The following is a 72,089-nucleotide window of genomic DNA, read 5'->3' on the forward strand; positions in this document are numbered from 1 at the left end:
TGTTCTTTTCCGTCATCTAAATAAAGTCTCCAGGAGAGAGTGCAGTGTGTGTGGCTCAGTGGTATCATGTGACATTTTTAGTCAGGCATGCAAGTCTACACTTATGCAAAGGCGTGACCTCACATGCACTGTACGCGTGTGGTCCCGCTGGACAGAGGACTCCATTTTGTTCTACATGCATATTCAGGGACTGGACAGTATCGTGCAGTGGGCACAGCCAGTCAGGAAGTCAGATTCAAGGCTTTCATATTCTTGTAGAAATTAATTCTTGGGCATTCAATGCATGCATCGCATATAGATGGTAAGCCCTGGCGTGGCTTCTCTGAAACAGGTTGGGGCAACTCAGACAACAAGGTAGCTGCTGAACTCCACAGCCTGGGAGAGTTTACAGACATTTAATGGTACAGTACAAAGAAACCAAAGGCAAGTTAGCAGGGCTTCAAAGTCCCGAAGAGCGAACCTGGCTGAACCACCTCCTTTTGCGGGGTGGGGGGAAGGATTTCTCATCTTAAAATAACTAGGACATTTCATAAGAACATAACATAAGAATGGCCACATGCGGTCAGACCAATGGTCCAACTAGCCCAGTATCCTGTCTTCCAGCAGTGGCCGGTACCAGATGCTTCAGAGGGGATGAACAGAACAGGGCAGTTATTGAGTGATCCATCCCATTGTCCATACAAAAAACTACCTCAGTAGAGCACTGAGACTGCACGGGTAAGCACTCAAAAGGCAGGAAATCCCCAAATTCAGGTTGCATGCTCAGCGTTTACTCTGCCCCCTTGTGAATATCCCTCATTATATGACAGACTTGGCTTACATGATAGACATTCTACAGCTCGACTAACAGCAGACATCACAAGCTTAGATACCCGTGTGGCATGTCCCAGAACTGAGCATGTTTCTGTGTACACCAGACAGGAGGCATGAAAGTCATGTCGGTGCAAACTGTGCAGCATAATTCCACAGCACACGACACAGAGTCTGGGTGAAACTGCGCTGGCATAGACAACCCTGGTTGTGCCAGCTGACCTGGACAATGGATCCCTGCATCCTCACGGAGTCCCAGCCACTGCAACGGGGCTGGGAGGGGATGCGGGGAGGGAGACATGCATGAGGGAGAGTGTACAGGACCTTAAAGATTGTCTATATGACCAACTAGTGTGCAGAGAACTGGGCTGTCAATCCACCTCGCCCTAGCCTGCCGCACTCTAAGTGACCATGTGGACGAAAAGTTCCATACCCCTTTTTGAAACAGGAGTAGATCAAAGCACGCTAGGGGACTTTTAGTGCACAGCAGCAGAGTCCACAGACACACGTAGTGTGTAGCAGTAGTGCAGGGTAGATTTATACCCCAGCTTGCCACTAAGTAAATGTCCATGTAGACAAGCTCTTAGTTTGTAACTAATTTAGCTGCATAGTAAATTACCTAATTCCCAGCTCATTGGGATTAAGCCGTTCGCTACAGAGCTCACTTAGTGCACACTTGTGCACAGCTACGGAGCATGTACGTGTACTAAACTAGCTTTGCAGCTAAAGCCCTCATCCCCTGAACTGGAAGGCTGTGTTGCTGGCTGAAAAGAAAATGCATTCCTTAGAGAGCTGAGAATTGATATTCAAGTCTATCAATAATGATACACTGGACCATTATGGCAAGGGAATTAATGTAATTCTGAAAGGATGAAAAAAACATTACAAGATGTGTGTATCTAAAGGTTGCCAAGCAAACTATGTGAGGTTTTATTGTCAGAGCTGAGAAACAGTATGTTACAATGTACATGGAAATAGTATGTGATCAAGTAAATGAAGACTGTATCATAATGATGCATATGCACAAAGGGCAGAGTTAGGTTTGCCAAGACACTGTTACTTTTGTTATTTCCTGATTCTGAATGTGTAAACGTGCAAGCTCAGTGTACAGAGAAGGGCTACTAAGATGATCCGAGGAATGGAAAACTTGTCTTATGAAAGGAGACTCAAGGAGCTTGGCTTGTTTAGCCAAACTAAAAGAAGGTTGAGGGGAGACATGATTGCTCTCTATCAATATATCAGAGGGATAAATCCCAGAGAGGGAGAGGAATTATTTAAGCTCAGTACCAATGTGGACACAAGAACAAATGGATATAAACTGGCCACCGGGAAGTTTAGACTTGAAATTAGACGAAGGTTTCTAACCATCAGAGGAGTGAAGTTTTGGAATAGCCTTCCAAGGGAAGCAGTGGGGGCAAAAGATCTATCTAGCTTTAAGATTAAGCTCGATAAGTTTATGGAGGAGATGGTATGATGGGATAACATGATTTTGGTAATTAATTAATCTTTAAATATTCATGGTAAATAGGCCTAATGGCCTGTGATGGGATGTTAGATGGGGTGGGATCTGAGTTACCCAGGAAAGAATTTTCTGTAGTATCTGGCTGGTGAATCTTGCCCATATGCTCAGGGTTTAGCTGATCGCCATATTTGGGGTCGGGAAGGAATTTTCCTCCGGGGCAGATTGGAAGAGGCCCTGGAGGTTTTTCACCTTCCTTTGTAGCATGGCGCACGGGTCACTTGCTGGAGGATTCTCTGCTCCTTGAAGTCTTTAAACCACGATTTGAAGACTTCAATAGCTCAGACATAGGTGAGAGGTTTTTCGCAGGAGTGGGTGGGTGAGATTCTGTGGCCTGCGATGTGCAGGAGTTCGGACTAGATGAGCATAATGGTCCCTTCTGACCTTAGTATCTATGAATTTGTCTGGAACAGGCTTCCAAGTGGCCTATTTGTTGTTGAGTCGAGGTGGATCCAAAATCCCAGCTCCACCCCAATGTGAGGATGATGGTTCCTGTGCTCCAGCCCAGCCCGCTCTCAGTGTATCTTTCCTGAAGAGTAATTAAGACTAATGAAGATTGCAAACTCCTCGGGGCAAGGACTGTCTACCTCTCTGCATTTGCACAGTGCCTAACACAATGGGGTCTGTTCTTAGCTGGTCTATAGGCACTACCTTATGAACCTTCTCCCTCCTACATGCCACAGCCAGAGTTGGAGCTTGAGGGTGGAGGGTGGTGAAGCACTGGAATGGGTTACCTAGGGTGGTGGTGGAATCTCCTTCCTTAGAGGTTTTTAAGGTCAGGCTTGACAAAGCCCTGGCTGGGATGATTTAGTTGGGGATTGGTCCTGCTTTGAGCAGGGGGTTGGACTAGATGACCTCCTGAGGTCCCTTCCAACCCTGGAATTCTATGAATCACTTCCTAAAATCCTGTCTTCAAGTGCTTGCTCCATTGAGATCCCTGAGTGCCTCTGGGTTGCTCACTTGGCTGTACTATGCGTAGGTAGCTGTTCTACTTGAAGGAGCCAGCCAGGGGTGCTGGAACAATGTGTATAGTGGGGGTACTGAGAGCCATTGAACCAAACTGTAATCTCTGTATATGATGGAAACCACTTCAAGTCAGGCCGGGTGCTAGCACCCTCAACACTCCCCATACCCCTAGTTCCAGCACCTACGGAGCCAGCAGAAGAATTCATTCAGAGTGGCAAGGGGTTACTCTCCTTTGTGTCCAAAGTGGATGGGGTCTCAATACCCACCCCGCCCCTGCTGTTAATCCCATACACATCCAATGCACTGCAAAATCCCTGCCCCTGTCCCCAGTAGCCCCTGGGATGGCAATGTCCCTGCTGCATGTGCCCCTCTGCAGCAGCTCTCTCTCTCTCTCAACTCACTATCTCTGCTCTGATTGGGCTCCTACACCTGTGTCAGATCTGGATTGAGAGGGTTTAGGGTTGCAGACAGTAAAAATGTGTACATTAACTGCACAGCATGAAATCTGCCCCATAAAGAGTGAGGTTTTCCCCCTTTCTCTCTTTGTAACCTATAAAATGTCTAGTCCAGCCTTGCACATGTGCTTGATACAGCCAGGAGACCTAATCCAAAAAGCCCATTAATATCCCATGATTAGGAGTGAGTTATGAGTAATGAGCTTAGCAAGGCCCAGTGGAGATTCTCCTTTAACTTGCTCACACCTTATGTGCTCTGGCTTAGGGGATCTTCCATACTTGAAATAAAGCCACCTGTCCATAAGTCATCCTTCTATTTATTCCATGGTATTAGGGGAATGTGCTGATGCTACAGGGAGGCTAAACACACCAATCTGTGGCTGAAAGAGAAACCAAGGAGAGAGAGAGAGAAAGAGTGCTCTGGCCTGCGCTGCTTCTCCGCCCCCCCCCCCCCCCCCGCCTCCCTAATTGACCTGGTTTGTGAGACTGTGCCAGGGCATGAGGGGCGAACAGAGCTCAGCAGGGTGGACTGAGCCAGCTTCCTGCTCCCACGCCAGCTCCCTTGGGCTCGAGCCAGCTCTCACTGTGACGGGGGAGAAAGGAATCTGTCCTTTGGAAGCTACAGGCACTGCCAGGGGACATCCAGAGAGGCCCTGAGGCGTTGTGAGTTGTGTCCCTGGAGCCCAGAGGGTCCCAGCAGGGCAGGCTGAGCAAGGTGCTGAGGAGGGAGTTTATACTGCTTCTGCCCAGCGCGTGGTGCGGGGAATGCAGGCACTGGCAGCCTGATTCTATTCCTCGCATTCAATCCACTGAGAATTCCCTCTGGCTCGGCCGCCCCATCGCCCTTTTGGGCAAGGCCTAGAGAAATGGGAGAGGTGCTGGCTGGCCACATGCTCTGCATGCTCGGGACCTGGGCTCATGCTTCCTCTCCATCAGCGCTACAGCTGGTCTCGTACACCGATCCTCAGCCACTTCCCAAATCTGTATGACTTTCACCACGAACCTTCATCTCTCCGGAAAGTCCTCTTCTGGAAGCTGCTGCCTGTTGCCTTTCATGAGTCACTTTCCTGTTTAAAAAATGGTTCATCCATCCAATCAGTGAGTGGGAAAAACTCTATGTGACTTAGGTGACCAGTCACACGATGTGAATAGTCAAAAGGAACAACCCATAGGGTGAAAGTCACCCATCAGACCACTGGGCAAATGCTGAGGGGTAATGGATATGATTGCAGGAATGGGCATTCAGCTCTGTGGGGAGGGAAAGAGGGGATGTATAGTGAGGGAGTGGGACAGGGGAGGCTGGCTGGGAAGCTCCAGGACTGCTTGACTCTTTGTGCCGGTGACTGAGGAAACAAACCCCTCCCCACCCCAACGCCTGCTGATGTCAAATGGCAGAAGTCGCGGCTGGCTCCTGGCTCCGCCGCAGCGGTACCCTGAGGTACTGTGGGAGATAATTCTCCCTCCTTCGCGGCGTGTTCTCAAAGTCCAGGGAAGGCTTTGCTCTCTAATCCGGCATTCAGGGCAGATAATAGGCTTTGTGAAGAAGCCTTTCCCTTGTGTCTATTTCAAGGTGGTTACGTAGCGTGCTGCTCAGCAAGGCAGGTGCTGCTGTAAATGGGATGCTCTGGGACGCTCCACTAACAACTGATTGCCCTGCGGTTCAGAGAACGGTCTCTGACCCCCTCCACCACGTGCCACTCAAATCAGTACCCCGAGGGGCTGGCGGCCTGAACAGGGCTGCTGCTCGAGTTGCTTGGTTAGTTTATGTAGCTGAGCCTTCACCTTTCTCTGTGGGGGTCACTGGCCCGGACAGCAGCAGGGATGGGTCCTCCTGCACCATACTGGGGAGAGCCACTTCAGCCGCCGTGTCCTGCTCAGAGGCTGTGTAGACTCAGGCCCAAGCCAGAATCTGAGCTCTCAATGGTTTGGAGTGGGAGTAGTGTGCTATCCCTCTACTGGGCCCAATCAAAACCCAGGATCCAAACACGCCCTGAAATTTGAGGGATTCAGGATCAGGCTCCAAATTCTCTGGGATCAGGCCCAGATTAATCAATGGGCACTCTGTGTATCTCAGGGGGTCCCTGATGACCGGGGTGCGAGGCGGGGGGAACCTGAGTTCAAATTGGCCTAGCTACCTCTCCATCATGATGGAGGGCAGCTGGGCCAAATCTGAGCAGCGCTGTGACCCCATGTGCCAGGTCCCAATATCACTCACTGAGGTTTGGCCAGGGGCGGCTGCACTGAACCTGAGCGGCACGGGGCAGTGTGAGAACAGAGCCGGTGGAACTGGGTAGCCAGGAGCAGGAGGAGTCGCCCTAGCCTGCGGTGGGAGCAGAGAGCTGAGCTGGTGAGTGGCCAGAAGGTGCCCTGTGGGTGAGGAGCTGGGTGCAAATTGATGGTAGGCTAACGGGTGAGGGGGGAAGTTGGGAGATGGTGGGGTGAGTTGTGGGGGAAGAGGGGGATATTGGGGGATGCGGTAAGCTGTGGGGGTCTGACAGAACAAGGAGCAATGGTCTCAAGTTGCAGTGGGGGAGGTCTAGGTTGGATATTAGGAAACACTATTTCACTAGGAGGGTGGTGAAGCACTGGAATGGGTTACCTAGGGAGGTGGTGGAATCTCCTTCCTTAGAGGTTTTTAAGGCCCAGCTTGACAAAGCCCTGGCTGGGATAATTTAGTTGATGTTAGTCCTGCTTTGAGCAGGGGGGTGGACTAGATGACCTCCTGAGGTCCCTTCCAACCCTGATATTCTCTGATTCTATGATTGGGGGTTGGGTGAGTTGTGGGGGATGTCGGGGGTAGGGTGGGCTGAGTTGTGGGGGCTGTGGGGGGAATTTCGGATATTGGGGTGTGGTAGGGTTGGGGCCAAGGAGTTGTAGCTGCGTGCGGGATGTTGGGAGTTGTGGCTGGTGGGGCTGAGGTACTGGGTGGGTGTGTCAGGGCAGCTGAGATGTGGGGGGGACTGTTGGGATAAGAGGGGGCGGGTGGAGCACAGCTGCAGTATCTGGGGTGGGAAGGGCATTCAGGGGTTTCTGTGAGGTAAGGTATGCATGGGGCAGGGCAGGAGTGGCAGTCGGGGGTCTTTGTAGGCTGAGGTACGTATGGGGTGGGGGCAATTTGCTGTCTAGTTTATGGAAGGTATGGGGGGCCCAATTTATATAGTGCCCAGGGCCCCCCAAATTCTTTAATCGGGGCCTGTCAGGGCTCACAAAGATTTGAATTCCAGATGCTCGCCCAAATCACACCCCTTTGGAGGGGCCCTTGTAACTGAACCCCTTCCCCGCACAGGCTGCGGGCTCCCTAGGCGGCGGAGAGGCCGGCTCCTTTCCTCTGGCGCCTCAGGGGGAGGCAAAAACCAGTGGCCCAGCCCCTAGCCCGGGGCACTCGCAGTGCCCCACATCAGCCCCAGGGGAACAGCGAAGAGGAGAAGACAGTCAGGTGTGACTGTGGGCAGGGCACCCAGGGCGGAGGGGAGGAGGCAGGGAGGATGGTTTGGGTCCCTGCAGAGTGCAGCGGGGGGCTGGGCCATCAATTCACGTTCTGCCCCTGCAGCGCCAAGGGGACCCCTGGGGAGCAGAGACCATTGGGTGTCTTTCACCCATCGTATTCTCCTCAGCCTCTCCCCAGCCTCTCTCTCATGCCCCCACCCACCTTCCCCCTCACCATCTGCCCCCTCAACCCCCCAACCTCCCTCTCCTTCCCCTCCCACTCGGCCCCACCTTCCCCCCTCACCATCTGCCCCCTCAACCCCCCAACCTCCCTCTCATTCCCCTCCCACTCTGCCCCACCTTCCCCCCTCACCCCTCTCAGCCCCCCAACCTCCCTCTCATTCCCCTCCCACTCTGCCCCACCTTCTCTCCTCACCATCTGCCCCCCAGCTCCCAACCTCCCTCTCATTCCCCTCCCACTCAGCCCCACCTTCCCCCCTCACCATCTGCCCCCTCAGCCCCCCAACCTCCCTCTCATTCCCCTCCCACTCTGCCCCACCTTCCCCCTCACCAACTGCCCCCTCAGCCCCCAACCTCCCTCTCATTCCCCTCCCACTCTGCCCCACCTTCTCTCCTCACCATCTGCCCCCTCAGCCCCCCAGCCTCCCTCTCATTCCCCTCCCACTCGGCCCCACCTTCCCCCCTCACCATCTGCCCCCTCAACCCCCCAACCTCCCTCTCATTCCCCTCCCACTCTGCCCCACCTTCCCCCCTCACCATCTGCCCCCTCAGCCCCCCAACCTCCCTCTCATTCCCCTCCCACTCGGCCCCACCTTCCCCCCTCACCATCTGCCCCCTCAGCCCCCCAACCTCCCTCTCCTTCCCCTCCCACTCTGCCCCACCTTCCCCCCTCACCATCTGCCCCCTCAACCCCCCAACCTCCCTCTCATTCCCCTCCCACTCTGCCCCACCTTCCCCCCTCACCCCTCTCAGCCCCCCAACCTCCCTCTCATTCCCCTCCCACTCTGCCCCACCTTCCCCCCTCACCCCTCTCAGCCCCCCAACCTCCCTCTCATTCCCCTCCCACTCTGCCCCACCTTCTCTCCTCACCATCTGCCCCCCAGCTCCCAACCTCCCTCTCATTCCCCTCCCACTCAGCCCCACCTTCCCCCCTCACCATCTGCCCCCTCAGCCCCCCAACCTCCCTCTCATTCCCCTCCCACTCTGCCCCACCTTCCCCCTCACCATCTGCCCCCTCAGCCCCCAACCTCCCTCTCATTCCCCTCCCACTCTGCCCCACCTTCTCTCCTCACCATCTGCCCCCTCAGCCCCCCAGCCTCCCTCTCATTCTCCTCCCACTCTGCCCCACCTTCCCCCCTCACCATCTGCCCCCTCGGCCCCCAACCTCCCTCTCATTCCCCTCCCACTCTGCCCCACCTTCCCCCCTCACCATCTGCCCCCTCAGCCCCCCAACCTCCCTCTCATTCCCCTCCCACTCGGCCCCACCTTCCCCCCTCACCATCTGCCCCCTCAGCCCCCCAACCTCCCTCTCCTTCCCCTCCCACTCGGCCCCACCTTCCCCCTCACCATCTGCCCCCTCAGCCCCCCAACCTCCCTCTCATTCCCCTCCCACTCTGCCCCACCTTCTCTCCTCACCATCTGCCCCCCAGCTCCCAACCTCCCTTTCATTCCCCTCCCACTCTGCCCCACCTTCCCCCCTCACCATCTGCCCCCTCAGCCCCCCAACCTCCCTCTCATTCCCCTCCCACTCTGCCCCACCTTCCCCCCTCACCATCTTCCCCTTCAGCCCCCCAACCTCCCCGCCATTCCCTTCCCACTCTGCCCCACCTGCCCCCCTCACCATCTGCCCCTTCAGCCCCCCAACCTCCCTCTCATTCCCCTACCAATCTGCCCCATCTTCCCCACCACCATCTGGCTGCAGCATTGCCTGAGCAGGCCCTTGGTTGGGACTGCCTGGGATTATTGCCATGGTATGCGGCTGAGGGGGAGAGAGGGCAAAGCCCCATGGGTTCTCTGCATCATGGTGCTCGCACAGCTCCCTTAGGCATGAGGGTCAAGCGCCCAGAGCACCCCGGATCCCATTGCTGGCTTGGTGACAGCAACCTTAGACTCGTCCCCCGTGCCCCACCAGCTCTCAGCTCCTTAAAGGCCACAGAATTGGGATTTCCCAGCACGTGGACCTGGAGCCATTGCATTAGCAGCAGCATGCCGGAGCTCAACGCCAGCACCGAGAGGAAAGAATGACTAATCCGCTCTTTCTGCTCAGCTGGGAGCTGGGAAGGGAATTCGCACTGTAGCCGCCTCACCTCCCCATAAAGCCCAGCCCTGCTGATTAGAGACGGTCTCAGCCGCGTTCCAGCCCTGGGCCTTTCACCAGCTCCCAAAGAAGTGCTCTCCCTGGCCCCAGCCCCAGCCAGCAGCAAACACAAGGCAGGGGACTTGGTCCCCCGGCAGGGAAGGTGAGCCGCATGGGCTCTGAGTGGTGCTGCATGGTTCTTCCTCTCCTCCTGGGGATACATTAGCACTGACAGCCAGCCCCAGGGCTGGGGTTGCTCCACAACAGAGACTGCTTCAGGGACCATGTTGCTAGGAGGACACAGGGCTTTGACTCAAGATTTTCCCCTGAGCACTTTGCCACATAGTGATTGCTCTGTGCACACAAGGGGGAGGGGTGTAAGGAGGGGGCCCCTTTGGGACACTGCCTTGGTTTGCCCCTTGCCAACTTCTCCATGGTGGTCCCCTGGTGCTCAGGGAATCTGTATCCACCACGTGAAGGCTGGCAGATCCAGAAGCTCCCAGGTAATATTGTTTGCTGAGGGAAGGCAGGGGAGGTGGCACTGTGAGCTCATGCATGAGCATTGCCTCAGGGCCTTGGCAAGAAGCTGCCTTCAGTCACAAGTGAAATGAGTTCAGGGGTCTCACACAAGTCACACATCCTGACTGTTTGTCCACAACACCAAAGCCTTGGGTAGAGTGGAGCTAGTGGGAAAATGGAAGAACAATTGGACAGAATATGTTGGGCTGTTAAAGTTGTTTCCATTTTGTAGGGTGCCAAAGGGAACAATTTTTTGTTTTTGTTTTTTCAAAAAAAAGTGAAATATTTTTGAATAATGTTTAATTTTTGAAATGTCAGATTCTCACTTTTCCGCTTGTCACCATTGAGGGCAATGAAATGAGCAACTTCCAGGGGCTGAGGTTGTTTTCTCACTTCTCTGTAACTTTTCTAAAATTCTCCTATTTTGGAAAAATGACAAAACGGCAAAAGGAAAAATGAAACTGTAACTGCTGCTCTGTGCTGCACTAACGGCTTGTGCTGGAAGAAATGAAATGCCAGGTCAGGATCAAGGCCCATTGGCAGAGCCATGCACCATGTAGGATTGGAGTGGCAGGGATCCTGTGGGGGCAGGACCAAGGTGCATTGGCAGAGCTGTGAACAGTTGAGGACTGGAAGAGCAGAGATTTTGTGGGGCAGGCCTGTAGTGTATTGTGGTATCATCTGTAAGCAGTGTCAGGATGAGCTCCACCCTGACATCTGGTGGTGAGGTGTGGCAAGTTGTGGAAAAGAACTTCAGGGGCCGATCTCATTTGCATAGGCACACCCACCCCGCCTAGAATGAGGCCATAGCTGGCCAAATGGTCACTTTGGCTGCTGTGGGATCCCCAGTGTCTCTGTTATTGGGGCAGGAAGAATAAATTGTTATTACCCTGATTATGGGAACTGTGCTTGGAACTGTACTTGGCCTTTTGTTATGATGGAGGGACTCGCCATCAACTAAGTAGCACTCGCTAGGCAAGGGTCATGGGTTTTAAAACTGAGTGAATTGAGAGAGGCTGGGGACAAGTATTAATATGGGTCCCTGTCCCTGTCCCTGTCCCTGTCCCTGTCCCTGTCCCTGTCCCTGTCCCTGTCCCTGTCCCTGTCCCTGTCCCTGGGTGAGGGCCTTACATGCTAATTGCATTTCCTCATCTCTCCACTGTGGAATATTAGAGCTACTTTTGATTCCATTAGGAGTCTAGTTACAGGCTGCTGAGCTCACTTTAGGCTAATGGTGCACCAGCACTGAGGCTCTCCTACTACAAGCTGAATTCATGTAAGAGCTGAAATCACTGAGCGTTGTGTTAAGTAGTGGGGGAGCCTGAAGATATATTGTAGAGCAGTTTGTGGGACGGTGGGAGCTGCTGGTGGGCCGCTGAGCGAAGGAGTTCGTGGGGCGGCTGGCGGAGTGAAGCGAAGGCCTATGGAGCTGTGGGGCGGTCAGTTTCAGATCATTTAAGGTGCCTCTTACCCCCGTCCCATCTCCACCCAGGTTGGGAGGTAAAGCTCTGCAGATAAACTTTCGAACTCTGGGGCTGCCCTGACCAGGGACAGAGACTTTTGGGTCATTGGACTTTTGGGACTTTGGGTGATTTGGGGTTGCTGGACTCAAGAACCAAAGGGAAAGGGGCATGCCCCAATTTGCTTGGGGTGGGTTTTTTTGCTCATGGGTTGTGTTACGAATCCTGTTGGTGGTGTTTCCCCAACATAATGCCACATTGTTTCTCTCTGTTATTAAAAGGCTTTTTGCTACACTCAGACTCTGTGCTTGCGAGAGAAGTATTGCCTCTTGGAGGCGCCCAGCGGGGGTGGTATGTATTTGTCCCAGGTCACTGGGTGGGGGCTCGAGCCGGTTTGCATTGTGTTATTGGAATGGATCCCCTAGATATTGAACCCGGCCCTTGTTGCTGCCAACTCTGATGGGCAGAAGGGTTGCAATCTATTTAAAATTAGTCATGCATAGTCATCAGCATGAGAGACCTCTTGTTTTGTATTGCGGTTTAAACTTTATAACCCTGGTCCCCCGACCCGCTCTGGGTTCCTAGAGTGCAAAGTCTGCAGCATACTCACGAGGAAGACATGCCTGGGCCACACTAGAAAGCACAAGGTGGTATCAGCAGTGACCACCTTCTGTATGATGCAAGAAGTGGCTGCCTTTGGCAGACAAACAGTGGGTCAGCAAATGATGTAAAAGGCTGCACACAGACAAGAACTGCAATCCGCAGAGCAGCAGGAGCCACCCAGCAGGAAGAGAGTTCTGAGACGCAGGACCCTGTGAGTATGCAGCAACAGTGAACCCAAAAGGAATGCAGTTAAAATAGAAAATAATAGCAAGAATAATTCGGAATGTGGAGGGTTGCAAGCCACCCCCACCTTCATCTTTCCTTGGTAATCGCTGAGACTATCTCCATCTGAGCAGATAAAGGAGAAGAGGACATGCCATTTCATTGCAAACAGTGGGGGAGGAGGCTCTGGAAGTTTATCATATTGTTACAGCAGCCAAATGAAAATGCTCCCTCTTTGAATGAGGTTTTAACAATGCCTAGGAACTATTGTAAGCCTAAGAAAACTGTGGTGTTTGAACGAAACCAGTTCTGGTGTCCCCCACACCTAGAAGAGCAGATAGCCAGTATGTCATAGAGCTGAGGCAAAAAGCAAGAAACAGTGAGTTTGGAAATACTGATAATGACTCTCTTTGGTGTCACTGATACGGGGCTGAAGGAAAGGCTGTTGAGAGAATCTGATCTGAGCAAAAAGCAATAGATGTTTGCAGAGCCTCACAAGCCATAAAGACACAAATAGAGATTGTGTCTGGGCCACAGAGACTCTTGGTCAAAAGAGTATCCAGAACACTATGGGCAGGCCCAGACACCTGAGAGAGCAAAGCAGACACACCGTCAACTCACACAAAGAAACTGCACAGGCTGCGGGAAGACACAACTGCCCAGAGGCTGCCAAGCCTAATGTGTCGCAAATGTGGAAACTTAAATTACTGTTCTTCTATGTGCAGAGCGGCAAACGAACCCAAAGGACAAAGCCACACCTCTCTGGCTGAACTTGAATGCGATGCAATCTCTCCTGGTAGATACAGCATCACTGGGTAATAGAAATGGTACAACACACTCCGTCAAACGCTGCTTGCTATTCTATGCTGTATGTAAGAAATGTGCCAATAAAGTCAAAGCTTGATACTGAGCTAATATTTTACCAATTCACCTTTTGAAAAAGACACCAGGTCCCAACTAGACACAGATACAGGCAGTTCCAGAACTCACTGTGAAGGAAGTCACCCTAACAGCAGTAACAGTCAGGAACAAGCTCAGTCTTCAGTCTTCACCAATGAGGAATCCACACCACCACTGTTCGGAGGGAAGCTAACCCTACACAGAGCAGGTAGGCCGCACACCCAGGCACACAGAACTAAAGAAGGATGGATTGCACAATACCAGAGGTCTTCAAGGGACCAGGAGAATTCCATGGGAAGCACCACATATCTATGAACCCAGCAGTCATCCCTGTCACACACAGCTACCGAATATACCTTTTGCAGTGACAGACAAACTCAAAGATGCACTTAGGCAGGTAGAAAAAGAAAATGTCTTAGCCAAATTCAACATACTCATTCCATGGGTTAACAGTTTGGTCAAAACTGAGCAGACAAATAGCATGATTGGGATTTGTGTGGATCCTAGAGACCTTAATAAGGCTCCACTAAGGCCACATTACTCCATCCCCACACCAGCCATTGTTCAATACTGACTAGCTGGTAACACACATATTCACTACTGTAAACAAGAAAGATGGAAATTGGCAAGGCACGTTAGATAAGGGGTCATCTGAGTTCAATGCACCCTGGGATAGATACAAGTTTCTCCATCTACTTTGGGAGCAAAGTTAGTTAGTGACGTATTTCAACAAAAGAATAATGAAACATTTGGAGATATTGCAAGGTCCATACAATAGCAGACAACGTGATAACAGCAGCATCAACTTAACTTGATCAGACACAGAGGAAAATGATGGCAAGGGCTCAAGCAGAGAATATCAAGTTCAACCCAGATAAAATCCAGCTCATGCTACCCGCAGTCAAATGCATGGGACACATTCTCTCATCACCAGATAACAGTAAGGTTGAAGCTATAGCTCATATGATACCTTCGCAGGACAAGAGCCATTACAGAGGATCCTGGGGATGATTAGATTCCTTGCACAGTACATAGCCAGGTGAAGCACCTTTCACTGCTCCATTGAGACAATTGCTACTTAAGAACAATGTGGCAATGGTCATGGAAACATGACAAGACACTGCAACAACTAGAGATAGTGCTCTGTAATGCACCAGTGCTCATATTCTATGATCCCAGCAAGCCAGTCACCATTCAAGAATTCAGAAGAATGTCACAATGCATATATGGAGAACAGGCTGTGGTACCGTCTGATCATAAACCACTGGAGGCAGCAGACACCAAACCTCTTGGGAAAGCACCTGCAAGGCGACAGCAGGTGTTACTTCAGTTACAGAAATAGCATCTAAAGGTCACACAGATCCCTGGTAAAGACATGTTAATTGCAGAAAAGTGATGAAGAGCTGCAGTAGAACTTACATACTAGAGATCCAGATGATGAAATCTGAGGTCATCTGTGCAGTTGAGGGTTCCCCTACACTCAGCACAGATTTGTTAAACAGACTAAAGGAGGACACACAGCTTTACATCATATTGTACATGAGGCTGGCCATGCAGAAGAGTCATAGAGTTTAAGGCCAGAGGGCACCACCAGACCATCTAGTCTGAGCTCCTGTATATCACAGGCCACCAACCTAGGGTTGCCAACTTTCTAATCACACAAAATGGAACACCCCCGTCCTGCTCCTTCCCGAGGCCCCACCCCCTACTTGCTCTATCCCCCCTCCCTCCATCGCTCACTATCCCTCTCACCGGGCTGGGACAGGGGGTTGGGGTGCAGGAAGGGGGAGGGCTCTGGCTGGGGGTGTGGGCTCTGGGGTGGGTCTGAGGATGAGGGGTTTAGGGTGCAGGAGGGAGCTCTGGGCTGGGGAAGGGGGTTGGGATGTGTGGGGGGTGTGGGCTCTGGGAGGGAGTTTGGGTGCTGGAGGGGACTCTGGGTTGGGGCAGAGAGGCAGAATGCAGAAGTGGGTACGGGGTCCTGGCGGTGCTTACCGCAGATCCCAGGAAGCGGCTGCCAGATTCCTGTGGCCCCTAGGCACATGGGCAGCCAGAGAGGCTCCACGCGCTGCCCTCACATCTGCAGGCACTGCCCCCGCAGCTCCCTTTGGTCGCGGTTCCTGGCCAATGGGAGCCACGGAGCTGGCACTTGGGGCGGGAGCAGTGCACAGAGCCTCCCTGGCTACCCCTCCGCCTAGGGGCCGCAGGAACCTGGCGGTCGCTTCTGGGAGCTGCACGGAGCCAGGACAGGCAGGCAGGGAGCCTGCCTTAGTCCCGGGCCCCCACTGCGCCACTGACTGGACTTTTAACAGCCCGGTGGGCAGTGCCTACCAGAGCCACCTGGGTCTCTGTTTGACCAGGCATTCCGGTCAAAAACTGGATGTTTGGCAACCCTACACCAACCCCACCCAGCACCCACACACTAACCCCAACAACAGAAATTAGACCAAAGTATCCCAGCCCACAGGAGACCAGACCATTATGGGCCACAGGAAGAGAACATGGGGGACCGAGGTGCACTAGTACCCGAAGTCCCTGCAATGGAAGGGAAATGATTAAGTGAGATATACCCAGATATTCCTGGCAAATGACCCACACCCACATGCTGCAGAGGAAGGTGAACCCCAACCCCAAGGTCATTTCCAATCTGACCTGGGGAAAATTCCTTCCTGTCCACACATATGGTGATCGGTTAGACTCTGAGCATGTGAGCAAGAAGCAGACAGCCAAGTACGTGAGAGAAAGGATGCTTGGTGCCACCTCAGAGTCCTGACCTTCCCTGCTCAATGCCCCATCTCTATCCCTGGCCATCCCTGATGTTTTGGAGGAAAGAGATAAAACAAAACAAAACCCAGAATACATTGGGAGGAAAAGTCCCTTCCTGACCCCTATAGGTGACTGGCTAAAACCCTGAAGTATGAGCTTTAGGAACAGAGAACATAAACCAGAAGTGAACCACAGGGTCGCTGAGCTATGCCCCTACCTTCAAAAGCAACCCTATCATACAATCACAGGATAAACGTGTTCAGCTCTCTCTTACAACTAATGAAGTTATCCTCCCAACCCCTATTGGAAGGCTATTCCAGAGCTTCACTCCTCTTCTGGTCAGAAACTTTCTTCTAATTTCCAGTTTGAATTTGTTCATGGCCAGTTTATGTTCATTTATTCTTGTGCCACTATTGCCCTTAAGCTTACATAACTCTTCACTCTCCCTGGTATTTATCCCCTAACTGTTTTATAGAACATAGAACATAAGAATGGCCGGACTGGGTCAGACCAATGATCATCTAGCCCAGTATCCTGTCTTCTGACACTGGACAGTGCCAGATGCTTCAGAGGGAATGAACAGAACAGGAAATCATTGAGTGATCCATCTGGCAGTTAAAGGCTTAGGGACACCCAGAGCATGGGGTTGCATTTCTGACCATCTTGGCTAATAGCCATGGATGGACCTATCCTTCATGAACTTATCTAGTTCTTTTTTGAACCCTGTCATACTTTTGGCCTTCACGACGTCCCCTGATAACAAGTTCCACAGGCTGATTGTGCATTGTATGAAGAAATGCTTTCTTTTGTTTATTTTAAACCTGCTGCCTGTTAATTTCATCGGTTGACCCCTGATTCTTGAGTCATATGAAGGAGTAAATATTATTATTCCTTATTCACTTTCTCCACATCACTCACAATTTTATAGACCTCTGTCTTATCCCCCTAGTCGTCTCTTTTCTGTGCTGAACAGTCCCAGTCTCTTTAAACTCTTCTCGTGTGGAAGCTGTTCCGTACCCCGCAGTATTTTTGTTGCCCTCCTGTGTAACTTTTCCAGTTCTACTAGATCTTTGTTGAGATGGGGCGAACAGAACTGCACGCAGTGTTCAAGGTGTGGGCATAGGGTGACATTATGTTATTTTCTGTCTTATTATCTAGCCCTTTCCTAAGGGTTCCTAAAATGCTGTTAGCTCTCTGGGCGGTGGCCACACATTGAGCAGATGTTTTCAGAGATTCATGATGACTCCAAGGTCTCTTTCGTGGGTGGTAACAGCTAATTTAGGACCCATCATTTTGTATGTATAGTTGGAATTATGTTTTCCAATGTGCATTACTGTGCACTTTATCAGCATTGAATTTCATCTGCCATTTTGTTGCCCAGTCACCCAGTTTTGTGAGATTCCCTTGTAATTCTTCAGTCAGCTTTGGACTTGAGTATCTTGAGTTATTTCGTATTGTCTGCCGGCTTTGCCACCTCACTGTTTACCCCCTTTTCCAGATCATATATGAATATGTAGAATAGCACTGGTCCCAGTACAGAACCTAGGAAGACCCTTCTATTTACATCTTTCCATTGTGAAAACTGACCATTTATTTCTACTGTTTGTTTCCTATATTTTAATCATGATCCTTGAGAGGACCTTCCTTCTTGTCCCATGACTGCTTACTTTGCTTAAGAGCCCTTTGTTGAGGACTTCTGTGAAAGGCTTTCTGAAAGTCCAAATGCACTATATCAACTGGATCACCCTTGTTCACATGCTTTTTGACACAATCAAAGAAGTGTAATAGCTTGGTGAGGCATGATTTCCCTTTACAAAATACATGTTGCCTCTTCCCCAACATATTGTGTTCATCTATATGTCTGATAATTCTGTTCTTTACTACAGTTTCAATCAATTTGCCTGGTGCTGAATTTAGGCTTACCAGCCTGTAATTGCCAGGATCATGTCTGGAGCCCTTTAAGAAAATTGGCATTACATTAGCTATCCTCCAGACATCTGGTACAGAGGTTGATTTAAGTAATAGATTATATACCACAATTAGTAGTTCTGCAATTTAATATCTGAGTTCCTTCAGAACTCTTGGGTGAATACCATCTGGTCCTGGTGACATATTACTGTTTAATTTAGTAATTTGTTCCAAAAACCTCCTCTGTTGACATCTTAATCTGGGACTGTTCCTCAGATTTGTCACCTAAAAAGAATGACTCAGGTGTTGGAATCTCTCTCATATCTTCTGCAGTGAAGACCAAAGCAAACAATTCACTTGCTTCTCTGCAATGGCTTTCTTTTCCTTCAGTGCTCCTTTAGCCCCTTGATGGTCCAGTGGCCCAACTGATTGTTTGGCAGGCTTCCTGCTTCTGATGTACTTAAAAAAAATTGCTGTTTCTTTTTGTGTCTTTTGCTAGTTACCCTTCATATTCTTTTTTGATCAGCGTTACCTTTGCTTTTGTCTTGCCACAGGCTTTCCTCCTTTCTAGTTTCCTCAGTAGGATTTGCCTTCGAATTTTTAAAGCCTCTAACCTCCTCTTTTTACTCTGCTGGTTAGCCATGGTGGCATTTTTTGGTCCTCTTACTGTTTTTTTTTTATTATTATTATTATTATTTGGGGTATATATTTCGTTTGAGCCTCTCTTATGGTATTTTAACCATTTCCATGCAGTTCGCAGGCACTTCACTCTTGTGACTCCTCCTTTGCATTTCCATTACCGAGAGTCCTCATTTTTGTGTAGTTCTCCTTTTTGAAGTGAAATGCTCCTGTGCTGAGTTTCTTTGGTATTTTCCCCCCTACGGGGAGGTGTAATTACACTGTGGTCGCTCTTACCAAGCGGTCTGGCTATAATCACCTCTCGGACCAGATCCTGCGCTCCACTTAGGACTAGAACAAGAATTGCCTCTCCCCTTGTGGGTTCCAGGACTAGCTGCTCCAAGAAGCAGTCATTAACGATGTATAGAAATTTTATCTCAGCACCCCTCCTGAGGTGACTTATACCTAGTCAATATAGGGATAGTTGAAATCCCCCATTGTTATCACATTTTCTGTTTTTGTAGCCTCTCTAATCTCTCTGAGCATTTCACAGACACCATCACCATCCTGGCCAGGTGGTCGGTAATATATCCCTGCTGCTATATTCCTATTGTTCAAGCATGAGATTCTATGGTACAGTTTGATTTATTTAAGATTTTTACTAGATTTGGCTGTATGCTTTCTTTCACTCCCCCCAAAAGCGCAACCTAGTCTGTCATTTCTGTATATTTTGTACTCTAGTATTACCATGTCCCATTGATTATTACCATTCCACCAAGTTTCTGTGAAGCCTATTATATTAGTATCCTTATTTAATATCAGGCACTCAAGTTCACCCATGTTATCATTTAGACTTTTACAATATTTAGTTGTTGGCCTTCATGTGATGTAATTGAATTAGACTCTTTTTCATTTGACTGTTTCTCTTCAGTTCCTACCTATACTTTATCAACTTCTATGCTCTCCTTTTGACTAGGATATAGAGTATCTCCTTTAATAAACTCTCCCCTAAGGAACTTTTCTGTCCAAACTGTGTGCTCTTCTGCAGCTGTTGGCTCTCCCACTGCTGTTAGTTTAAAAACTGCTCCAGAGAGCAGTCATATCCCCTCTCAGCCTCCCTTGTGCCAGACTAAACAAGCCCAGCTCTTCCAGCCTCCTCTCATACGATAGGCCCTCCATTCCCCGATCATCCTAAATGTAGAAATGGAGGAAAGGAAGGGACTTCAGTAGGTCATCTAGTCCAGTCCCCTGCACTGAAGTCCAGTGCTTCTCAAGTTATCTGATGGGGGGGGGGGGGCTGGCAATTTTTTTTCCCAATTTGCACGCAGACCGGCAGCCAATGGCTCGCGGACCGGCCCCGGCCCGCGGACCAACACTTTGAGTAACACTGATCTAGACCATCCCTGACAGGGGGTTGTCTAACCTGTTCTTAAAAACCTCCAATGATGGGGATTCCACAACCTCCCTCAGAAGGCTATTACAGAACTTAATTACCCTTATAGGTAGAAAGTTTTTGTTGATATCTAACCTAAATTTGTCTGGCTGCAGATTAAGTCTATTAAGAGAACATTTGATCACCGTCCTTTTTATAAAATCCTTAACCTATTTAAAGACTGTTATCAGGTTCCCTCTTAGTCCTCCTTTCTCAAAACTAAACAAGCCCAGTTTTTTAACCTTTCCTCATAGATCAGGGTTTCTAAACCTTCTATCATTTTTGTTGCTCTCCAAGTTGTCCACATCTTTCCTAACATGTGGCCCCCAGACCTGGACACAGTACTCCAGGTGAGGCCTCACCAGTGCTGAGTAGAGCAGCACAATTACCTCCCATGTCTTACATACAACACTCCTGTTACCCCAGAATTATATTCGCCTTTTTCGCAGCTGCATCCCATTGTTGACGCATATTCAATTTGTGATCTACTATAGCCCCCAACTGTTTTTCAGCAGTACTACTACCTAGCCAGTTATCCCCCATTTTATCATTGTGCATTTGATTTTTCTTTCCTATGTGAAGTACTTTGCATTTGTCTTTATTGAATTTCATCTTGTTGAATTCAAAACCATTCTCCAATTTGTCAAGGTTGTTTTGAATTCGAATCCTGTCATCCACAGTGCTGGCAACCCTTCCCAGCTTCGTATCTTCTGCACATTTTATAAACATGCTCTCTTCTCCATTATCTAAGTCATTAATGAAACTATTGAATATTACTGTATACAACACTGAACCCACTAGATATGCTCTCCTAGTTTGATAGCAACCTATTGATAACTCCTCTTTGAGTACGGTCTTTCAACCAGTTGTGCGTCCACCTTATAGTAACTTAATCTAGACCATATTTCCCTAGTTTGCTTATGAGAAAGTCATCTGGGACTGTGTCAAAAGCCTTACTGAAACCAAGTTCTATCACATCTGTTCCTTCCCCCTGTCCACCAGGCCAGTAAACATGTAAAAGAAGGAAATTAGGTGGTTTGGCATGATTTGCGCTTGACAAATCCATGCTGGCTATTCCTTATAAACCTATTGTCCTCCAGGTGCTTAAAAATTGATTGTTTAATAATAAGTTCCAGTATTTTTCCAGATATCGATGCTAGGCTGACTGATCTATAATTCCCCTGATCCTCTTTGTTCCCTTTTTTAAAGACAGGTACTATGTTTGCCCTCCTGTTTCCTTGGACCTCATCCATCTTCTAGGAGTTCCCAGAGATAATTGTTGGTGGGTCCAAGATTACTTCAGCTACTTCCTTATGTACCCTAGGATGAATTTCATCAGGCCCTGCCAACTTGAATACATCTAACTTATCTAAATATTTCTTAAATATATATATATATATATATAAAAATATATAAATAGATCTAAATATTCTTTAACATGATCCATCTTATCATGTACCTAATAAACAGAGTTCTGGTCTCAATGTTATATCTCTGGTCTCAGTCTGGGCTCCTAAAGTACAGAGGCTACAGCATACTTACAAGGACTGAGAAGTGGCAGATTAGCCGCTGGCCCAGTGGGGCCCATGCCCAGGGGCCCTGGCCAATTGTGGGGCACCCATAAAAATGGGTGCCCCTGCACCCTGACCGTACTCCCGCACAGGAGTGCCGGGAGGGCGGGGCAAGTCCCCACACCCTGACCCCATTTCCCTGGCAGGAGCGCTGGGGAGGGGAGGGCTGGATGGGAAGGGGCCCCCCTTGCTCTGGCCCAGGGACCCACAAACCCCTAAGCCACCTCTGGGACTGCACTGACAGAGTCTTGTACAATCCAGGCCTGGAATAGACTGTGATGCTGAAAAACTGGGTTAATCTGAGCCGGATTCAAAGGCCAGCTCTCCGAGCACTAGTTCTATATCTCTAAGGTAAATCCAAATCCATTGCTGGTTTAACCCAGCTCATAACAGCTTTAACTTGGCTGAGATTAGATGAGAGTGTCACCTTCTGTAACACTTTGGTCACCTGGCAGGTATAGTAGGAAGAGGGCCTGAAACATAAGGCCTTGTATCAGAAGCCTTGTGTGAGGCCTGAGGCCTGGGTTAAAATAGTTAAAACCTTGCTGGTATCAAGTAAAGTTAGGTTGTGAGCAAGAGGCAGGCCCTGCTCACAGAATTTGGCAACCATAGGGTTGATATTGTAAAAACATATATTCCTAAGAGGTGCTAGGCACAAAACACTCACACAAGCATATTCCAGAAGAGTGGTACCAGAAAACCCTGATAAGCACATTCCCCAAAGATAACAGGAACATGCTGCCCCATCTTAAAGATAAGATCAAGATGCCAGTGTGATGAGTAGAGATGTTTTGATTGAACCTACATAGAATTATAGAATTATAGAATATCAGGGTTGGAAGAGACCTCAGGAGGTCATCTAGTCCAACCCCCTGCTCAAAGCAGGACCAACACCAACTAAATTACCCCAGCCAGGGCTTTGTCAAGCCAGGCCTTAAAAACCTCTAAGGATGGAGATTCCACCACCTCCCTAGGTGACCCATTCCAGCGCTTCACCACCCTCCCAGTGAAATAGTGTTTCCTAATATCCAATTTAGACCTCCCCCACTGCAACCTGAGACCATTGCTTCTTGTTCTGTCATCTGCCACCACTGAGAACAGTCGAGCTCCATCCTTTTTGGAACCCCCCTTCAGGTAGTTGAAAGCAGCTATCGAATCCCCCCTCATTCTTCTCTTCTGCAGACTAAACAATCCCAGTTCCCTCAGCCTCTCCTCATAAGTCATGTGCTCCAGACCCCTAATCATTTTTGTTGCCCTTCGCTGGACTCTCTCCAATTTATCCACATCCTTCTTGTAGTGTGGGGCCCAAAACTGGACACAGTACTCCAGATGAGGCCTCACCAATGTCGAGTAGAGGGGGACGATCACGTCCCTCAATCTGCTCGCTATGCCCCTATGTCCACGGTGGCTGGGAGCTATGGGGGCCCTGCCACATTTGGGAGCTCCAGGGCGGACAGCTGCAGCCCCGCAGCCCTGGGTCTGAAGCAGAAAATGTCACGGAGGTCTCTGGAAGTGATGGATTCTGTGACTTCCCTGACCTCTGTGACATAATCGTAGCCTTACCATAGCCCATTAGTCATTAGAGCACTCACCTGAGAGGTGACAGATGTCTGGTCAAATCCTTCTCCCCCTCAGGGGAAGGGGAGCTTGGACCAGGTGAGTGCCCTAGCTACTGGGCTAAAAGTGAGGGAGGTTGTCCTCTCCCCCTACCCCAACCACTTGGTGCAAGCTTTCCTACAGAGGCACCCTCTGAGCAGACCAACTAGACTGGGCCCTGAACGTGAGTTAGGCAGAGTAATGCCTATCTCCCCTGGTTTGTGAATGGCTCTGGGCTTATCCATGAGACAGGTGTTCGGGCACCTTGAGGGAGGAGGCCATGTGTGTGCTCAGAGGTAGAAACAAGTGCCGAGGGAACTTTTACTGCAAAAATGTAGGTGTGAGTTTAAGCACTCGCAGGGTTCAGCGCATCACAGTGGTCCCCAAACTGAGACGACGGTGCCTAATTCCTTTTGTGCATTCAGGCTAGATATTCCGTATCTGATACTTACACAATAACGAAAAAGCCCTCAAGAGGCACCATTAGTGAGGGCTGCCCACACCCTGCCTGGCCCCTGCTCTCAGTGTCTGCTCTCACTTCCCAAATGTTCCTCCCTGCTGACAAGCTCTGCCAGCCTGGCCATCTTGGCACTAGCTCTGGCTCCTCTTTCCACTGCTTTCCACTCTCCCCAGACCTTCCCTCTTCACTCCCTGCACTATCTCAGGGATCCATCCACCCCTCCTGGTCTACGAACTAAGACACTTCTCCTGGCCTTGTCATCCCCTGCCCCTCCTGTCTGGCCAGCCTTTCACTCAGGTCATTCCCTCCACTCCATCCAAACTGCAGAAGCCAAAATGATCTTTCTTGGCTGAGGATCTAACTGCATCACGCCCCTCTTTGGGTAACTCCACTGGCTCCCCCTTGCCCACAGCATCAAACCTAAACCCTTCTTGTCTTCTAGGCTCTGCCAGCTCTGTCCCAGCCCAGGAGTTAGATCTATCCTTTAATCTCACCTCCTTTACCCCTTTTCTCTCCCAATGGTGCAGCTGCAACACTCCCTGTGTTTCCTTCTCCTACTCTCATCTCTGCACCTTCATCCATGCTGCCCTCTCTGCATGAGCCAGGCCCACTCTTGCCCCCTGTGACGTTGCACCACGTAATGCTTTATATAAATAATATGCTTATGAGTGTAAATACGACATGACTGGAATCTGTTTTATGCTAGATATGCCATGTAACATATCTCTGCAAAGGTTATGATCTACTGGATATATTCATCCTATTTACATGCATATATCATTTTTGTATTTGAAGTTATGAATATTGGCTATGTACTTGTTTGATTTTAAGTAGCCTCTGTGAAGCAGTTGGTCAGCTTCTTGCGAAAAGATTATTCTCAGTAGGGGCCCAATCAAAAAAAAACTTAAGCTAACAATGAACTTTGAGAGACACCAATCCACATCTGAGCTTTCCTGGGAATGTGGCATCAGCTGGTAAAGTTCTGAGTCATGCATGGACATGTGACTTGCCCATGTGACTCCAAAACTCCATCTTGCAGCTGGATTCTGTGTAGGAGAGGAGAAGGGGTTTCCACCCACAAGATAAAGTCTATTCAAGCCCCTGAAAACCCCTCCATTTTGGTCTTCATCTGGCTTAAGAGGTAGCCTCTCCACTCCCAAAGGATACCTAAAAGAAACTGGAACAAAGGACAGTAACTACAGGGGTGGGTGTGATTGCTGGACCCAGACTAGAAGGAGCCTAGTCTGTAAAAAAAGCTTATTGGAACATCTCTGAGAGTGAGATTTCATCTGTAATCAGTTTCTTACTGTATTAAGCTTAGACTTGCATGTTTTATTTTATTTTGCTTGGTAATTCACTTTGTTCTGTTTGTTATTATTTGGAACTACTTAAATCCTACTTTTTGTATTTAAAATCACGTTTTACTTATTAATTAACCCAGAGTATGTATTAATACCTGGGGGGGGGGGCTTACAGCCATGCATATCTCTCTATCAGTGTTATGGAGGGCGAACAATTTATGAGTTTATCCTGTATAAGCTTTATACAGGGTAAAATGGATTTATTTGGGGTTTGGACTCCATTGGGAACTGGGTATCTGAGGGCTGGAGACAGGAGCACTTCTTAAGCTGTTTTCAGTTAAGCCTGCAGCTTGTGGGGGACGTGGTTCAGACTTGGATCTGTGTTTGGAGCAGGCTAGCGTGCCTGGCTCAAACCATGCAAGGCACTGAAGTCCCAAGCTGGCAAGGAAAACAGGCTCAGAGGTAGACTAGGCACATCAGGTGGCAGTCCCAAAGGGGGTTTCTGTGATCCAACCTGTCACCCCCCCAACCCCAATCTCTCCTCAAGACTCACTTTTTCAAGACTCTTTTGTGAGGCAGTTACACTGGCTCCTTTCAGACCGTGGCCTCCTTGGGGCTGGGGGGCTATCCTGGGACGTGGGGATCCCTGGGGATGGCCAAGCCCACTGTGAGCACTTAGCAAATAATGAGACTCATGCATGACGTTGATGCACAGAGAGGTGGAGCCCAAAGGGCAGCCAGAGAGAGTTCTGAGATTGCTGACTCCCTTTGATGATGATCAGATTCTTGGGTCCAACACTCCCTTTGAAACCTTGGGTATGTTGCAACACCTCTCTGTGCCTCAGTTTCCCTTTCTGTACACAGGAGATCTGGAAAGCTTGCTTCACCTTGTCCTGTTAGCCGGGGCCAGCAGTGCAGACCTGCAGACTGGCGCAACTTTTACAAACCTGCTGGCATGGCCTGATGCTCTTGGTTTGAAATTAGAGCTTTCCTGCTGTGAGGTGGACTGCCTGCCCTACCAGCTCCATCGATGTGAAGTGACTTGCCCTATGTCAGCCAGCAGGTCCTTAGCAGAGCCAGGAATAGAAGGCAGATAAATCCCAGTCCTGCCCCCTCTCCTTCCCTAGGATTAGAAACCCTACATTTATAAATTGCCTTCAGGTCTACATGTGCAATGTGCCGAGGGCACCGTGTTGGTATCACAAGGTACCCTAGGTCAGCAGAGACAGCAGCACCCGAAGTCTTGCACTCCTTTGCTCCAGCCTGGTCTGGGACTGATTAACACATCTCTTTGCATTTTTCCTGTGCTATAAAATCCCCCAAATCCTTCTGCACCAGGCTGAATGTCTCAGGCTCAGAGCCCCTTAGGGCTCAAGTAACTACTCTCTGGAGTGCTTTATTTGCATATGCAAATTGCACCATGTTCTGTTTTTGCACCCTTTTTTTCCCTAACTGATAGTGAATTAGAGCTGGTGGCAACAGAATTGGCTCCACGGCCCTGCTGAAATCCAGCCTCTGACTGGATGCATCACATGAGCCATCCAAAAGGCACAAGCTAAATATGAAGAACATTTGGATTCTCTTCTGTTCTCAGGACTCTGCAGCCAAAAAGCAGGACTTGCCCTATGTCTGCAGGTCCCAGGACCATGCAGAAGAAAGGCCCTGTGTATGTGTCTGGAGGGGAGGGGCAGAGTTACATTGTAAACTTGCGGCAGAAAATGTCTTTTTGTTCTGTGTTCGTACAGCACCTGGTACTGTGGGCCCTGGTCTAAGGATGAACTGGGTGAATGCAATAATAATCATAATAATTAATTAATATGATCAAAGCAGCTTGTTCCTGTGGTGTAAGGTTAGTTCAGGCCTTGGACTGCCCCATTGAAATCTCCCTAGTCATCCAAGAGACTAAGGAACCAATCCTGTTTCCCTTGGGCCCAATTCTTCCCTGCCTTGCACCTTGTGCAGCCATTTACAACTCTTGTGCAAAGTGGGTGTGAAAGGCTGCCAGATCACAATACTCATATTCACATTCACTTGGCATGTTGTGTAAACGATGACCCAAGGTTTAGGTCAGCGGAGGGTCAGGCCTAGGGAGCTGCTGGTATGAGGCACTGAGGGGAGACATTTATAGAGAAGGGGGACAAAGGGAGAGAAATTACTTCTTTTCTAAAAGAAACAGGCATGTAGCAACTTTGAAATGCAAACAGTATGGCTGAAGATTCAGCCATTGCCTCTGGTGCCTGAGGCCTGTGGATGGTCCTACGAGAATAGGCCTCTATTCTGGGAGCTCTGGTGTTCCTGGGCCCAGAAGGGTGTGGATGAAAGGTGCAGTCAGTAGATGGAGAACAGCCACAAGCTACAGGAGGAATCCAAATGCAATGGTAACAGTAAATGGAGAGCTGCTTACATACACACAGTCTAGCACAGAGATTCTCTACTGGTTGCTGGGGATGTTTGACTGGGTCCTGTGTGAAGCTTTTACTTCCAAAAGCAGACATAATACAGAATGGGGGGGAGGGGGCCTATAGGCCATCTCAGAAACAGGGACCTCTAAACAACAGGAAAACACTGGTCAGATCAGCACAGCTCCTTGCAGTGCTCAGTGTCCAAGCAGTGGGCCATATGACAGGACTCTGGGCGCTAGGATCCTGAAAAGAGATGAAGAGCTATTTTGCTGACTCCTCCTGGCTGCTGGAACAGGAAGGTCTTATTAGCACTCAGGAGTAAAAACAGGGTTGAGCATGTCTCTGAGGCAGAAGGAACCAGAGACAGGGTGATAGGCCCTTTGGAGAGAAACAGTCCAGTACATGCTGAAGTTTATATTTGTTGTTGCTTAAGTTATCAATCAAGGCAAACCCCCAGGGGGTGGGGGTAGGTTAAGATGTGATCAGACCCTTTGTGCTGTAGCCTATAGGACTAACCTGCTTGCTTGCATATATATACCTTTTCTTATAGTTTAAGTATTTGGTATTGTAATAGGTTTATAGATTTATATTAAAGTAAGTTTGGCTGTAATGCAAGAGACCTACAGGCCATATCCTGTATGTTAAGCTAAGGCAAAGTTAGCATATCTATATTAAGACCTTTTACCCAGAAAGTAAAATTGACCTATATCTTGTTACCTAAATAGGTAAGTACCCACATCTATGTCTAAGACCTTTTATCTAGACCAATAGACAATGGAGAATGGCATGGGGGGGGGGTCAATTTGTACCCTCAGACTTAACAGGTACACCACAAGGAAACTTATGTGCATAGGTACATGTCATCAATACGCACCAACATACTAGCCTATGGGTTAAGCATACCCTAACATTTTGTGGGTGAGGAATGAAATTTGGACATAGGAGGAAGGATTTCCAGTACTTGTGCTCTGTAAAAGACGTGACCCACCTCGCTAGATTATTCTCACTCCGCTCTCCATTCTCACTTACTTCCTCCACGCTCTCTTGTTCTTCTTAAACTTTAAGTTTCAAGGGAACTAGGCTAAGCTTGGTTTCCCTAAGTTTTTATTCTTAGTTTGTTTATTAAGTTTTGATTTTAAGTTTAAGTTAGTCAAGTAAACCCTAATTTAGTTTTGAAAACTCTTAGCATTAGATTTTTCTAAGCACTGCATCCCTCACTCAAGAACTGAGAAACCTGAACCGCCAGGCTGGTCCTGTGTCTCTTACCACCAGGTTATCAAGGAAGGGTGTGAGTATATTAACTAAAGCTTTGTTGCATATAATACTATATTACTGTATGTATCTTTTGAATCGCAGTAATGCAATTGTAACTTTGTAACTCTGGGTATTTTACCATTTACTTACTATTATTGATTTTAATAAAAAGTCTTTAAGGCTATATCTGTCTCAGTGTGAGCTTCCTGCCATACCCCCGAGGGTCCTTTGTAAATTCTGTGGAGCCTGATTCGGGACAAGAACTTTTATCTTCTGATCAAACAGACTGGCGAGCCTAAAACCCATACGAATTAATATTAATAATAAATTATTGTTATTAATATTATTAATTAATTAAATTAAAATAAAATATTAGTGATGAATTAAATTAATATTCTTTGTGCACCCTAAATCAGGCTACAGTGCGTGGGTGAATGTGTGCACCTGGGGTGTTTTGTGTGCGTACACATGCTGTGTGGGTGTGCTGCGCATGCCTGCGTTGTGGGTATGTGGGTGTGCATGCTGTGTGTGCATGAACGTGCTACGCACGTGTAGGAGCGTGCACGGGATGTGCATATTAGGAGCAGCGGCGTATTATCGCCGGGGCTGACAAAGCCTAGGCCTAGGGCGGCAAATTTGCAGGGGCGGCAAATTTTTAATAGCAGCATTTTTGTAATCGCGGCATCAGTGCCGCGCGCCGCGATTCTACCAATCCCAGCGCGTAGTGAAACCTCCCATGACGGCGCACTGCGATGCGACGCCATTTAGTAAAGAACACGCTCGCGACAATCCTCAGCATTAACAATGTGACTGGAAGGAAGAAATTAAGCGGTTCTCATTGAAAAAAATGCTATAGAAAAGAAAGAAAGAAAGAAAGAAAGAAAGAAAGAAAGAAAGAAAGAAAGAAAGAAAGAAAGAAAGAAAGAAAGGATAGCAAAAATGCGCAAAGTGGATTCCTTTGTTGTATCAGTTAGTGCCGACAGTGAGACAGAAAAAATGCTTGAAAGCGGTAGTGAAGTATAAAGTGAAAATATTGGCGTTGATATTGAAAATATTGATGTGATTAAAGTACATAGTGAAACTAAGGAAGAAATTCCGGCTGCGGTTAGTGTTGAAGAAAATGCTCCACATACTAGCATATCAGAGACTACCGGGAATCATGTTGATCTGGATATCTTTGACAATAGTGCAGAGATTTGCGAATCATGTCAATCAGAAATTCAGTCTGACACTGAAATATCTACCATAAGTGACGACCCGGCCCAATGGATATTGAATGCTGCTACAATTGAATATTTATTGATGCATGGTATTAAACAAAATATTGATAGTGATTTTACTAACTCAAAAAGACGATATACTGATAAACTGCGTGTTCCAACAAAAAATGTGTTTGAACGACATCTTTTAAATGGTGAAGTAAAATCACAGCAATATCTTGTATATTCGGAGAGCAAAGGAGCCATGTTTTGTGCCCCATATCGATTATTCAGAGGGATCTCTAGTCTGACGACGAGTGGATACCATGACTGGAAAAACATATCAGCTCGACTATGGGAACATGAAAATCCGACTGAACATAAAACATGTGTACTGACAATGGTGAAGAGAGGCGAGATATCTGGAAGAACTGATATGAATTTAAAATTTCAAATGGAAGAAGACATTATTTATTGGAGAAATGTGTTGAAGAGGATTGTAGCAGTGGTAAAGAAACTGTCAAGCAGAGGACTTGCATTTAAAGGTAAGGTGGAAAAATTTGGATCACCTTATAACGGCAATTACATGATGGCTCTTGAGCTTGTTGCAGAATTTGATCCATTTCTAGCAAATCACATTGCATGTTACGGAAATGAAGGTTGAGGTAACGTATCTTATCTTTCATCCTATATATGTAATGAATTTATAAAATTGATGGCTTCAAATGTGATCTCAAAAATTATTAAAGAAGTAAAAGAAGCCAAATATTTCTCAATAAGTGTTGACTCAACTCCCGACATATCTCATGTTGATCAATTGGCTTTTATACTGAGATATGTAAATGATAATGGCATACCAGCAGGGAGGTTTCTTTGTTTTTTACCAAATACTGGCCACAAATCAGAATAGTTAGCTGATGGTCTACTTTCAACTTTGAATTGTTATGGATTAGATATCGCAAACTGCCGTGGCCAGTCGTATGACAATGCCACTAACATGTCTGGTGTATATAGCGGGTTGCAAGCAAGAATAAAGAATATAAATCCTGATGCTGAGTATGTGCCTTGCTCTGCACATTCTTTAAATCTGGTTGGAGTATGCGCAGCAGAAAGTTGTCAAGAAGCATGTTCATTTTTCTCAACTGTCCAACATCTTTATTCATTTTTTTCTGCCTCCCACTGGTGGGAGATTTTACTATCCAATTTGAAGCCAGGCAGTAAAGTAATAAAAAGATTTTCTGAGACTCGACGGTCATCTCGAGTGGAAGCTTGTCATTATTTGAGGGAAAACTGGAATGCTATAATTAAAGCCTTAAATACAATAAAGGAAGATGCTACTGAGAAACCTGTTACACGTAATGAAGCTGCAGGCTTGCAGCGAAAACTCCATCAACTTAAGGCAGCTTTTATGGCTGTATTTTGGAGCTCACTCTTGGAAAGATTTCATATAACTAGCCAAAAACTGCAAAATGTTTATACTGATATACAGACAGTTGTAGAACTCTACAACTCACTAATAGGATACATTAATTCTATACGGGACTTGTTTGATATGTACGAAGAGACAGCCAAAGAAAAATCTGAAATTGGACTACGAATTTGACACAAGGTGAAAAAGAAAGCGTAAACTTCAATCTGATGAGACGCGTGAAGTTGAAGTGAAAATGTGTGGTAGAGATAAATTTAAAGTAGATACCTTTTTAACAATACTAGACCTTGTATGCTCCGAATTAAAATGCAGAAGCAATGCGTATCAAGAACTTTATGGCAGATTTCAGTTTCTCTCTAACATTATCAGTACTTCAACAACAGATATAACAGTTCACGCTAAAAAATTACAGCTATGCTACCACAGAGATTTAGAAGAATCATTCGTGAATGAGTGTCTACATTTTCGATCATATTTGGAATGTGTAGAAATTCCTGAAAATGAAAAGAAGTTAATTTTAAGATATTGCAGCCTTCTTTGAAATCGAAACATTCATTCAGTGTATCCAAACATTGATATTGCCTTCCGAATGTTCGTTTGCACACCTGCTACGAACTGTTCAGCGGAATGATCATTTTCAGCATTAAAAAGGGTGAAAAACTATTTGAGGGCTAATCTCAGTGAAGAAAAAGTAAACTCCCTTTCTCCCCTGACAATTGAAAAGGATCTAACAACTTCTCTGGATTATACAGAATTAATTGTTATGACAGAACGAGGAGTAATGGTCTCAAGTTGCAGTGGGGGAGGTTTAGATTGGATATTACGAAAAACTTTTTCACTAAGAGGGTGGTGAAACACTGGAATGCGTTACCTAGGGAGGTGGTAGAATCTCCTTCCTTAGAGGTTTTTAAGGTCAGGCTTGACAAAGCCCTGGCTGGGATGATTTAACTGGGAATTGGTCCTGCTTCGAGCAGGGGGTTGGACTAGATGACCTTCTGGGGTCCCTTCCAACCCTGATATTCTATGATTCTATGATTCTTACTACTCACATACTTTTATTTCTTTTATCCTATCTACATAAAATAAAAAATAAATATTTTATATACACTGGACCCCCGCTTGAACACGGGGTTTTGGATCCATTGATGGTCCCGTGCTATAAGTGAAATCACGCTATACAGACATGCGTTCAAGCGAGGGTCCGCTGTACTTGTAATTTTCTTTATAATAAAACTTGTAAATGTTCAATTATTTTAATGATATTTAGATTCATTTTAGTTCAAATGAATTTGTGAAAAAACTTCATATGGGGGGGTGGCAATTATTTCAGGGCCTGGGGGAGCAAAATCATTAATCCGCCACTGATTAGGAGTAGGGCAGGAACGCTACCTGCTTACAGGCCATTAGCACAGTTTGCTTCAGGTTTCAAACAGCCTAGAGTTTGAGGCTGGTTAGGCCCTTCGCTGTTCCCTATGGAGTGCTGCAGAACGGTGAGAACTCTCCGCCAGTCTAATGTCTCCCTCCCAGAGCTAGCTGTGTGTGTGGATGGGGAGCAGGGCTCCCTGCCCATTCCCAGGCAGATGGGCCTTCCTCTTCCACTTGCAACTGCCTGCTTCTAACGTTAACGCAGAGGAGAGTGTGTCTCTGCCTGGCCCCTGCAAAGCCCCCGCCCGCCCGCCCCCAATGCGGCCCTTTGATGGGTCTGCCTTTGAGTCTACCAGCAAATGCCAGGGGCCTGGAGCTGTTTGTGATTCACTGGGGAGGTGAGCAGTTGGGGAGCTACAAAAATAGCCCCCCTCTCCCCCGGTGCAGATCACCCTCCCCTCACACACACCTGCACCCGCACGAGCGCATACAGACTCGGAGTCAGACTACAATGCTGCTATGGAGAGACAGTAACACACAGAGATGTGCACTCACGTAGACAGCTGTACACGAATGCACATACACAAATCATAACGGGGATTCACACACACACACAAAGAGGTGCACACACACACTCAGGGACATGTGCACTTATCGATTTACACGTGCATGTGCCCACACTAACAAAGTACGATGCTGGCCAGGGCCCTGGGCAACGTTTTAAGCACTGCTGCACCCAGAAATGTCTCTCTGTGGGGAGCCACCTGCCCCTCCCCCATCTCCCCTGAGTTCCCTCCACCAGGGTTCCCATTCGCACACAAGCCCCTACCCCGGGGTTCTCTCTTCCCAGGTCCAGGTGCTTCAGGCCTGGCGTTTGCAGTGATTTCCAGGGCCCTAGTGGTAGGGTGAAGGGGACAGGATCCCCTTGCATGCACTGCTCACAGCTGGAGCAGAAAGGCCTGGCAGGGGATATATGGCAGGAGCCAGAGGTCCCCCTTGCTCAGACTGGGGAGAAGAGCTCCAGCCACCCTAGGAAGCAGCTCTCCTGCCTGTCGGTCGAGGTGGAGACTCTGGGCCCAGCTCATGTGGTCAATGCAAGAACGCCAGGCCCCATGTTGTCCTGAAAGTCCTCAAGGGGGGGTCTGTGTTGGGGAGGAGCTGGCTACATGTGAGAGATGCTACAGCTCAGGGGCTCCACGCGCCCATGTCTCAGAGACTGTATATTCCTATCCAAATGCTCCCCCCGGATCAGTGGTAGGAGGCCTCCTCCCGGCCAGTGTTGGGGACACTGGGGCATGGCCACTAGATAACTCGAGGGGATGGAAGACAACGAGTGTCAATGAAGCCCCCTCGCACTAGGCCCAGGTGTCCTTGGCCCCCCTCCCGCCTGGAGGCACTCGCAGCAGCTCTGCATACTAGGCCCAAGTGTCCTTGGCCCCCCCGTCTGGAGGCACACACAGCAGTTATGCTGAGAATCTGCAACAATATGCTGCGGAGTCAGACTGCCTGAAACTAAGCAAGGCCACACAGGGCAGATATGGAAGAACAATGCTGAATGAAGCAGCTTTATGTATAGTTTAACAAATGATACAGAGAACAAGGGAACTAGCTGGGAACTGGATTGGCTGGCTATATGGATACTTAGGGCAGCTTGCTATTGGATAAGTATGCTGGGAAAAAGGATGTATAAAAGCCTGTGTAACTTCCTGCTCTGTGTACAGGATTTGAGATTCAAATCTCCCTGTACCTTTTTGAAGCTTCAAATAAACTTTTCTGCTTCTCCACCCCGTTGTGATTATTGGGTGTAGCACACCGGGTAGCGAACCAACTCAAGCTGTTGTTCAGCCTCTCGGCACTGGGTGCCGGCAACAGCTTTTGGCATCCCTGGGTGGGCGGAGGCTGCAATTTAGCCTTGCCCGGACCCCTCCTGGAGGTTGAGGATTGCAGCGAGAACCGACGCCCAGCGTGCACCGGTGAGTTCATTGGGGGCCTCGGAGGAGATGCGATTTGATCGACTCCGGAGGGCACAATGGTGCAACACACTCATATAGTGGAGAAGCAGTTGTGGTGGATGACGGTGAAGAACTGGTCCCTTGGATAAGGTAGGAACCTTTTGAAATCCGGATTGTATGCTCTGTTGGAACCTGGGGACGCCCAGAGTTACCCTGTAGGTATGGGACAGGGACAGAGCTCAGAGGTTAGGGCACGGTGTACGCCCCTAGAGTGCATTCTAGCAAACTGAAAGGTATTTGGTGCGGATCCGATGACTAAGAGCCAATTAAAACGATTCTGTACAGTTGACTGACCTCAATATCAACTAGAGGACCAGGAGTGGTGGCCACCAGGAGGGTCAATTAATTACAACACGATCCTTCAGTTACTCCTGTTCTGTCAGAGAACAAGGAAATGGAATGAACATATGTATGCGCATTTGCTTCTGACTTTATGTACTCGACCAGATATTTTACAGCACTGTAATCTGACTCCGACTGGTTTGGTAGCAGCTAATGTTAGTCCCCAGACCCCCACTCCCACTTAATGGCAGAGCCGGTGTCCCCTTCGGCCCCTACACCCACACCTTGTAAGTCCCCAATGGTTGGCCTATACCCCTTAATCACCGAAACTAAAGTCGCCCGGTCTGGATCGGACATGCGTCCGGCCACGACTATGCAGGTTTATACTCATGTGCCCTTTAATCCTGTGGATTTGGCTGCTTTCAAAGCACAGGCAGGAGAGTTTTCCACCAACCCAAACAAGTTTATATCAGTCTTTGAGGGGTGCCTCAGTAGTCACAAGCCGGACTGGGATGATTGTAACATCCTCCTGCGATCCCTATTGTCTGAAGTTGAAAGACAACAGGTTGTGTCCAAGGCAAGGGAGGAGGCGCAGAAACAGTATTACCGGGATTGTATTAATGTCCCTGACCCGGATGCACAAGCCCCCGAGCAGACCCCAGGTGGGATCCAAATGATCATGGGGATATGACCCGCCTTACCTCCTATAAGGAGTTGCTTTTGCATGGACTCTGTCACTCGGCTGTCCGACATAATAATTGGGCAAAGCCATATGAAGTAATGCAGGATTTAAAAGAAAGCCCAGCGTATTTGGGACACCATTCGACAGAACACTAATGCAGACCCCGATGATCAGGCAACTGAGTCAATTATTAAGGGAATTTTTACGAGCAGAGCAGCCCCTGATATTAAGAGAAAGTTACAAAAAAAGGAGGATTTAATGGGCATGACCATGGCACAAATCTTAGAGACTGCAAACCGATCTTATAGTCTGAGAGAGACAGAGAAGGAGAGAAAGCAAGTGAGATTGATGGTAACAGCCGTACAGGCCGGCACTAAGAGAAGTGGTCGGGGAGGAAGGAGCCGTGGGCGCAACCGTCCGGGCCCACAGGAGAGAAGACTGGGTCGCAACCAGTGTGCCCTGTGTCGACAGGAGGGACGCTGGAAAAATGAGTGCCCAAAGAGGAAAGAAAAGGGGGGGTGCCCCTATGATGGCGATGGCGGAACAGAAATAGGGGTGTCAGGGGAGACGGACCACCCTACCCCGGAACCCCGAGTAAAGATGCGGGTGGGAAGCTCAGAAATAGATTTTTTAGTGGACTCTGGAGCGGCCCGAACTGCCGTAAATCAGCCTCTTCAGTTGCCAGTAGCAGATTCCCTTACCGTGGTGGGAGCCACAAGCAGGGACACCAAGTGCCCAGTGTATGCCCAGCGGAATGCGCTTTGGGAAACTGGATTATATCCCACAAGCTGGTATACCTCCCTGAGTGTCCAACACCTCTGCTGGGACGGGATCTGCTTTTTCGCCTCGGTGCCACCCTGCATTTTACTGAGGATGAAATAACCCTTACCTTACCGCCTGAGAATGCATGGATCATGACCCTTGCAATTGAGCCCTCAGCCATGCAAGCCCCAGAATGGAACCCGTGGGAAGACCAGGTGTACCCCCTCGTGTGGGCATCAGGGATTCCAGGAAAGGCCACCCACCAGACCCCCATTACTATTCAGCTCATACCAGGGAAAGGCCCAGTGCAAGTAAAACAGTATCCAATCAAGAAGGAAGCCAGAGAAGGTTTACAGGAAACTATAGATCGATTCCTAATGTATGGTATTCTCCGGGAATGTCAGTCAGCCTGAAACACTCCCATTCTACCCATACAGAAGCCTGATGGCACATATCGGCTGGTACAGGACCTAAGGGCAGTCAATGAACAGGTTAACACTCTGCACCCTCTTGTCCCTAACCCGTATACCTTATTGGCTTCTATAGGGGGACAGTATACCCATTTTTCAGTTCTTGATCTGAAAGATGCTTTCTTTACCATCCCAATTGCCACCCCGTCACAGGAGATCTTCTCCTTCGAGTGGGAGGACCGAAAAAGGGTTAAAAAGCAACTTTGCTGGACAGTGTTGGCCCAGGGATTTAAAAACTCCCCCACCCTCTTTGGCCAGGCTCTGGCCAGGGACCTAGAGGAGTGGGATAATGAGGAGGCCCTCCTTCTGCAGTATGTAGATGATTTGTTAATTGCCACTGTGGGCCAAACCCCCTGCCTTAAAGCCACCGTGAGCTTCCTGAATTTTATTGGACTCCGGGGATATCGGGTAGCACGGAGTAAGGCTCAAATCGCCCTCCCAGAGGTACGGTACCTCGGGTTTCACATGCGGCAAGGGGAGCGTCAGCTTTCAAGCGAAAGAAAGGAAGCTATCTGTCAAGTTCCTACTCCAAGTAATCGTAAGCGGCTCAGGGCATTTCTGGGTATGGCAGGCTTTTGGAGGATCTGGATCCCAGAGTTTGGACTGTGGGCTAAACCCCTGTATGACTGTGTAAAAGGAGCAGATCATGACCCCTTCTATTGGACCCCAGAGGCTGACAGGGCATTTAAAATCCTGAAAAAAAAATTGATGGAAGCCCCGGCTCTGGGCCTGCCGGATCTCTCTAAGCCGTTTCAGTTGTATGTGCATGAACGAAGGGGGGTGGCCCTAGGAGTGCTTACACAGCTGTTAGGAGCATGGAGACGTCCCGTGGCTTATTTTTCTAAGCAATTGGATCAGGTTGCAAAGGGTTGGCCGGCATGTTTACGGGCGCTCGCAGCTACTGCCCTAGTGCTTGAGGAAGCCGAGAAGCTAACATTGGGAGGAGTTATGCAAACCTATACTCCCCATATGGTCCGAGCCTTATTGGATGCAAAGGGAGGGCTCTGGCTCACCCAGGCTCGGATTGCTCGGTATCAGGCTAAGATGTTAGAGAACTCTGAAGTCACCCTACAGCCTTGCCCCTCCCTTAACCCAGCCACTCTCTTGCCAGAAACAGAGGAACAGAAACATGACTGTTTAGAGATCATAGATGTCCAGTACTCCAGCCGTCCGGATTCAATGGATGTACCCCTCCCAAATGCAGATTATGAGTGGTACACTAATGGTAGCAGTACTGTAATAGATGGGCAAAGGAGGGCGGGTTATGCTGTTGTGACCCTCCATGACACTGTGGAAGCTGAAGGTTTGCCTGCTGGGACCTCTGCCCAGCTTGCCGAACTGATAGCCCTGACCTGTGCACTTGAACTGTCAAAAGGAAAGCGGGTCAACATTTTTACTGATTCAAAGTATGCTTTTGGTGTGCTGCATGCTCATGCTGGCCTATGAAAGCAAAGGGGAATGCTGACAGCCCAAGGCTCCCCAGTCAAGTACGGGCCCCAAATCCTCTGGCTCCTAGAAGCCGTACAACTTTCCTCGGAAGTGGCGGTGGTACACTGTAAAGCCCATCAAAGGGAGGATCAAGATGTGGCCAGAGGTAATGCCCGGGCAGATAGAGAGGCTAAGCATGCTGCCACCCTGCCATCCCCTCAGACTGAAAATGCCCTTATCCCATCAGTAGGGGAGCTTCCAACCCCTCAGTACTCTGGGGAGGAGAGACAGCTAACCGACAAACTCGGTCTCTGGGAAAAGGAGGGATGGCTCCATTCCCCAGAAGGGAAGGTCCTCTTACCAAAGGGCCTAATCCAGCCAGTGCTGCAGAAACTACATCAAACCACTCATGCTGGCAGGGAAGCACTTATCCAACTAATGGGAAAATACTTTATCACTTCCAGACTCCGACCCCTGGCTGCCCAGGTACAAGCGGACTGCTTAGTCTGCCAAAAGAATAACCCCCGACCGGGACATCCTGTGCCACCAGCTGCCCTAGAACCCACTCCGGGCCCCGGACAAGTGTGGCAAATAGACTTTACTGAGTTTCCCCGGACCCAAGGGTTCACATATCTCCTTGCCATAGTGGATCGGTTCAGCGGATGGCTAGAAGCCTTCCCATGCCGTAACTGCACTGCCAGGACAGTGGCCCTCAAGGTTGTTAAGGAGATCATTCCTCGCTTTGGACTCCCCCTGTGGATGGAATCTGACAACGGGACACACTTCACGTCAAAAATCATTCAAAGCATCTCACATGCCTTACAGGTCCCCTGGAAACTCCATACGCCCTGGAGACCGCAATCCAGTGGTGTAGTGGAGCGTACCAATCAGACCCTTAAACGGCATCTCTCAAAAGTGTGCCAAGAAGCCTCACTGCGATGGCCTGATGCTTTGCCCCTCATCCTACTCGGTATCCGCGTTCTCCCAAAGGGTAGATTAGGGCTCAGGCCCTTTCAAATTATGTTTGGAAGGGCATGGCCTATGAATGGCACCCCGGTTCTGTCAGGGGAATGGGAGTTGGGTAATGGTTTTTTGTCACAGTATATGTGTTCCCTGTCTGCTGTTCTCTTGTCTCTTCACAGGTATACCAAGGATTCCCAGCCTCTCCCCTTGGACTCTCCCGTCCACTCCTTACAGCCCAGTGACTCTGTGCTTGTTTGTACCTGGAAAGACGAGCCTCTCCAGGAAAAGTGGAAAGGACCCTATACCGTCCTGCTGATCTCCCATACAGCAGCAAAGATCGAGGGACACTAGAACTGGATCTTCACTCTCGTCTGAAGGCAGTACCCGTCCCCTCGTCAGCAGAACCGTGGACCATCCAACCTGCTGACTCCTCATCTAGTGACGATCTCGGGCTAAAGCTACTGTTTAAAAGACACAAATAGCGGACACCTTAATGCTAAAATGGGCCCACCCAGGTACTGAAGGCCCTGGGTTGGGAAGACTCTGGTGATAATTAATTGGGTAACATTGTTATTCTCTGTATTGGTATTTCCAAATTGTGCATATCAGGAGCATAACTCCTTTGTTTCGCTTGCGCACCATGTTGCTACTTTAACAAACCAGACTGATTGCTGGGTATGTGCTCCAACTCCACTGTCCCCCAAAATGGGAATGCCCCTTGACATGCTGCCCCTGACTCTAGCAGAATTAGCCGCCACCAAAAAGCAGGAAAGAACGGACTCACCGTTCTGGAACAAGACGTCTTTACAGCAAGCCACCTATCAGGACCAGGAGTATTCAGTTGCAGTACTCACTGAGGGAGTTATGTTTTCCCCGAAACCAATCTGATCAGTATGGGCGTCCTGTGGGAAAAAGCTTCTGTGTTATTACACAGTGGGCTGATGGGTATTGGATAAAGACCAACAGGGGAGGCCAACAGTGTGGGTGTAATGGTTCCTCCCCTTTTAGGGAAACTCTTACAAATAATCTTACCACAAAAGAGGGGTTTGAAAATATAACTTGCCGTCCAGTTAATATCGCCAATGTAGCAAGCCAATGGTGGGTTTGTAGTGGTCCCTATGGCAAGTGTAATTTGAACGGCACAATTAGAAACGCCCCCACTTGTACCCAATCAGGAGGATGGGATGCCCCCTTAGGGGCATATGAACTGTTTGAAAAAGCAGCCTTAAATATCCCAGGAATCCCCTTAAAAAACAGTCCTTACTGGGCCCTACAGGGTCACTATTTTGTATGTGGCCGAAAGGCTTATAAGGTGCTGCCAGCCAACTGGACAGGTAGCTGTTATATAGCTCATGAAGTTCCTCATCTGTCAACAACTGCCAACTGCCCAAAGGAAAGATTAAAAATGCCCGAGACACTTCTGTTGAGTCACGAGAAAAGACCCTGCGGCGACCGACTACAGCATTGGAGGGCAATATGAAGAATTCCCTCACAACCGAGAAGCCTGTAGGGTGCTCTGTACTGGGAATAGCGCCGCTGTTTTCCAGGGCAGCCATGGCAGGCATAGGCTGCTGTACTGTAAGGCTGCAAATGGTACTTGAGAAAGTGGCCTTAGAGTTAGAGGACTCGGTTAGTGATTTAGGGTCGGCAGTAAAAACATTAAATAAAGAGGTACAGCAGCTCAGGACGTTTTCCCTCCAAAACAGGCTGGCTTTGGACTATCTCTTGGCATCCCAAGGAGGGGTTTGTGCCCTCGTCGGGCCCCGATGTTGTGTATATGTAAATGATAGCAGTTATGAGATCTATGAAAAGGTGGTACAGGCTGAGGCCCATGCCCGAGCCGGAGCACAGGTTGCCTATACTGCCCCCGAGAGCGATTGGTTGCAAACCTTGTTTTCAGGCTGGGGTTTGTCGTCTTGGCTTGGTGGTTTATTTAGCCTGCTATTGAAACTTCTCTTTCCTGTATTGCTTGTATTAATGGTATTATGCTGTGCAGTCTCATGTGTTAGGGCCCTTTTGCAAAAGTTAATACGTCATTCTCTTCAGGCTATCACAAAGTGCTTATGCAAAGTCCTATTGTAAAGAAATAAATAGCCCAAGTGAGAAAACTCAGAGCCAAGGTTGTTGAGTGTTCTCAAAGGGGGGAGTTGTTGGGGACACTGGGGCACGGCCACTAGGTAACTCGGGGGGATGGAAGACCACGAGTGTCGATGAAGCCCCCTCGCACTAGGCCCAGGTGTCCTTGGCCCCCGCCCCCGCCTGGAGGCACTCGCAGCAGCTCTGCGTGCTAGGCCCAAGTGTCCTTGGCCCCCCCGCCTGGAGGCACTCGCAGCAGTTATGCTGAGAATCTGCAACAATGTGCTGCGGAGTCAGACTGCCTGAAACTAAGCAAGGCCAAACAGGGCAGATATGGAAGAACAATGTTGAATAAAGCAGCTTTATGTATGATTTAACAAATGATACAGAGAACCAGGGAACTAGCTGGGAACTGGATTGGCTGGCTATATGGATACTTAGGGCAGCTTGCTATTGGATAAGTATGCTGGGAAAAAGGATGTATAAAAGCCTGTGTAACTTCCTGCTCTGTGTACAGGATTTGAGTTTCAAATCTCCCTGTACCTTTTTGAAGCTTCAAATAAACTTTTCTGCTTCTCCACCCCGTTGTGATTACTGGGTGTAGCACACTGGGTAGCGAACCAACTCAAGCTGTTGTTCAGCCTCTCGGCACTGGGTGCCGGCAACACCAGGGCGCATCCCCTCAGCAGCAGCAGGATCAGGCCAAATGGCTACAAGGTGTTGTAGTGAGAGCCAGACAGTGCTGTTTGGATAATAGGGCGCTTGGCTATAGAATAACATTCAAAGGGCCTGTGTGCTTCTATTGTCCTCTCTCCCCTGGGCCCAGGCTGGCGTTCCCATCTCCTCACCAGGCCAGGGCTGACAGAGAACACTGCCTGTCCCAAGGGACACGCCACCCAGAGAGCTGAAAGGGGCTCAGCCATCTGTGAGGTCGCCCAGGTGCACGCTTAGTCATGTTTTCACACACATACATGTGCTCAGACACACATATGCACACACCACATGCACATACTGACGTGTACATACATGTGAGTGAATACATGTACACATCCACATCCATATGCTCACATGTATGTCTGTGCACACACTGACAAACTTACCCACACCTCTGCATCCACACACAGGGATACACATGCACACACTTGCACATGCAGCCTTGCCCCTTAGGACCGGCATGATGTTTGTTTTGGGTTAATGGATTCATAGGATTTGGACACTTGTCCTCCATGAAGAAGCCAGTCTGTTCCCTTCTCTGCCCAGAGCCTCCTTCCAGACCCGAGCTAGAACCAGGGCAGCAGAGGAGTTAAGGTCACCAAGCTCCCTGCTTGCTACCATCAATCCACTCTGCAAATCTGACGGCCTCATCTCATCAACAGGCTCAGATTGATTTCTTGACTGGGAGCAATGAGCAGCTTCACATGAAAAATGAGGCCTTGCACCATCAATAGAAGTTCTAATTACAACTTACATTCAGGACATTCTGTGCAGCAGAGGCCAGATTTACAGTGACTTCCCGGTGGGCGTGCATCCCTTTCCGATTAACAGCAGCACACATTGCAGATTGCTCCAGAGGGGCCATTCCCAGCTGCCCCACACTGCAAGGGCACCGCCTGGAGCTGAAAGGACACAGATTGCTGCCTGCCACCCTGGAGAGACAGCCCTAGAGGAGGAGATGGGGGAGGAGGAAGGGTTACAACATCCAGCTTTTCCCATTCTACAAACTCTTTTCTTTACCTTCTTCACCCCAACCTAACCCCTACCCCCAGGGTGCTGCATCCTGACCGGACGGCAATGCATGCCTGGCACATTCATCTGCACTACTGTGGTGCTCCATGTGTACTGCCCAGCACAAGGGGCAGTACCAGGGGATTGGGCCATGGGATGTGGGGCAGTGCTGTTAGGGATGCAGTCCATTGTGCAGCACAATGCTGGGACCCCATGGGAAGCAGCTGGTACATTGGTCAGGGCCACTGTGGACTCCGGAAGCTGTGCCCAACACATCAGATGCAGCCAGGGATGCTTCACGGGAGGTGGCACCAGGAGGTGTGCCATGGTAGACAACTGGTATGGTGACCATGGCTCTCATCTCAGCTCTGCCACGGACCCTCTGGGTGACCTCAGACAAGTCCCTTCCCTGCTCTGTGCCTCAGTTTCTCCATCTGTAAATTGGGGATAATGCTGTTAGAGTCTACCGGTCTTTTCCACAAGGGTGCTCTGGGGGATGTAAAAGTGAGCCGTACATTTGTGTTTGATGCCCAATAGGAAGAGTATGAAGCAGACCTGTGTGTTCCGAGAGGAATGGCTGTTGGGTCCAGAGTTCGGCTCCTGGATAGCGTGATGTGACTGCCCTGCAATGGCAGTGTAGTGTCTGGATGCAGTGACACAGGACGTCAGATAAACATAAGCAGCCAAGTGCCATTTAGTCCATGGCGTCGTTCTGCTCTGTGAAAGACTCCCAGGGAGAAGGGCTCAGCAGCAGCAGCAGGGGCAGGTTGATGTGGAGTATCCGGCGGATGTGACCTCACCGTGATGAACCTGTCAGCCAATGAGAAGAAAGAGACGTGTGTGGCCTGCATGAAATTGGAACTCTGTACCCAAGTGAGCTACTACTGGCCTGTCTGACTTCTACAACTCTGCACCAACCGTCTCCTCAGAGCAGCCAGAGAGCTCCAAGTCAAACTGGAAGCAAAAGGCTGCCCAGGACTCTTCCTTGAGTTTGCGAACGTTCTGCCTAAGCCAAAGTGGGTCCAGCCTCATCCCAAGGAAACTCAGACATAATTTCTTTTCACCCTTTGAAACGTGGGTCCTCAAGGATTTATTGATGATGAGATGCCCGCTGGATTTGCTTCTACATGGCCGGTTTGAATCTGATCTAACTCCGGTGGAAATCATGAGCAATGCCATTGCTGTCACGGAGCTCCAGGGATGTAAAGCCAGCAGGAGCTCTAAATCGGAGCTGGCACGTGCCATTTTCAGCTCTTTGCCCCGGAGCTGAATTAGAGAGAGATAGAGAGAAGGAAATTGTTCTTGTCGCTATCCAACTTAAAAACAAACAAAGCATAATACTTGATTATTCTGAATCTGTCTCTTCCTTTTCCTGGGAGCTGGTGGCTTCACTTAGAGGGGTTAAGGCTTTCTCTTTACCCCTTCCCCTGGTTCCTGTCATGCAGACCGAAAGCAGAAGACCCGAAGTCCGAAGTGCAGGCAATGTGATGTTTATTGGGGTTAGTTTCAAGCACGCATGTCCATAGCTCTACACGCTGGCAGAGCCTGTTTCCTGGTGTTCCATTCCCAGCTCTGACGCTGCAGAGCCTTTACCCATGTCCCCGTTCCCAACTCTGATGCCACAGAACCTGTGTCCCCTTCCCTATTCCCACCTCCTCCTTCTTAGCAGGCCCAAATATACCTGCAGTGCACACCCCTGGTCCCACCCCTTACAATTTATGGTCATGTTCCGTTTGGGAGGGTTGTGAGTCTGGGGTCTTGATACCGCCTTTTTTGTATCCCATGGGAGGGGCAGGGCGTGAGGTTGTGTCCTGGCCAAGGCCAGGCTTTTCTTTGTCTTTTAGTTTTTCTTATGCCCCCCTCCATCCCCCTTGCCCCTCCCAACTGGTTGCTTGAGCTGGGCTTGAGAGAGGAGCCAAGCAGCCTTCCAGTGTATGCTCATATATTATACTTCCACTCTGCCCAGCAACACTTCAGCCCTGTTCCTTATCTCTTTTCACCCCATCTGCTTGTGGGCAGATGTAACACACAGAGTCTTTGTTCTTTGTTCACATTTATTAGTGAGGATATAAGAGTACCAAAAATCAACTGCAAAATTATCTCAGGCTAATGACCAGGCCTAGATACTAACAAGGGTGAGGCACTTCTGCACAGTCCAAGTTCAACATGCAGAAGCAGAATTTTGCTTTTCACAAACAGAGCCATGACCTAGCCAACTATCGCTGGACATTGGCAAAGGAGGCGGGGGTTGGAGTCATAATTGGTCTTTGGGGTTCACACTTGAATCAGGGGTAAGATATGGGTTTGCATTTGAGGGCACCAAAATCTCATGATCTGTTCTTGCCCCCAAATAGCAGAGGTCTTGCAAGGTCAAAATTTCTCATAAGTTTTCAGTTCCATCCAGACAAGAATCTTAAAAACTAACTCCTTCCAGTCTGGGAACTAATCTGCAGCCCATCATTGGGGTGGGTCCAAAATCTGAAGTACTTTGAAGTCAAGGCTGTGGGGTGTGGCCCATCTCTAGTTATCATTGGGCTAATTTGGCTAATTTGGTTTTGCTGGGGCCTGGTCTTTCTCTCTTGAGAGAAATAGACACAGGACCTCCATTACTGTCACCTCCATTACTGTGTGGATGGAGCTGTGGCTGCAGCATGCGAGTCTCTGAAGTAGGCAATGAAGTGCCTCTTTGCATCAATCTAAGAACAAGAATGACAGCCTTCTACGTTGGTCCCAAACAGCACCCTTCCAAATAGAGCTCCAGGTGCTCAAACAGGTTTGAATTTAGGCTTTGAAACAGGTTTGGATGGGACATCCAAATCCCCTGGATAGCTCTGAAAAGTCTCAGCCCCTGAATTTTTGGGTGTTTTTCTGAATTAAACCTTCCATTTTTCATTGCATCTATCATTGTGTTCGGAGGCTGAGTGACCATACTCTGTTCTTGGATCAGTCCTTTAATAACCTCCTGTCAGGGTTCCCTCCCCACTCTGAACTCTAGGGTACAGATGTGGGGACCCACATGAAAGACCCCCTAAACTTATTTTTACCAGCTTAGGTTAAAAACTCCCCAAGGCACAAATTCTCCCTTGTACTTTGGATTAGATAAACACTGCCACCACCAAGTGATTCAAACAAACATTTAGGAGGGGCCACTTGGAACCCTATCACTCCCTAATATCCCCCCAAGCCCTACGCCCACTTTCCTGGGGTGGCTTGAGAATAAACAAGATGAGCACAGTCCAACCTTGGGTTTTTAGGGACACTAAAAACCCCAATCAGATTCTTAAAAAACAGAACTTTATTAGAAGCACAAAGAAAAGAGAACAGAACAACTCTGTAAGATTAGAATGGAAGATAATGTCACAGGCAGTCAGATTTAAAACATAGAGAATCCCTCTAGGCAAAACCTTAAATTACAAAAAGACACAAAAACAGGAATACACATTCCCTCCAGCACAGTGAATTTCACAAGCCAAAACAAAAGAAAATCTAATGCCTTTTCTAGCTAGATTACTTACTAATTCTATAGGAGTTGGATTGCTTGCTTTCTTGATCTGTCCCCCGAAGAAGCATCACACAGACAGACAAAGCCCTTCCCTCCCCCCCACAGATTTGAAAGTATCTTGTCCCCTGATTGGTCTTTGGGTCAGGTGTGAGCCAGGTTACTTGAGCTTCTTAACCCCTTCCCTTAATTTTTATGACACGCCCCCCAAATCACAGATAGTGTGAAAACACTGGCTGTGATTTCTTCCTGGAGCTCTGAGAGAAAACAGAATTAATAAGACACATGCATCTCCAGATATACTACTAACTGTATAAAGACTAACAATATTTTCCACATCTCAAGGACAATTTTAACCAGTTGATTCTGGGAAACTTTCACAGGAGAGTGCATCAGCCACTTTGTTAGAAGCTCCTGAAATGTGTTGTATTTCAAAATCAAAATCTTAGAGAGCTAAACTCCACCAAAGAAGTCTTTTGTTATTTCCCTTGGAGGTATGAAGCCACTTTAGCACTGCATGGTTGGTCTGCAGGTTGAAACGCCGTCCCCAAAGTATGGGCGTAGCTTTTCCAGAGCATAGACAATGGCGTAACATTCCTTTTCACTGATTGACCAGTGGCTTTCCCTCTCAGATAGCTTCTTGCTGAGAAACACGACAGGATGGAATTCTTGATTTGGTCCTTCCTGCATTAAGACAGCTCCCACACCACACTTGGACGCATCTGTGGTTACTAGGAACAGTTTGTCAAAGTCTGGGGCCCTTAGCACAGGGTCAGACATGAGTGTCACTTTAAGCTGGTTAAAGACCTTCTGACACTCTTCAGTCCATTGAACGGCATTTGGCTGTTTCTTTTTGGTTAGGTCTGTCAGTGGGGCGGCGATTTGGCTGTATTGCGGTGGAAATCGCCTGTAATATCCTGCCAAGCCTAAGAAGGATTGGACCTGTTTCTTTGACTTTGGGACAGGCCACTTTTGGATAGCATCCACTTTGGCCTGTAGGGGGTTGATAGTTCCTTGACCCACCTGGTGTCCAAGGTAAGTCACTCTGTTGAGGCCTATTTGACACTTCCTAGCCTTAACAGTTAGTCCTGCCTCCCTTATGCGCTTGAAAACTTGTTGTAGATGCTCCAGGTGTTCTGCCCACAAATCAGAAAATATGGCCACATTGTCCAGATAGGCGACTGCATATTCTCCCAGTCCCGCTCGGATACCATCTACAAGTCTTTGGAAGGTGCCGGGTGCATTCCGCAGCCCGAAAGGGAGCACATTAAATTCAGACAGCCCTACATGGGTGATGAAGGCTGACCTTTCCTTGGTGGATTCATCCAGCGGTACCTGCCAGTACTCCTTGGTTAAGTCCAAGGTAGAGATGAACTGGGGACGTCCCAGTTTCTCTAATAGTTCATCTGTGCGTGGCATTGGATAGTTGTCTGGGCGAGTTACAGCATTTAGCTTATGGTAGTCCACACAAAAACGTATCTCCCCATCTGGTTTGGGAACTAGAACCACTGGAGATGGCCATGCACTGCCAGAGGGGCGGATTACCCCCATCTGTAGCATATCCTGGACCGCCCGTTCTATAGCAGTTTTAGCTTGAGGAGACACCTGGTAAGGTTGGGCCCTAATTGGGTGAGCATTACCTGTTGCAATGGAGTGGTATTCCCGTTCAGTCAGTCCTGGGGTGGCTGAGAACATTGGCACATAGCTAGTGCACAGCTCCTTGATCTGCTGTTGCTGCATACACCCAAGGGTCATGGAGAGGTTCACCTCTTCCACACCACCATCACTTTTCCCTTCATAGTAGACACCTTCAGGCCACTCAGTGTCATCTCCTCCCTGGGCTATAAACTGACAAACCTTTAATTCTTTGGAATAAAAGGGCTTTAGAGAATTAATATGGTACACCTTAGGCTTTTGGTTTGAGGTGGGGGAGGCTATGAGATAATTAACAGCTCCTAGGCACTCTTGGACCGTGAATGGCCCTTCCCATGATGCTTCCATTTTATGGGCCTGGAGCACCTTTAAGACCATGACCTGGTCCCCTACCTTGAAGAAACGCTCTCTGGCATGTTTATCATACCAGGCTTTTTGCTCTTCCTGAACCTCTTTAGGGGATGGGTCCTCAATCCTGCTTCATACCTCTGGAGGAACTTTGCTACACTGAAGCATTGAATAAAGGACTGATGACCCATCCCGGCTGGGGATGTACTCCAGAGACTTAGAGGAGAAGAAAGTGATCAGGAACAGTCAGAATGGATTCACCAAGGCCAAGTCATGCCTGACTTATCTAATTGCCTTCTATGATGAGATAACTGGGTCTGTGGATGAGGGGAAAGCAGTGGACGTGTTGTTCCTTGACTTTAGCAAAGCTTTTGACACGGTCTCCCGCAGTATTCTTGCCAGCAAGTTAAAGAAGTATGGGCTGGATGAATGGATGATAAGGTGGATAGAAAGTTGGCTAGATTGTCAGGTTCAACGGGTAGTGATCAATGGCTCCATGTCTAGTTGGCAGCCGGTATCAAGTGGAGTGCTCCAAAGGTCAGTCCTTGGACCGGTTTTGCTCAATATCTTCATTAATGATCTGGAGGATGGTGTGGATTGCACCCTCAGCAAGTTTGCAGATGACACTAAACTGGGAGTAGAGGTAGATATGCTGGAGGGTAGGGTTAGGATACAGAGGGACCTAGACAAATTAGAGGATTGTGCCAACAGAAATCTGATGAGGTTCAACAATGACAAGTGCAGAGTCCTGCACTTAGGAAGGAAGAATCCCATGCACCGCTACAGACTAGGGACCGAATGGCATGGCAGCAGTTCTGCAGAAAGGGACCTAGGGGTTACAGTGGACAAGAAGCTGGATATGAGTCAACAGTGTGCCCCTGTAGCTAACAAGGCCAATGGCATTTTGGGATGTATAACTAGGGGCACTGCCAGCAGATCGAGGGACATGATCGTTCCCCTCTATTTGACATTGGTGAGGCCTCATCTGGAGTACTGTGTCCAGTTTTGGGCCCCACACTACAAGAAGGATGTGGAAAAATTGGAAAGAGTCCAGCGGAGGGCAACAAAAATGATTAGGGGACTGGAACACATGACTTATGAGGAGAGGCTGAGGGAACTGGGATTGTTTAGTCTGCAGAAGAGAAGAATGAGGGGGGATTTGATAGTTGCTTTCAACGGGTAGTGATCAATGGCTCCATGTCTAGTTGGCAGCCAGTGTCAAGTGGAGTGCCCCACAGGTCGGTCCTGGGGCCGGTTTTGTTCAATATCTTCATAAGTGATCTGGAGGATGGTGTAGATTGCACTCTCAGCAAATTTGCGGATGATACTAAACTGGGAGGAGTGGTAGATACGCTGGAGGGGAGGGATAGGATACAGAAGGACCTAGACAAATTGGAGGATTGGGCCAAAAGAAATCTGATGAGGTTCAATAAGGATAAGTGCAGGGTCCTGCACTTAGGATGGAAGAATCCAATGCACCGCTACAGACTAGGGGCCGAATGGCTAGGCAGCAGTTTTGCGGAAAAGGACCTAGGGGTGACAGTGGATGAGAAGCTGGATATGAGTCAGCAGTGTGCCCTTGTTGCCAAGAAGACCAATGGCATTTTGGGATGTATAAGTAGGGGCATTGCCAGCAGATCGAGGGACGTGATCGTTCCCCTCTATTCGACATTGGTGAGGCCTCATCTGGAGTACCGTGTCCAGTTTTGGGCCCCACACTACAAGAAGGATGTGGATAAATTGGAGAGAGTCCAGCGAAGGGCAACAAAAATGATTAGGGGTCTAGAACACATGACTTATGAGGAGAGGCTGAGGGAGCTGGGATTGTTTAGCCTGCAGAAGAGAAGAATGAGGGGGGATTTGATAGCTGCTTTCAACTACCTGAAAGGGGGTTCCAAAGAGGATGGCTCTAGACTGTTCTCAATGGTAGCAGATGACAGAACGAGGAGTAATGGTCTCAAGTTGCAGTGGGGGAGATTTAGGTTGGATATTAGGAAAAACTTTTTCACTAGGAGGGTGGTGAAACACTGGAATGCGTTACCTAGGGAGGTGGTAGAATCTCCTTCCTTAGAGGTTTTTAAGGTCAGGCTTGACAAAGCCCTGGCTGGGATGATTTAACTGGGAATTGGTCCTGCTTCGAGCAGGGGGTTGGACTAGATGACCTTCTGGGGTCCCTTCCAACCCTGATATTCTATGATTCTATGATTCTATACCTGAAAGGGGGTTCCCAAGAGGATGGATCTAGACTGTTCTCAGTGGTAGCAGATGACAGAACAAGGAGTAATGGTCTCAAGTTCCAGTGGGGGAGGTTTAGGTTGGATATTAGGAAAAACTTTTTCACTAGGAGGGTGGTGAAACACTGGAATGCTTTACCTAGGGAGATAGTGGAATCTCCTTCCTTAGAAGTTTTTAAGGTCAGGCTTGACAAAGCCTTGGCTGGGATGATTTAGTTGGGGATTGGTCCTGTTTTGAGCAGGGGGTTGGACTAGATGACCTCCTGAGGTCCCTTCCAACCCTGATATTCTATGATTCTATGATTCTATGACTTGATTTGAAAGTATCTTCACCCCTGATTGGTCATTTGGGTCAGGTGCGAGCCAGGTGACTTGAGCTTCTTAACTCTTTACAGGTAAGAGGATTTTATAGTACTGTATCAGAGCTTCTTAACCCCTTCCCTTTATATTTATGACACCTCCTTGGCAGCAACTACAGCCATCGTACGGAACATCCCAGAGCTCGGACCCGGGGAGGTGGAAGAGTGATAAGCAGACATGTGGATGGAGAAGGAATTTCTATAGGTCATTTCTCCATTTTTGTCTGAAGTGGACTCCACCAGAAAAGGCCAGGGCTTTAGAGAGCCTTCTAGATGCTAGAATTCTGCAAAAGTGGTTGGCTGTGGTTTAAAAGCCACACTTGGCATAGTTTCCACTGAGGGCAGGGGACTCACAGGATAAAATTTGCCTTTGGAGAAAGTTGTTTTTAAACACATTAATCTGGGGCCCTGAATCCAAACTGAAATGATCATTCTCATGTCAGGCCATGCACAGGGCTGATAAGGAAGCAGAGAATAAGAGCTGGATTCCTGTGCTTGCCAGGCAACAGCTGGGGCTCTGTGTGCCTCTGCTTTCATGTAGTTTGGATCTGCTCTGAAGCTGCTGGGCACAGACACTTCTGAAGCAGCAGCAACTTTGCACGGTGCGTTTGTTTTGTGTCTGAACTGTACATACAGCAATGAATGGCGCTCAGAAAAGATGGATGTATTCTTGTTCTTTTGGCTGGTTTTGATTTATTATTTACTTCGCTTTTTTCAACTCTTCCGAAGCATTGTAAATCATCTAAATCATTTTTCTTCCTGCCTGGCTAGTTTGGGGGGAGCTGAAGGGAGTTGAGTGTGCTGAGCTCCCGGTGTTGGAGGGTTTGCTGTGTTTTTATACACACACACTGTCTGTATATCTGGGAGCTTAAATCTCCAAAGTGTCTTGGAAGGGTTTGAGGGTCCTGGTCCCTCTGTTTATCACTTTTGCTTCTGGCTGGACTGTTCAGCTCTTGCTCCCATAGATGAGTACTCAGCTCTTACATTCGGGTGCATGGGCTACTCCTGAGAGTAAGTGCTCACCAGCGCAAGTAAAGGTTGCACAATCCAGCCCCGTGGCCATATTTTCACAAGAGCTGTGCACATTGGGTGCCGAGGCCTTGAAATACTAGCCCTTTGTTACTATGGGGGCCTCGTCCTTCCCATTGGAAGTAGTACATAAACTCCCATGGATTTCTGGGCATCACAGTCAGGACCACAGCGCTCAGGGGAACTTCCAGGACAACGGTCTCCGTTCTGTTTACACTTACTTTCGCTTTGCACTGGTGGAGTGACTCCTGATTGACAGCAGTGGTGTAGGTGTGAACAATTCAAAGGGCCCTGCTTGGAGATGGATTCACTCAAGGCCGGAAGGATTCAGTTAAAACCAGGCATTCATTAACATGGGCAATAAAACCAAAATAATCGGGCCAATAGGAGTAGTCCAGCAATGACTCCATGGCCTCCCTCGGGCTTAATGTACCCAGAGCAAGAGACTCAGTTCTAGAGAAGAGAAGGAACTCTGTGACCTTGGCCTGGACAGACATCTGGGGGCAGAATTTCCAGAGCTTTGCACCCTCAGCTGGGGCCAGATTATCAGAAGAGCTGAGCACCCAACGCTCCCCTAATGTGGTCTTACATAAATCTGGCCCCAGTTCTTTTGAAAATTATGGCCCTATTGACTCCTACCCTGCAACTAGTTTTCCTTAGAGATCCAGGAGCCTTCACCCCCGGCCACATCCCTTAATAGCTTCTCAGATGAGCTGAGGAGAGGCCAGGAGGGCACAAATATCAGCATGTACAGGCTAAAGTTAGGGTGAATGCTGGGGGTTAAAAAAAAGCATTTGCAAATATTCATTGGACTAAAAACTGCCCATTGTCCTTAATGCTATGGGTGACCACCCTTTGCCCACATCTCACAAATATTCATGCAAGTGAAAGACTGTTCATGGGGAAGAAAAGCATTGTATGTGTACATATGTATGTTTGCACAAGCATTCGTACCACCAGTGAATACACAGACATCTTACAAGCTCTTTTGAGGTTTCGGAGAGAGGCGTTCAGGGGTCATTTGCATCTCCCCAGTCCTGGGACTGGTGTGTGTGACAAGAATGCTCTACGAAAATATGTAGCTAGCTAATAGATAATGACGCTCAAAAACACACAGGGAGTCAATGCAAGTTGTTGGGCTCTGCAAACGGCTTCCCGTGCACAGTTGGTAACATGGGGTCAGTTTGTGTTGGTCTGATTTCGATTTTTAAGGCTTTCCTGACATCCGGGGCATGCCAGAGCCTCTCCGTGGAGGGCAGTGGGAGAGTGATAGAAAATGGAATTTACTTTTGGACTCTTCAGCCCCTCCTCTGTGGCAGGCATGGAGGGGTACCAGCAGAATCAGCAGATATTCTTTACCCACCACCCCCACTGAGAGGGTGGGGAGCAGGAGGTACAAATGACGGGGCAGCAATGGCTGCAAATCTGGCAGGGCCCCCCAGCTGGGTGAGTGGTTCAGGCCAGCTCAAGCCCCTGAGTTTCCAGGAGGGGCAAGGGTGGGAGCTAGACATGCTGCAGCTCTGAGTGGCTGCCCTTGCCTTGGAGGCAGAGAATTCAGTGTGGGATCTGTTCAGAGACTTGAGAGTTTCTGTGCAGACCTATCGGAGGCTGTAGGACCTCGTCATCTGCAGCGAAACCCATTGAGCTGGCAGAGCAGGAGAACACAGCTTGCCCTGTCTATACTCTAGGACTTTAAAGCACATCAGTTACAGCCTGTTAATGAAGATAAGGCTTTAGGTGAGTGGGGAAAGCGAGATCGGGGCAAGAATGTAACTGTGAGCTTCTCCCATTCCCCTTTGTTACTGGCTTTGTTCCTGCAAACACGAACACACTCTGTTCATTTCAATGGAAATACTCTCATGAGTAAAATTACACAAGTCTCTCAGGCTGGGATTCCCAATGGGGCTAAGGGAGTTAGACGCTCAGGCCCAGATCAGCAAACATATTTAGGCACTTAACTCCCGTTGAAATTAATCTCTTAGATCTGTAAAAGCGGCAAAGAGTCCTGTGGCACCTTATAGACTATCAGACGTGTTGGAGCATGAGCTTTCGTGGGTGAACACCCACTTAGATCTGTGTTTGTACAACGCCTAGCACAATGGGGTTCTGGGGCTCCAGGGCCCGGCAATAATAATAAGGGGGGGGAAAGCTCAGTGGTTTGAGCATTGGCCCGCTAAACCCAGGGTTGTGAGTTCAGTCCTGGAGGGGGGGCCATTTAGGGATCTGGGGCAAAAATTGGGGATTGGCCCTGCTTTGAGCAGGGGGTGGGACTAGATGACCTCCTGAGGTCCCTTCCAACCCTGATCTTCTGTGATTCTATGATAAGGATCAAGCGTGGTCTGAGGCCTGTCTACACGTGGCTGTCGTGTCAGTAGAACTAATTCTGTGGAGGCTGAGATATTTACCAAAGCAGCTCTACAGTCTGAGCCCCAGTGTGGATGTGCTTATACTGACACAAGGCCCCTTAGACGGATATAACGTTATCTACACTAGGGGTGGTATGGCTGGAACCACACTGCTGCCATCGTTAAACGGGAACATCCTTTGTGAGTAGACGAGGCCTAAGTGACGTATCCTGATGTAAGGAAAAAAAGAGAGCCTTTAATTCCAGCTGCAGAATCTTTCTACTATAAATGCGAGTGATGATGCATGCGTCAGAGAGAGCCTGGTTTTGTGCTCAGAGGGTGATTCAACACTGGAACAACCTACCAAGAGAAGCAATGGCTTCTCCAGCTCTTGATGTCTGCAGATCAAGCCTGAACGCCATGTCTGGTGCTGGGCCTTAGCTAAACACAAGCTGTGTCACTCAGTACAGGGATAGCTGGATGGAATCTCATGGCCTGTGCTCATGGCAAGGTCGGATTTCTGGGCTGAACTCTATGACTAGGAATCCCAAGGGGAGTGTGCATGGTGGGCAATTTTCGGCACATGACTCTGCACTCGGCTGGGGTTCTTTCTAGCACATCTCTCTAGCATCTCATCCAGCTAATAAAAATCCAAGAACTAACAAAAGAATTGCAACTTGCCAAGTTATAACATCCATAACTTTGACAACTGAGCCAATATTCTTTAGTCGTGACTCACTTTGTCATTCTCAATCAGAGCTACAGAACAAGCCAAGTTTGGAGAAAACTGGCTCAGGTTGTGAATATTTACGCTGGGGAAAAACATCCTCTGTGGGCTTCAGGGGGCCGGGGCCTTGGTGTTCTCTCAGTTAAGGATGAGTTTCTCCCTGTGCTCAGAGGACGCACGGGAGGTGGGAGTGCCTGGGGGGTGCGGTGGTTGCCTCTGGTGGATTAGGGGTGAGGAGAATTCCACAGAACTCAGCAGTAATGTCGATGGATGACTGAAGAGAGTGGGGATGGGTCACAGCATGGGGACGCACCCTGTTCCTAGTGAGAAGGCTGGGGTAGGTGGTAGGGGAAGCTTCGGGGCTTTGAAAGGGACACACAGGTGATCCCCTTGGTGGGCAGGGGTCCCTGAGTATTTGTGTCACATCCAGCAGGGTTCCGACAGCTGGCTTGACCATTTGTTGAGCCTACTGAATCCAGGGCTCACACAGCAGGACACAACACACCCAGAGGAATCGAAGAGGACTTTATTCTGGCTTCCATGGAGGCACTAACTCATGGCAAGGACCAGCTCCTCCGGTGAAACTCCCTGCAGAGGCCAAGGTGGTTGTGAGTCCTGGGACATCACTGAGGCCCAACTGCTGGTGCATCTCCTCAAGCACCAGCCATTGACAGTTTTCTCCCTTCAGGAGGGGCAGGGATTTTTCCTTGCCCACAAGGAAGCTCAGTGACCCCATGTTCCTCTCAGTGGGGGCAGAGCAGAAGCCCCCTGACTAAAGTCAAGAAAAGCCCTGAGCTGCATCTCACTGTGGGAGACTGGACTGGACCAGGAGTTGTCCGATCCCGATGGCCTGAGACCAAGGCCAGGCCGGAGGACACGTGTGAATGAGGAACAGGAAGCCCAGCCATACCCAGCCCTGAATCTCCTGCTCTCAGATTCTACATAGTGGTCTAGGTACCCTCCTTCTAGCCGATTGAAACCAAGCCTGGGCCATGCTCTGGCTTCACACAGCCATGCTGCTGTCTCAGGAATTTTCTGTAACAGCCCAGAGCACAATGGGTGGAGGAGAATGAGTAGGGCCCTACCGAATTCACGGCTATGAAAAATGCGTCACGGACTGTGAAATCTGGTCTCCCCCCATGAAATCTGGTCTCCTCCCCATGAAATCTGGTCTTTTGTGTGCTTTTACCCTGAATACAGATTTCATTGGGAAAACCACTCAAATTGTGGGTCCTGACCAAAAAGGGAGTTACAGGGGGGTTGGAAGGTTATTTTTAGGGGGGTTGTGGTATTGCCATCCTTACTTCTGCACTGCTGCCTTCAGATCTGGGTGACTGGAGGGTGGCAGCTGATGACTGAGGGCCCAGCTCGGCAGGCAGCAGTGCAGAAGTAAAGGTGGCAATCCCATCCCATGCTCTCCTGTCAAGGTTCCTTCCCCACTCTGAACTCTAGGGTACAGATGTGGGGACCTGCATGAAAGACCCCCTAAGCTTATTCTTACCAGCTTAGGTTAAAAGCTGCCACCACCAAAGTGTTACACAAAGAACAGGGGAAGTGCCCACTTGGAAACATCTCCCCCCCCCAAAATATCCCCCCAAACACTACACCCCCTTTCCTGGGGAAAGCTTGATAAAAATCCTCACCAATTTGTACAGGTGAACACAGACCCAAACCCTTGGAGCTTAAGAACAATGAAAAAGCAAACAGGTTCTTAAAAGAAGAATTTTAATTAAAGAAAAAGTAAAAAAAAATCACCTCCGTAAAATCAGGATGGTAAATACCTTACAGGGTAATCAGATTCAAAACAGAGAGAATCCCTCTAGGCAAAACCGTAAGTTACAAAAAGACACAAAAACAGGAATATACATTCCCTCCAGCACAGCTTATTTTACCAGCCATTTAAACAAAAGAGAATCTACCTAGATTGCTTACTAACTCTTTACAGGAGTTCTGACCTTCATTCCTGCTCTGGTCCCGGCAAAAGCATCGCAAAGACAGACTGACCCTTTGTCTCCCCCCCGCCACCCCCCAGCTCTGAAAGTATCTTGTCTCCTCCTCGGTCATTTGGGTCAGGTGCCAGCGAGGTTATCTTTAGCTTCTTAACCCTTTACAGGTCAAAGGGCTTTTCCTCTGGCCAGGAGGGATTTAAAGGTGTTTACCCTTCCCTTTGTATTTATGACACCTCCTTACTTCTGCGCTGCTGGCAGCGGCTCGGCCTTCAGAGCTGGGCTCCCGGCCAGCAGCCGCTGCTGCCCAGCTCCGAAGGTAGCGGGGCCACCAGCCGCAGTGCAGAAGTGGCAGTATCGCGACCCCTCTACAGTAGCCTTGCGACCCCCCCACAACTCCTTTTTAGGCCAGGGCCAAAGGTCCCTCTAACTTTTCCCACTCACGTGCGGAATGAATTTTGTTATGTGCCCCAATATGGAGGTGATGTGTGACGGGGGCCAGGATGAGGGGCTTTGGGTGCAGGAGGGTGCTCCGGGGCTAGGGTGGGGAGAGAGGACTCCCCCCAGCCCTCTCTCCCCTCAGCAGCACTTGGGCTGGGTGGGAGAGGCGCCTCTCCCCAGCACAGCAGCTCCGGAGCTGGGGCCATGGGATAGATGCCCCTTCCCCAGCCACGGCAGCGGGGCGCCCCGCCTATGGCAGGTCCAGGCTGGGGCTGAGTTTGGGACGTGGGAGGGGAGGGGTGCCCCAGCAGGTCCGGGGTTGAGTTGGGGCCGGGGGAAGGGTGCCCCCCTTAGGCACCGACTCCATGGATGCTCCAGGGCTGGAGCACCCACAGAGAAAAATTTGCGGGTGCTCCAGCAGCCAAGCTCTTCCTGCCCCCCAGCACCTCTCATGTGCCACCAGACCCGCTGACCAATGCCTCCTCCTCCTCCCTCCCAGCGCCTCCCCCTTGCCACGAACAGCTGCTTCACGGCATGTAGGAAAATCCGGGAGGGAGGGGAGGAGGGGGACAGGGAGCATTCGGGGGAGGAGGTGGGGAAGAGGCAGGATGGGGGCGAAGCGGGGGCAGGAAGAGGTGGGGCAGGGGCTTGTGGTAAGGGGTGGAGTGGGGGTAGGGCCTGGGGAGGAGGAGGGGCTAGAGGGGAAGTCGGCGCAGATGGCGTGCCCCTCCCCCGGGCGCGGCAGGTCGGCTGGGTGGGTTCCCTGAGTCCCTGCACAGCACTAAATAGGCCACGCAACTTATAGAGAACGTAGGTGCGGACTCCTAAAATTACAACACTGTGAAATTTCAGATTTAAATAGCTGAAATCATGAAATTTATGATTTTTAAAATTCTATGACCATGAAATTGACCCAAATGGACTCTGAATTTGGTAGGACCCTATGAGACAGGGAGGTTGCAGACACTGCTTTGGAACCCAGCGAGTGCCGAGCTCACAGAAATCCATGTATGTCTGTTCCATGCAACTCCCAGGACTTGAACAAATTTCCATTGACTAGACAGAAATGGTAGAATTATCAATAATAATTCAGAAGAGGCAGAAGTGTTCAGTACCTACTTCTGTTCTGTATTTGGAACAAAACAGGTGATGTCGACCTGTCACATGATAACACTCTTTCCATTGCATTAGCATCTCAGGAGGATGTTAAGCAGCAGCTTCTAAAGTTAAACAATTTTAAATCGGCAGGTCCGGATAACTTGCACCCAAGAGTTTTAAAAGAGCTGGCTACAGGACTTGACGAACCATTAGTGTTGATTTTTAATAAGTCATGAACCACAGGGGAACTTCCAAAAGCCTGGAAGAAAGCTAATGTTGGGCCAATATTTAAAGAGGCTAAACAGGATGACCCAGGTAATTATAGGCCTGTCAGTCAGACATTGATCTCAGGCGAGATAATGGAGCAGCTGATACAGAACTCGATTAATAAAGAACTCAAGGAGAGTAATGTAATTAATGCCAATCAACACAGGTTTATGGAAAATAGATCCTGTCAAACTAACTTGCTGTCTTTTTTTGAGGAGATTACAAGTTTGCTTGAGAAACGCAACGGTGTTGATGCAATAGGCTTGATCTCTGTCACACATCTGAGTTGGCACTGCATGACATTTTGATTAAAAAACCAGAATGGTACAAAATTAACACAGCACACACTCAATGGGTTAAAAGTTGCCTAATGGATAGGTCTCAAAATGTAACTGTACAAGGGGAATCATCATCGAAAGTGTATGTTTCTAGTGGGGTCCCTTAAGGATCGGTTCTTGGCCCTACGCTATTTAACACTTGTATTAGTGACCTGGAAGACAACATAAAATCATCATTGGTAACGCCTGCAACGACACAAAAACTGGGGGATGGTAAATAATGAAGAAGACAGCTCACTGATTCAGAGCAGTCTGGATTGCTTGGTAAGTTGGGCACAAGCCAACAATATGCGTTTTAGTATGGCTACATGTAAATGCCTACATCTGGGAACAAAGACTGCAGGCCATGCTTACAGGATGAGGGACTCTATCCTGGGAAGTAGCGACTCTGAAAAAGATTTTGTGGGCCAGGGGGTGGATAATCAGTGGAACATGAGTTCCTGCAGCAACGCTGTGGCCTAAAGAGCTAATGCGATCTTCAAATACATGAGTAGGGGAATCTCAAGAGGGAGAGAGAGATTATTTTACTGTGGTATGTGGCACTCCTGCGACCGCTGCTGGAATCCTGTGTCCAGTTCTGGTCTCCACAACTCAAGAAGGATTTTGCTAAATTGACTCACGTTCAGAGAAGAGCCACGAGGATGATTAAAGGATTAGAAAACTTTCCTTATAGTGATAGAGTCCAGGAGCTCAATCTATTTAGCTTAACAAAGAGAAAGTTAAGAGGCAACTTGATCACAGTCTATAGGTACCTCACTGGGAATCAAATATTTAATAACTGGCTCTTCAATCTAGCAGACAAAGGTAAAATGTGATCCAGTGCCTGGAAGCTGAAGCTAGACAAATTCAGACTGGAAATAAGATGCACATTTGTAAGAGGGCGGGAAATTAACCATTAGAACAATTTACAAAGGGTCATGGTGGATTCTCCGTCACTGGCAATTTTTAAATCAAGACTGGGTGTTTGTCTAAAAGCTCTGCTCTAGGAGTTTTTTGGGATGTTCTCTGTCCTGTGCTATCCGGAGGCCAGACCAGATGATCACAATGGTCCCTTCTGGCCTTGGAATCTATGGAATCTATGATTTCATGAGTGATTAATCTGCCCCTGTTTAGGTGTGAAGTGAATGTTTACTGGCATAGAATAAATCAAATATCACATGAGTGAACAGCGGAATATTAAACTGAACATCTCCGTCTGATTAGCACATGCTGTGAGGGGTTGAAGGTTTGATCTTTGGACAGATGTGTCCGTTTAGCCTCTGTGAGACATTTCCAAGATCACTGAACCCTGCCCTCCCCCATTATGCAAAGGCTAAGAGGCCTCACAGCACAAGACATGGAGAAATTCAAGCTCTGAAATGAAGATCTTCTTTCTTTCTTTCTTTCTTTCTTTCTTTCTTTCTTTCTTTCTTTCTTTTGCCACATTTCTCTCTCCCCCTAACGCTATAATCTGCACAAATTCTAAGATTTCAGGAATGCAATGGAAATTTGGGAAGGGTTGCCAAGGAACTGTGTGCACTAGTCACCTGTCAGTGTATACAATACTTTTAATCTTGTCACATAAATAATATGATTATGTAAAATATCAAATGTTGGAATAAAGTTAAAAGCCACAATGTTCTAGTCAGAGGTTTTGTTAAAAAAAATCCCAGCAACAAAGATAAATAAAATGCAACCCTTTTCTCTCCCCTCCCCCCATCCCCGCCTCTTCCCAGCACTGCGAGGAAGTGACTCTTGACTGCACAGAGCGAAACTTTCTCTGAGAAGCAGGAGTGGGGGGATGGCTTGTGAGCAAAGATGGTTCCTTCTCTATGTCTTCAGTGCTTGAAACTGGAGCCCCGGCTTTTGGTCTCAGCACCCTTGCAACCACCCAGGAGCTGGGGCTGGGAAGTAGCAGACAGCTCACACATGCTGGATGCGGAGCTTTTTAGAAAATCTGCCCTGAGGGTGAGTGTTGAACCCCTGAGAATCCAGCCTCGTCTCAACAAGATGGAAAATGAAGGGAGGGGAAACTGAGGCATGAGTCGGGACAGTGATTCAGGGTATGTCTACACTGCAATTCAACACCTGCAGCTGGCGCGTGTTAGCTGAGGCGGGCCTGGGGCTGTTTAATGGTGAGGTGGATGTTCAGAACGTCAGAGCCCAAAGGTCTACAGGGCAGTTACACAGCCCCATAGCCCGAGCCCATGTCAGCTGATACAGGCCAGCCACGGGTGTTTAATTGCAGTGATAGAGGCAGGGAATAGACTCCATGGCTCCTGAGCCGCAGGGCAGTGCTCTGTCCACTGGGCCTCACCCTGCCACTCTCACAATTCTTCTTAGAACTTTTATTTATTTTATTTTCTATCTGAATGATTCATACAACCCCCAAACCATAGCACAGAACAGTTCAGCCTCAGCTCCCGCTGCCCACACTGTCCCCTCTGGCCTGGCCTCGTGGCTGCAGTTGGGAGGCAGCTCCCAGAGCCGCGCTGGATCAGCCCAGGAAGGGAGTCAGGGCACAGTTCCCCTCTCAGCTGCACACAGTTAAACCCTAATTCGGCCCTCGATTTGTACTGCCTGCAGGATTTCCGGCACCGCTACAGGATGAGAGAGGCGGGAGCGGCACCAGGGGACCTGCCGAGTGAATGTTGCTACTGGCCCCAAGATCAAGAGCAGCATGAAAAGCGACGATCCCTTTGTTAGTTACTGTTAGTGACGCCGGACTGACAGCACTGGAAAGCAAAGTCCTCTCTACCCTATCCGTCTGGGTACCGGTGCAGCCCCCGGCACCACTGTATCGGAGCAGTCCTGCATGCTGGTGCATTTTACCCTCCCTGTTATCCCCACGCCCAGACAGGGAGTGGAGGCCAAGGGCAGCTGAAATGACTTGCCCAAGGTCACCCAGGGAGTGTGTGGCTGAGGCAGGAACTGAGCCTGAGTCCCAGTCCAGTGTTCGAGCCACTAGCTCATCCTCAGGGTAGGCTCAGCGTGGGCTGCCAAGGGGCCTGCTCTGACCCTTGCAGGGACTGCCCTTCGAGGGGAGTGGAGAGCTGTGTTTTCCGGTCAGCCCTTGGCTTCTCTACTGTGACTGCAAAGTGAGCACCAGGTGGGGGAACTTTGTGGCGTGGACCCACCAACTTGGTCCACAGGAGCCAGTGAACAGCGAACAGAGAGCACAACAGCTTGGCCATGGGGCTGGGAGAGCCCCTGGGATGCAGAGGTGCAAGGCTCACAGCCGCCAGCTCGCAAACTCAGCTCTGTACACAGGCCAGAGGGAAGCACCCAGGAGCATCCAGCCAGGGCTTCCTCTTCTGTCCAGCAAAATCAGTGCTAACAACACACGGGGCTGCTGCAGCTGGAGTGAATGGGGCCCCACCTGGCCGTGGCCCCCCTTCTCTCTGGATGCTGCTGAGATTGGGTTGGGAAGCTGAGTATTGACTCAGTCTCTGCCTGGAAGCCAGCTTGCTCAGTGCATAGCACAGAAGAGCCCAAGGGGGCATTGCACCAGGCAATGGTTCCAGAGGTCAGTTTTGCTGGTCCCTGGAACTGGAGGCCTGAATCTGTAAAGAGCTCCTAGGTCTCTCAGAACAGCCCAGCGAGCTCTGAAACTCTTGCTTGGCTTGTGCCATGGCTTTAATCGGCTGTCACGGACTCTGCAGTGCTTGGCTTTCCTGGGGCCAGTGGGTGGGGAGGGGCGAGGCGCAGCCGCGACCGGGCTAGGAGTGGGGGCATGAAGAGACGCTCATGGAGCTGTGACATGTTTGCAGATGTGCGCCCTGCCCGGGGCAGCGTGTCACTTAAACAGCGAGCTGCCCCTTCCGCTCAGAACAGCCGCTGTGATGGATCCAGCTACGGGCAGGGTTTCTGTCTCTGCGCAGTCGGGTCCCCAGCAGCAAACACAGCCACTTTTCCAGCCTTCCTGCTGCCTTCTGCTCGTGCGTCTTTGTCCCTCCGGTTTGCCTGGCCAGGCAGATAGTTAAGGCCATTGCAGGGAGCTGCTTGTGTAGCGAAAGCGAAGGTCACCACCACCCCGTTTGTTCTGAAAGGCAAAAAGCAGGAGGCTCCATGTTTGGTGCCCGCAGAGAAGTACCTGCTTTCGCACCACCTGGTCTGTTCCGCTTGAGCAAAGGCTGGTATTGAGATGTCTCTGTGGAGCGAGGAGACACACCTGGGGGGTTCTGTGCTGTGGCTACCAGCCTTCGATAGCGGGTCTGTGGTGGATCCACAGAACAGCTCCAGCGTGGACAGCCACAGCACACATGTCCCCTACCCAAAATATGGCTCCACTATGAGCTGGGGAGAGCCCCTCTAGGGGTGATACTGGGGCAATCCAAGGGATCAAACCTTCGCCTCTTTGCCACGTCAGCCAGCAAGCACCAATTGCCTTGGTTTTTGGTGCTGTTAATACCTGCCCACTGGGGAATGGGCTGAGCACTACCAACTCACTGCGCACAGGCCAACGGCCAGCTGCTCGCTGGTAATGGCTCTGGTCACCTGTCCCAGCTGACCAAGGCTGAACTCAGACTGCTGACCTAGCCGGGAGAGACCGTCTCACATTTGCAATCCCTGGTGCCAACCAGGCCTCCTAGAACAATTTTTGTACAGTCTGACCCTTGCCCCGAATTGAGTTCCCTTATCCTGTAGCCAGACGACTGCACCCACCGACACATTGACCTCTTGCCTTTGTTTCTAAGTGTATGCTATTGATGCAGAGGCACCATGCATCCCGGCAACTCCCCTTTGCGGGAGGAGCAGCCCATTTTCCTCCCCCAGGAGTGTCCATCCCCTCCCCCCATGGCTCGCGCTGGGGAGGCAGAGACCTGGTGGATGCTCCGGAAAGCCTGGAGCTGGGAGCAGTGTTCTCCTGAACCCACATCACCTTCAGTCAAACCAGCTGTCACACAGAGGGGTGATGGGTAGAGCATAGGCCCTGCCTGCTGTGGGGAGCCAAGGAACAGACAGCTCATCAGATCAGAGAACCATAGGGTTAAAAGGGACCTCCAGGGTCATCTGGTCTAACCCCCAAGCACTCTGGGAGCTCATTTGGTGAGGAGCGGGGCTCAGATCCCCAGCCTGCCTGAGCCACCCCCTACAACTCATTTGGGGTGATCCAAAACAATTTTCACAACTAAATTGACAAGCTCCAGCTGCCCCAGGGCCCTTCCTCCCTCCATCCCACCCTCCCCTACTTGGGCCCCGATAACTCAGGGTGCTTGGGCTGTGCCGGGGCCCCGCAGGGAGGGATAGCAGCGCGGGCTCCAGGCTCCTGGGCTTTATGTGTTTTAAAGCAGCCCCTGGATGTCATTGGGAAGTTGGTTTTATTTTAATTCACATGTAATTGTAATTACCTCCCTAATCACTCTGCAGAGTATATTAGGAATCTGCATGTATAATACAGCCTACAGAGCTCTCCGAATGGATTCTTCAGCTAACCAAAGCTCCAAGGATCTTCTCCCTGCTTTGCCGCAGTCTAGCAACCCTGCTGCTGGCCTTTGCTAATTCTCCTCAATTTCCTCAACTCCAGTGCCCACAATAGAGCTAAAAAGAACAGGAGGACTTGTGGCACTTTAGAGACTAACCCATTTATTTGAGCATAAGCTTTCGTGAGCTACAGCTCACTTCATGGGATGCATCCGAATAGAGCTCTATCTGATGGCACCACAGCGATCTCCAGCCTTGCCCTCCACAGGGCTGGCTTTTTGTGGCTTGGATGGGTTCTGGCATGACTGTGTCAGGATCCCCAAGCTCTGCCTTTCGTAGTTTGGCTGCTGTCCCCCTGTCCCCCAAGAACAGCATCTTTCCCAGCCGGAGTGCGCGAGGGCTGTTCACGGCTCAGAATGGAGCTCAGATCTCAGGAGCTTTCAGCCACCGCTGCTCAGCGAGACCTAGACTCTGCAAGTCCCTTTGTGGCGGGGCTGGGAGGCGGCCGCCCGCCAACACAGGTGTAAGTGGAGCCCTGCACAGTTGGGTGCAGCCCTGGGTGGAGCTCTCTGCGCTGAGCCAGCCTCAGCATGCCTGCTCCTGTCCCTGCAATGCACCGGGAGGTGGGCTGGGAGTGGGCGTAGGACACTGACTGTGCTTTACCATGCACCCCCCTCTCTGGCCTCACTCCTGCCTGAGAGTAGACAAGGGGTAACAGGTCACCAATGCAAATGCCTCCTCATCCTCAGGGACAGCTGTGAGGAATCACAAAGCCTGACGGCACCAGAGGGCCCCACTGCAGTATTGCCCTGTCTTTCTGGAGGTGCTGCAGGGTTTGTTCCAGGGGAAAGCCCTGGCCCTTCTCAACGTGTCCCCTATGCATGGCCTGCTGCCTCCTTGGCTCTCCGGTGTGGATGGCACTGAACTTGCACGGAGAAATGGCAGAGGCAGCTCCTGGCTCCAGCACCTCCTGAGAAGGGAAGAATTGTTGCTATTATTCAGGTGCCAGGCATCTCTCTGCCCCGATACGTTGGAGTTGGCACAAGCTAACATGCCGTCCAGTCTTCCCCTGGCCCACCCAGCCAGTGCTGCCTCCGTGACACGTTCCCGGACGTACAGCTCCATGCATCTCAGGGCATTACCCCAGGCCAGTCAGCTCCACATCAACACAGCCTCCCATGAATCCCTCTGCCGTCAGAGTCACCTGGGGTCTGGGGACCAGGGTTTAATCGGGATCAGGTTTCAGGGTCTCCGATTTAATCACCCCCTCGTTAATGACTGTGCTTTGCAGCCTGTCTGAAAACCTGGACTGGCATCAGGGAGGGGACACTGACAAGTCAGACAATGGAAGGGAAAGTTTATCCTTGGGGCAGAAAGTGAAGCCAACTGGGGCCTGCTAATTACCTGTCCGATATGCTTCCAAGATGCCGAAAACATATGAAGGGGGGAGAGGAGGAAAAAATATTATTTTCAAGAATTATCTGGTACTTAAAAGCATGAGACCCACAGGGGAAGCTAATAAATTTTAAATAGTTTGGAGCGTTGAGACCAGCATTTCACTTTGTGCTGCTGCTGAGTTGTTTTCCAAGTGTATTTAATGAAACCCTTCATTATGTTCAGATAATTATGATCTCCTCATTTCTGTGGCTGCTTGAATTTGCCATCTGTGCTTGCAGGTACGCGCTCTGTCTTGACACCTTGGGCACTGCGAGGGAATCTCACGCTCAGCTCAGCTACTTGCTCATGTGACCCTCTCTAATTTATTAGGTACAGGTTCAGGTACATCATCTGGTCTTTCCCCACCCACCCCCACCTGCAGGAACAACTTGCATGCGGCTGCCGTTCTCCTGATCCAAATGGTAGCTGAGCACTGGTTAATAACATCTCAGTGGCAACCCCAATGTTTCTCCCATGACCCTTCCTCACTGTTGTCAATTCTGGAGATTTTATGACAAGTCTTGCAATATTTGGTGTTTTTCTTAAAGGCCCAGTGCCTGGAATCAGGAGATTGCAGGAGAATCTCAGCTTTCATTTTAAAACCAGTACGTTTTTAGCTCTCATGGCTGCAGAGAAAAGCTGGGAAATGTGGCTGAGAGCACCTAAAGGAAACCAGAAGGCAAATAACCAGAACGCGACATCTATTGTCTTTTTAGAGTCTCATGGTTTTAGCCAATCTCCTGCATTTTGGATGGTTCCTTGCTGCCGACCAGTGATCGCTTTGGAGGGTAGAGTCCATAGCTCAGGGCTGGGAGAGGTGGCTGCCAGCACACATTGATGGCACGCTTGGAAAATACTGTCATCCCCTGGGCTTTCACTTAGCCATTTGCACCTCTCTTGCCAGGTCCCCCTGTTCTGTGCTGTTCTCATTTCTGCAGCTCCATCACATTGTTCTCCTGCTAGTTTATTTCTTGCATGCTGCAATCACCCCCTGGTGAGAGGTGGAGCAGTAGCGCGACAGCGTGTACCTGGAGTAAATGGGAACAGCTGACTCTCGGGGTGGGAAATGTCCTCGTGTCCCTAAAATCAAACTGTCTCGCCATTTTGGAGAGCCAGTGGGGGACTGCCTGAGGGCTTGTCTGCATGGGGAGTTATTCCAGAACAGCTATTCCTAATTAACTCCTTTTACAGGCACTGTTATTTTGGAACTAGAAAGGCGTATTCCAAATTAGTTTAATCCATGCATTTGGAAAAAGGCATGTTTAGTCCAGAATGAGAGCATCCACACAGGAACTTAATCAGGAATAGCTCTTTCACTTCAAATTCAGACCCTACCTTAATCTGAATTCATTTCCCATTGTAGACAAGCCCTGGGAAATGGCTGCCTCTGGGAGGCCCACAGGGCCCTGATTCCTAGCAGTGTGGAGCACTCCCTACTCCAGCTGAAATTGAGGGGAGCTGCGGGTGTTCAGCCCGCCTGGAAATCAGGGCCAAGGCTGGGTCCCCAAACAATGAGGCCCCCAAAATGGAACAGTGGCCTTGATCAAACTTGGACTGGGCAGATACAGGGCTGGGCAGCAGGGTCCCAGGAACCCCCATATTTCAGACCATGCACCTATGAGGAACGGCTGCCAAGAGGGTCTGAGGCTTTGTATCTGACCGTTGCCTTTACTCTCATGTCCCTCTTTGAGCAGCCCCAGCCAGCCGCAGAGTTCCAGAAGGACTCAGCAGCCAGTGGGCACCCAACGTGCTGAGCCCTAGGCTTTGTGTTCTGTGTTTGTACAGCGCCTAGCACGGTGGGGTCCTGCTCCAGGACAGGGCTCCTCGGTGCTGTGGTAATACACACACAGCTCCTTTGTGCTGCAAGCTGGCAGGGCCCGAGGGAGTCAGACCTCCCCTCCCCTGGGCAGCAGCACAAGTTTCCAGCCCTGTGCGGCTCCCTGCTCTCTGCCTGCCGTAGGGAGGAAGACGCCCTCACTGTAAAGAGCAGCCATTAATCCAGCTGATGGCCAGGATATCCGCCACACTCCAGTCCCCGCCACAGGCCTCTCGCAGTGACTCTGCCTAGCACAGGAAACGTGTGATTCCTGTAGCAGGGGGACCCGCAGGATGGCCAGATAGGCGGGTCCTGCTGCTCTGGGTTCAAGTGTTATTTTGCAAAGGAGGCTGAGTCAGGCTGAGTCTCCCGTAGAGAGAGTCGTGACTCGGAGAGTCCTGCCCTGGCTCACGGCTTTCAGAATAGGGAGTTCTCCTCAGTTTGCACAGAGCATGACTGTCTTGCAGGGGAGGGGATGAATCAGGGCGGAATACTCAGCCTTTGCTCTCTAGGTCCAACCCACTTGGCTGTGGCCAAAAATTACTCCAGTGTGATTGTCATTGATCTGTACGTCACGCTGACAGTGTGTGCAGGGACTGCCGTTCAGAGCCCAGGAGCCCCCCCCGCCCTCCCCCAGTGCTAAAAGCACCCCACTACTGCTGGAACCCAAGGAGTAGCTCCACTAGCAGGCAGCTGTAGTAGACTCCTATCCTATGTGTAACACCTGCGGAGCAAAGAGTTACTTGTGCTTGGGGCTGTACGGTTGGCAGATGAGGCCTGGCCTCCAAAGCCGAAGTCCAGAGGAAGGCTGGAGTAGGGGTGCTGAGGGGCTTGAGCATGGCTCTCTGTGTTAGCTCCATTATTTTTGTTTGGATTTTTTAAAAAAAACCCATTGTATCGAATATTTATTGTCTTCTGGCTTCCTTGTGCTCCCTAGTCTGTCTGTCTTCATCTGTTGTCTCCTGTCTTATCCATAGCTTGTAAAACTCATCCGGGCTGGGCCTAGCTTCATGGTCAGTGTTTGTGTAGCTCCATGGCGGAGGCTCCTTGGTGCTACGGTAATACAAATAATTAATCATACTAATTAATCATCTGTTTTGTTCGGCAGCTTGGCCTGGTATCTGAGGTTGCGTGAAAGCCAGACAAGCGCCGGCTTGGAGGGCTGAGGTGGTGCTGGCAGGCTGGGGAAGTCTCTCTCCTTTCCAGAGAGGGCGTTCCCATCACTGGGGCCTCGTGGTGCCATCTGGGGCTTTGCTGGATCCCAGCTTCAGCTGGATCCCCATCAGTTTCAAAGGGCATGTCTCAGTGAGGCCCCTTGGCATGGGACAAGCCTTTTCTCCCCCCGAACGCTGGTCCAAACTAGCTCTACTCCATTGACCACACACCAGGAACAGCCCAAGGGGGTCTCTTTGCGCTGGCTGCCATGGTCAGGGTTGCCAGTTTTGGCTGGACATATTCCTGGAGGTTCCATCACATGACATAATATTTAATGAAAAATTAATCTTTAATTCCTGGAGACTCCAGGGCAATTCTGGAAGGTTGGCAGCCCTAGTCATGGTGCTGAGCCTGCAAGGGAGCCAGATTTGAGGGAGGAGGGGATGTTTGTGTCCTGAGGGCCTGCCCAGGGATGCCCAGGGCCTGCCTCCACTGCGGATCCACTTGAGGTAAATAATAACCAAACTCTTCTTAGGGACAGGGGAGAAGAGGGGTTGGGGGCCTGGTGGAAAGGGGGAAGCAGAGGCAGAGCCCAGGGGATGAGCAGGAGGGGGGTGCATGGAGCGAGGCTGGAAAGCAGGCACAGGAGGCAGAGGCCAAAGCAGAGGTTGGTCAGGTGATGGGGATGAGGGCGGATAAGAGAGGAGCAGAGGTGGTGGGGAGCCGGGATTTGCTGAGGGCTGGACAAGGCCTGTGTTAAGGGGATCGGGGTGGGGTTTAGCCGCTGGGTTTCTGGCAGGTTGAAGGGGAAGGGAAGACGAGAACATAGAGGCCAGAGACTCAGGCTGCAGTGCCTGCCGGCAGAGGTAAGCAAGGTCTGCCACGGGCTGAGTGAACCAACCATGGTGCCTGAACTCCCTCTCAGCCCTGTAGGGGGCGCTCTAAGGCAGAGCTGAGGCATGGGGGGGGGAACCTCACCCTGCCACTGCCCTTCTGCACCTGCTCTGGGGATGGTCACGGACATGGCCTGCAACCTGCTCAGAGCAGGTGCGGGGCTCAGTCCCATTCAAGCGACAGCCCAAGGGCAGCGGATGGAGAGCCCTCTTGTGCTGTGCCTGGGGGGCGGGGAGCGCACGGGGGCAGCTCGGCGGCGGCAGGGTGTTCTGAGGAGGGGGCTGGAGGAGGTGTGTGGGGTCACGTGGTGCCCGGGGGAAGGGTCACGTGGCTGACGAGAGGAGGCAGGACACGGTGAACAGGCGAGCAGCAGGCGCTGAGGGGAGCAGTGCACGGGGAAGGACGTTGCGAGGGACAGGGCGCAGGGAAGAGTCGGGACAAGGAGTCTGAGTGGGCTCCAGGAGGTGGAGCCGGCGAGAGGCTTGGGAAGGGCAAACAAAGCCCGTGGGACAGTGACTAAAGAGAGGGGTCTCGTCCCCAGGGCTGCCAGCTGGGCACCTCTCCCCAGCTTTAAAATGACACTGGCAAGGTTTCCTTGCAAGCCAGGCTGTTCCTTGGGACTGGCCAGCAGGCTCCATTCATACCCACTCCTGCACAGCCCGGGGCCCCGGCTGCAGCTCCAGCTGGCCCCGCAGCCCGGTTCATGGGCCAGCCGAGCCTCCATTCACGCAGCACAGTCCCTGCTCCCGGCACACCCGCTGCCCTGGCCACGCTCCCTCCACGCTGCCGGGGTTTCAGAAAGAAGCTTTTGAAAACAGTAGGTTTGAGAAAAAACCCCTGCTATCTCCTCCTCATTGCACCCCGCGAGGGACAGTGTGGTCTAGTGGGCAGGGCACTGGTCCAGCACCATGAGCCAGGGGTTCAATTCCTGTCTCTGTCGCCAGCCTGGTGCATGACCCTGGGAAAGTGACATCTGTCCCTAGGGCAGGGAGTACGTGTGCAGCACCCAGTGCAACGGGGCCCTGAGCTCAGCTGGGGCCTCTGGGTGCTGCTGGGATACACGTAATGGTCATTATTACCGGATACGAACTGAGTTAGCTTGGAAGCATCTGTGCTGCTGCAGGCACCTTGCTGGGATTCCAGCGAGAACACGTGGGTCCGGGATCAGTCTTTCCCCTTGGTTTTGCAGAGCTGGGAGCTGAGTGGATCTATTGGTCTGGCCATATATAGGTGGGCGAGCCAGAGGCACAGGGGAGGAGACGAGTTCCAGGTTCTTTGCTCCAGGGCCCCACACCTCTGGTTCCCACTTCTCAGGCACATTGGCAGAGCTGTGTGGACACCTAAAGGGAAGTCTGATTTCATGGGGGTCTGTGGGTCAGGAATGACCTGCATCAGCAGGGGCAGGAGGGATCGAGCGCTGGAATAGCTGTGGACCTTTCGCATCAGGTTTAAGGCAGATCATGGGGCAGCCCAAGCTCAGAAGAGGAGAGCATGGTGGTGGTAGGGCTGAGTGCAGATGGCTCTCAGGACGGATAGCAGGGAGTGCTGCAAGTCAGGGGGGAGAGGCAGGAGATGAGCCTTGTGGGGGACCCAGGAGAGGAGCAGCAGAGGGTGTTTCAAGGGAGGATTCAGGTGCCTTAGTCGGCTGTGTAGCTGGGTAGTTACCTGCACACTTGGCAGGGTCACCAACCCTCCAGGATTGGCCTGGAGTCTCCCGGAATTGGCATCGATCTCCCGGTGACTATTGAAACCAATCTGGGGGATCTGAATTGGATATTTTAAGAAAATGACATTATGTCATGTTGCGGGGGGAATCTCCCGGAATAGCTTCAGTCAGAGTTGGCAAGCCTGACATTTGGCCCTGGTGCGTTAATCCAGGTTCCCAGCAACCTGAGACTCCATGTTCTAGCAAAGGAGGTTTCCTCTTTCCCTGTCTTCTTCCTCCTCTGCCTCCCTGTCCTTTGTCATTTCTGCCCTTCCCTTCCTCTCTTGAGCCTCCCCCTTTTTCTCTCTAAAGGGGCACCTCTCTCTGTTATTCCCGGCCACGTGCCTCACTCTGCCCACGCCAGTAGGGGCCTGTGTGCTGCTCTCCACAGGCCATGTGCCTCGTCTCGGCTCCCACTGCTTTGTACTGAGCCCACACTTCTCTAAAGTGGCTGCCGGGGGCCCAACTTATGATGCTTCTGATTCAGCACAGTGGACTGG

Source organism: Eretmochelys imbricata, chromosome 19, assembly GCF_965152235.1.
Source record: "Eretmochelys imbricata isolate rEreImb1 chromosome 19, rEreImb1.hap1, whole genome shotgun sequence".
Lineage (NCBI taxonomy): Eukaryota > Metazoa > Chordata > Testudines > Cheloniidae > Eretmochelys > Eretmochelys imbricata.